This window comes from Uloborus diversus, chromosome 2 (assembly GCF_026930045.1).
Source record: "Uloborus diversus isolate 005 chromosome 2, Udiv.v.3.1, whole genome shotgun sequence".
In the NCBI taxonomy this organism is placed as follows: Eukaryota; Metazoa; Arthropoda; class Arachnida; order Araneae; family Uloboridae; genus Uloborus; species Uloborus diversus.
Genome location: NC_072732.1, coordinates 158,893,913 through 158,966,001, shown reverse-complemented (window position 1 = coordinate 158,966,001; position 72,089 = coordinate 158,893,913). Strand labels below are relative to the sequence as shown.

Here is a 72,089-nt window from a genome sequence, read left to right as displayed (position 1 = left end):
AAAGGATATTAAGTTTTTAATGGGAGATGTATCAGAGTACTTCATGTGAAAACCATTTACTTTCTCAATGGATTAAAAAAAATCTTAAATTTTTATTCACGGTAGAGCTATTATGAGATGTAAACAAACCGCCGTCATGGCGGCCATGTTGAATGAGCGCGCAGGCCTTGTGTTAAGATGGCTGTGGTGATCATTAGATGTCACGTGATCGATTAACCGGTAGCTACCAGTTGAGCTCGGCGAACGCAAGCATTCCTTGCGTTCGACGAACCTCACCGGTCGACCGGTTGCTAACCGCAGCGTTCTATGATCAACCGGTTACCGTTCTAAGCAGTTGATTAGAGCACGTGATCATTAGCTGTCACGTGGTTAACTAACCGGTAGCTACCGTAACGTAAGCATTGAGAGCGTTTCAAAATTCGCCGCCGGGAACATTGGGCGACGAGCATTTTGGACGCCGGAAACATTGGGCGCCGAGCATTTTAGGCCCCTGGAATACTGGGCACAATATGCTCGGCGCCCAATCTTCCCATTTCGTGATGCGGTTGCAATTAATATTATGGTTCTACCAAGAAACTATTATGTGATTTACTTCAGTTTTCATCAAGGGTACCCAAATGCAAAATTTTAAGGGGGGGGGGGCTCAGATATTTTCTCAATAGAAACCGATTTCAGTACAGATTGTAGTTATTAAAATTTGAGTTTTAATAACTTATTCATTGTTTGCAGAAGAAATGTTTTTACATTTTTGCCAAACAAAAAGTACCAAAAGCAAGGAAGTTCTAATTCCAAGGGGGAGGGGGGGGGGGGGGGGGGCATGGGCCCCCTTGGTTTGCGTTTTTTATAAGCTGAAAAAAAATTGTTACTTTGTAAATAGCTTCTTGGATTAGAATGATTTTTCTGGGCACATATTAAGACATTTTTCAAAAAATATCAATTACTGATTCCAACAAAGAATTAATAGACGAATGGCGGCATAAGTTCCTTTGAGTTCGAAACCAGTAGTTAAATTACCGCTCTGTCCTCAGAAATTTAAAAAAGATGTGTCTTTTGTGTTCCTTTTAAATAACTGAAAGATCTCTTCATGTTATGTAGAGAAGTCAATTAACCCGTAACAGGGGAGGTGAAAAAGTTGGACGTAACAGGTTACGTGAGGTCTCAAAGACCGCTATATTTAAAAAATTCTTAAAAATTGTGTAACATTCCTGTAATGTCCCTCAGATGTTCTTTGGACTTTTACTAGTACGGGGAAAAATATTTTTGAACTTTGAATCGAAATATACTGTTTCTAAGGAAATTTTGCTAGAGTCTAAAGATTTTTAGAGAAAATCATATGCTGCAGTCGATAACTAACTACTCGTAATACAAATGAATCTATTATTTATTAATGATTTCAATTTAGTTGCTTAATATATACAGAACATTTTAGTACCAGAAAATTGTTTATATTAAGTCACGGGAAAATTTTGACAGCCATTTAACTATACTATTTCGAGGAATAATTCAGTCATTATTGTCCCTAAAATATCATTGCATAACGTTTGTGAACATTTCAAACAACTCTCAACTTAATCTAGAATATTTTGCATCTCTTCCGCATAACCCGAGTAAGATAATTGTACCTATATCCGCGGCTCTAACGTTAAGATCCTAATGTCTACTACTGCTGAAAATAGTAACACTGAAGGGGAGGAGCGGTTTCACAGACCGCTTCTAAGAATACAATGAAAATTTAAAAAATGCACTCGCCTAAAAATACTGATAAGCAAGGGAGGTGTTCAAAGTCACAAAACAAAAAGCTATTGGAAAAAACAATTCAATCGGACTGAAAACGAAATAGGGCTGATCGGATGAACTTTTGAGCGGTCTGTGGAACGTACCTCCCCTGTTAGGATTTTAAAAAAAATGAAATAGTCAAATTAATTTTTCTTTTGCCCCCCCCCCTTTAAAATCCGCTACTGCATGTCTCATATATTTTGATTGACTTTTCTAATAAAACATTTTTAATTACAAATTCATATAAATGAAATTCCTAGTAATATTCTGATTTGTATCTAGGGGGCAATTCCATGATAAGGTCAACCAGATGATCAAATTTTCAAAATTAAAATTTCTAAATAAATGAGGTGTCATTTTAAAGGTAAAGAATTGTATATTTTGAAATGCCTGTCTAAAATTTGATCACTTCAGTTATAAATAAGTTACAGGAGGTTAAACTAAGGTCAATATCTTGAGTATTTTCAAACCATATTTGGTGACTCTCTAAGAAATTCTGTTTTTTCCAAAAAATACATACTAATATATTATGAATTGAGATGAATAACCAATTAAAGATACAATGTGGTGCTGGTGATGTTGCAAAAATTTGTCAAAATATAATTCATTTTGATTTGTAAAACAATTCCTTTGGGGTACATTAAGTGCTTTACGTCCGACACCAAAATGCGGAGTTAATTATGCAGAGCCAATAATTTTAAAGCTACATATATGTATTTTTGGGTACAAAGTAAGAATTTCAATCTATTTGATGTAAGCTATTTTCATTTTGTAACAAGTGAATATTTTTTACTAAAATCTAGGTGTCGGACGTAAAAATTTTTTTACGTTCGACACTGTTACTTTCCTTTAAACAACCTATGTTTTCAACTGTGGTTCTCCTTATTTCGCCTTTAATTTCAAAGTTAAAGTGAAACATGCATAAAAAAACAACTAAGTGAATTTATTGTATATACATTTAGGGTTGATAGGAGTAAGTAGGACTCCTTTTAAGAAATCGTGTGTTGAACGAACGTAGTCATACAGGGTTCATACCCTTAAGGGAGAAAAAAATTCAAGCACTTTTCAAGTACTTTTCAAGGCAAAAAAAAAATTTTTTCAAGGCAATATCATAAATTTGTACTAAAAATATTGTATGAAGATTTCATTCAATGCAAACATATAAATAATAGGTAATAATATAAAAAAGTAAAGAAAACAAAATTGCCTTTTCTACAACAACAGACTCTGATAAAAAAAGATCCACTGTGTTGAAAGTTTTTCTGCAAATGTCTGAAAAACTTGGTCATAAAGAGGAGCAGGTCCTACGAGGTTTAATTTTGAAATCTTAACATTCAAAGAAGTATATTTTATAGAATATGCAAGTTAATATTTATTTAAAAAAAATAAATTAAAAAAAAGAACCTTTCCTGAGTAATATTAATTTTTATCAGAAGAAACCACAATGCCTAAATTCAATGGAACTGCTAGAGGAGGTTTTGATTGATAGTGGTTCATACACATATAAGGGCGGTTAGGATCAAAAACACAACCCAGAAGGTAATTTCCGGTTGCAAAGTTTAATAGTATTAGACTTTTGATAATTATTTATGGGTATCAAAGTATAAATCAATCAATCGATTTCATACAAAATCACCTGTACGTTCCACCGAGCTAATCGGGGAGGGGGGGAGGATAATTTTTAAAACTAAGACCCCTATTACTTAAATATACATGTGTACAGCAACTGCTTTTGAAACATATAGAATTCATTTCTTATGTTAAAATAATTTATGAAGTTAAAATATTGCACAGATATGCCCTTTGCCTGTTGATAACCAGCAAAGGGCCTAACTAGGTTGGTCCTAGTCAATTTATTTGACCCCAATGAATATCAATGACCTTCCTTAAGCTATCTACCCCTTTGCTAATCACAGCCTCTTCTGGTAAGCTGTTCCAAATGCCCCACAACCCAACAAAAGTAGTAATTTTGAATATTTGAGGTAAAGAAGGAAAATTGGAAGTAGGGAGGTGAAAACATAACAAACTCTACTGGATTTCCAGTGAATAACCAAAACACAATCACCCGTGTTATATACCTTAATTATTTTAGTAGACATAAAAAAAATGATGTACTTATAAATTCAACTTTACAAAATTGTATAACTCAACTTTATCATTAAAATAAAAACTTTTAAGTCAAAATGTTAAGTGCTCAATCGCTTAAATTAAAATTTTTTTCAAAAAATCTGTAATAACCAAGAATTAGCTAATGATAAAATTAAAATCAAAATTGCAAAATTAAGCAAGTATATATGTAATTAAACAAAACAAAAATAATTAACTTTTTAGTTATTAAAAATAATATAAACAAGCTAATCTTATGTAGCATGTGTCAAAATAATTTCTAATTGCCAAAAAATATAAAAATATTTACAAGATGCAAAAGGGTTGAAACCTCAAACAAGAGAAGCAAACTGTCACGAATTAAATTCAATGCTGGCATGTTTTCCATAAAATAAATTCATTAATTTTTTACTAAAATTAAACATAAAATACATCATGAAATTAAACATAATCTAAGGTAGCATGTATGAAAATAACATCTGATTAGCCAAAATATTTAAATATTTGCAAAGATGCAAAAAGATTCAAATTTCAAACACGAGAAGCAATTTTCCGCGAAGTCTAAGTTAGTTCAACGTTGGCATGTTTTCCATAAAATAAATTTGTTAATATTTTACTAAAATTAAACATAAAATATGCTAATCTGAGGTAGTATATGCGAAAATCACAATCGATTAGCCAAAATATTTAAATATTAGCAGGATGTAAAAATATTGAAATTTCAAAAAAACAGAGAAATTTTTCGCGAAATTCGGGAAAATTCAATGTTGTTATGGTTTACAAAATAATTCCTTTTTTAGACATAGAAATTAAACAAAAAATAAACTAATCTGAGGTACTATACGTCAAAATAGCTTCCGATTGTAAAAAACTTCAAAATATTTACAAGATGGAAAAGGATTGAAATCCCAAACAGGGAAGCGATTTTTCGCGATGGTGCAAATCGAACGCATGTTCAAAAAATAGCATTAGTAAAATACTTTATTAAAAGTTTTAAGCGCAATCCGATGATTTTTGAAAGAATTTAAGCACCAAGAAACTTTTTCAAGGTTTACAAACTTTTTCAAAGTTTTCAAGCACTTGAAAATGAACTTTTTTTTTCAAGCACTTTTCAAGGTTTTTCAAGGGCGTACGAACCCTGGTCATAGGCGGATTTATGGGGGGGGGGGGCAATCCCCCCCAGTTTTGGGAGAACTTTATGTAGTAACAACACATCTTCCAAAAATTTGAAAAAAAAAAAAAAAATATTTTTTCTTTTTTCAGTAGTTCAGAAGGGCACTCGTGGATATATAAGGAGGGGGGAGGGCATAGGGGGCAATGCCCCCCAGTTTCGGGAGAACTTTATATAATAACAACACATCTTCCAAAATCTTAAAAGAAAAAAATCATGACTTTTTCTCTTTTGAATAGTTTAATGAAAATTAAGAGAAAAGCGAATGTCCTTTTCTGATGGAAAAAAAGAAAAGGGGGGGGGGGAATGAACATCAAATAAAAATAGTACAGCTGTCACTGGGGTGCTGAAAATGTGTCTAAATTCACTATTTTGGACTGAAAACCTTTTGGGCAAGTATATGAATGAAAATATACGCTAAACGAGCTATACATTAAGCTGCAACACTTAAAAAATTGGCGATAATTTTTAACAAATTAGAACCTAAAGCAAAGGGGAAAAAACTCCCCCCCCCCCCTCATTCACGCTAACAGAACGATCTACTCGTTTTGATTTGTGTCTACATTTCAAGTATATTTGTGCATAATATTTATGTTCTTAGTAGATTAATTGGCCTTTTGAGAAATTCTAAAAAACATAGTTTTTTTCCCTTCTCTCCCCCCCCCTTTTCTAAAGAGAGATATAGAGAGAAAATAAATACTACTGCAAACTGAATAAAATTCAGTTACCTGAGTATTCTGATCAAATGAAGCTTTTTACCTAGAGGGAGAGTACAATTTTACTTACTTTATAAATACTGTTTAAAAAGTAAGGTAAGTCATAATCTAAGTCTAAGCGAGTCAGTCCTTGTCATTATTGAAATCTAAATAATTGAGTCATCAAAAATTTTGGAAAAAATTGCTGAAATTTTATAAAAGTCTATAAAAACCTAACAAAGATTTTTAAAATCGTAAAAATCCTTTAACCGTAAAAACTGTCAAATTTTCGTAAAAATTACAAAAAAATCAAGCAAAAATTTGCAGGTAAGAGTGAATTACAAATAGGGCCGAATTTGCCTATAAGATAAACAAGCTATTGCTTAGGGTCCCTGCTTTGAAGTGGGTCACTAGCTCCCAAAAAAAATTCATGATTCGTTTCTTGAAAAATAAAAATGAAATTAGTTTTTTCAAGCAATTTCTAAGTGCTTGAAAACCTTGAATATTTGGAAACGTGTGGCTACAAACCTTAAATTTTAAAATTTCTAACAAATGGTAGAGGGGGAGGAATGCCAAAATATGACAAATTCAGCTCCTTGCCACATCCTGTATTAAAAATCATGATTCTCACGTTTGTAACATATTATTTGAAATAAATTTTTGTGACTTCCATGTTTCATATCTTGCTATTTTTTCAATCCCAAATGCAGTATTTTGGAAATTCTTTTGTATTGATTGCTTTTATCTTACTTCTTCTGCATATTGTCTATCTGTTTAGCACGGGAAAAAATACACACTACTTCTATTTCTTTTCATTTTTTGCCCCACTTGCAACTGAAGAAAAGTTGTCATGAGAAATCTATGGTTTGGCTTTCTTTTAAATTTAAAATAGCTATTTCTCACAAAGTTAGAACAGGACTGTAAAAATTTACAATCAAGTACTAAAATATCAGAGATGGAAAGTACAAATGAAGTGAGTTAAATAATTTTATTTATTCTCCTTGAAAATAATTAGATAAGTCTTTGAAAATCCGAAGCAAAGTGGGCTCCAATTACATATCCTGCACATTGTTAATCTGTTTAACCAGGAAAAAAAATGATACACTACCTCTATTCCTTTTCGTTTTCTGCACTACTTATAATTAAAAAAGATTGTTGTCATGAGAAACCTATAGTTTATTTTTTCTTTCAAACTTAAAATGGCTGTTTCTTACAAAGCTTGAACAATACTGTACAACTGTATAATCTAGTTGACAATTTCTATGTCTATCCAATTAACCTTTATAAGGCTTCAAAATGCAGAATTTTATATCCATTTTACAAAATTTCCTTCGGGGGAGAAACCCCCCAACTCCCTAAAATTCTATTTCCCACATAAAAGGGAGTCCTGTGCAGGGACGGCATTTCAGCATTTCGTTTGGGGGGTCGAGTTTTTGCATTGAAAAAGAATAGATGGAAAGAGTGCAACCCTACTATCCCGATACAGCAAGCAACAGTACCATGTGACATGGGGAGCAATTTCGAGTTGACCGTAACCGCTAAAGAAGTTTTCTTTAGCTGAAACCATGCATGATAACAACCTTTAACCGTAGAAGGGAAAAATTAGATTTATAGTAATAGTGGAGTATTCTAGCACTGTAAACTGTGAGGAAAAGCCACACCAGGAGGTCCAGTAACTTTCCCCTAGCATGTACGAATGTTTTTTACTTCTAAATAAAGAAAAAATAACATTTATATGCATTTAACGAGTACATATTCCACAGTTGCCTGTAATTTTTAAATTTTTGTACTTATTTTATCTATAAAAGTTATAAAACATTGTATATCTTGAGTGTAAATAACATTTTAGTTCCATAAAAACACTTTTTACTTAACTAGTAATTATTTTAACGGCTCTTAAGCATTTTAGGTACATTTGCTTTGTTGGCGAGTATCTTCTCGCCAAGCTCCTGTGAACAGCAGATGCGCAAGAATAAAGATCTGCTATTTTGATGCTTCAATTTAAATACTAGTATGCCTGCATATGAAATCATTTCAAAACATTTATCACAATACATATGAATCCATAAATTTTCAGTCAATAACAGAACACTTTAAACTATTTGTACATGCCCGTCATTTCAGGGAATAAACATCAAAATACATGAAAAATGCAATTACATTATATTTTAAAATCCGGAAAGAAGTGTGGAGAGGGTGTTTGAATGATAGGCCTGTATTTGTATCAGTTATTTATTTATTATTATGCAGTAAAGGAGTTGGAGCCAGAGTTGCTCTGATTTGTAGCCCCGACTTCATAATAAGCGCCGTTGTGTCGTCTGAAAAATATTTAATGCCAAAAGAGCGATTGTGTTCTAAAACGCGACAACTTCCCAGCCAAACAAGTCACCTGACCTGGGAAACATTGGGTCCCAAGCTTATTTCACTGAGACATTTGCTATGGCTCCCTCCATTAGTATTCCTTCTCAATGGTTTTTTGAGCATGAATTTCCTCAGTACAGTATAAAATACATATTGGTTAACAGGAAGTGATAATAAAATGGTTCTAATGTTAAGAACAATAAAGCAATATTGAAGTTGAGACACAAATGTTATCTACTATAAAATGACTGACCTGATTGAAATAGTCAAAAAAGAATGGAAGCAAGAAAGTTATATTAAAAAACACATTTCCTTCAAATTCCGCTCTTTAAAGTAACAAAGAAAACTTTTTAAATTGGGCTAGTATTTATTTAGCGTCATTAAAAAGTATGGTCGCAATTCACAAAACAATTCCTCTTCTCTCATGCTATAAATTTTACTTATAAGTGTAATATTTTCTTTTTCGCTTTCTATAACAGATCTACATAATATTGAACACACCAATGATAAATATATCTCATCAAATCCTGTCTCAATTTCTTGAGAAACTGAACTGATCATTTTATTCAAAATAGTGATTTAATATTTTGACTAAAACTTCGTGTGGTTTTGTCACTTCTTCATTGGCATAAAGTAAAAACTGTTATGGAAAGTTCTGTCAAAGTTTTACACTTTGTTCAAAGGCTCAAGCATGCATTAGTGCGAAAATTACTAAGAGTTTCAAATGTCAATCCAAGAATTAAGGTTAGCGGATTGAAATTTTTGTGACAGAGTGTAGCATTGTTCAAAAAATGCTCCGCAGTATACATAAAGTAAACAGAAATTCAAACGAAGTCATACATATTAAAATGACATCAGATTTCCTATCACTGAAAAGGTCGCTTTCCAGTCTTTCTTCCAGGGGGCTTTTATAGATTTAATTTTTGTATACCATCGTGTGTCACTCAGAGATTGTCGAGTAAAGAGCCTCAAGATTATTTGTTGATGTATTTTGTGACGTGGGATGTTTTTCGTAAAGAGCATATCTTTGCAAAGAGTTTCTAAGAAAGCATATAATGCATTGAGTTGCTAAAATGTTTCTAGTACAAGGAATCAATGAACACCTATTAGCTAAACATTAAGTTATAATATGAGCATAAAAATTTATGTAAAATGACAGGGAGTTTACTCGTAAAAATTGCGCAGTCTAAACACTGTACAGACATCTCATAGAAGATGCACTATCATAACATAGAGTACACAATTTTGAAATACTTAACCCATATGAAGAGATTATTTCTTTAGTTAAGGCTAGCAATTATTCTCCATATGTTTTTTCTGTTCTTAAAATGCAAGCAAATAATTTTCTAAGTTATCTAAATTGAATTTAGCCATTTTTTTAAAATTATTCTTAGTGAAAATTTGGGGGTGCAACCGCCCCCTCTTTGCCGCCCCTGGTCCTGTGTCACTCTCTTGATACCAGCTCCCTCTCTTAAGGTCAATTCAAAAAGGACAGCGTGAAAACACACATTAATGAAAACGACACACAAAAAAGCAAAGCATGGACTTATGCGTCACAAGAAACAGACAAGAACATGGGAGTGGGGGGCAATAAAAGTTGCTAAAAAAAATAATCTTGCCCCCCCCCCAGGAACTTAGTCCTAAATCCGCCTATGAACGTAGTTGAGTTGATTAAGATCAATTTTGGCAAATTTGCAAAAACTATAAGTGGAAAAAGAAATTGGAAACACTAAATGACTGCGTCTATGTAAAGTTGGCTAAGGAAGAATCATTATCAACACTCAACCCATATAAATCTTGATGGTTTTCCTTCAGTTAAGTTTCACAAATAACTAATCACCAGCTTTTGTAGCTGAACTATCAATTCCTAGTAAGTCCATCATAGTTGTCTTGTACATCAAAGTTGCTTTTGATTTTCAAATCCTCACTGTTAGGGGGAACCACTTACCCCATTGTGTGGGGACGTCTTATAGCGAAATTTTGCAGGGTTAAGTGATGCTCCTCCTCTAAAACGGTTTTTATAATATTATTTTACTCAAAAATTCTGATTACAGTATGCACTTTAAGTTAAACTGTAGATGAATGTTTAATGATCATAAAAAAATAAATGCTAACCGGAAAACACTTCTTTGAAAAATACTGCTTAAACTCGCCAGGGTTGGTAAAAAAACCATTTTTTTTCAAAAAAAAAAAAAAAACCCCATAAAAAAACTTTTTTTTTTTGGTTTAAACCAGGTTTTTTTGGTTTAAGTACTATTTGCGAGAAAAACAATTTTCGGAAGGTAATTAAGGTTCCATGTAATTAACAGTTATTCAATAGTCACATTATACCTAATTTCTTGATTAATTGAAGAGATTAGAACAAAATCTTGTAACTAAATTAAATAATTAAAATAGCTTTCTGCAGGGAAATATTGATTGAAATGTTTGACTTGATTAACATATTAGTATGCATGTATATATAGACCCTTTATGATATGAAATACTGGCTTCAATTTTTGATTTCATCAAATGAAAGCCAGATTAGGTCCTTTCTACCAGAATTAGACATTCTTTTAAAAACAATATGAGTAAGTAACTTTTATAAATTGCATAGGTTAGCTAAGGCAAAGCAAATACCAAAATCCGAATTCCAATGAACAAAAGGGGGGGGGGAGGAAAACTAAGAATTATCTGCACCCAATAGTCATAAAGCAGCATAGGTGTATAGCCAATCAAAATCTTTTGAGCATAGAATCCAAAAAAAAAAACACCAATGGAGAGTAGTTTATATGTGAAGATTTATATATTTCTCAATCAATTTTTACACATACATTTGCATTTTGCTCTGGGAATTTAAAAATTTGTCTTTTAATCTTCCTACATTATAATATAAGGAACAATTATATATCATAATATGAAGTATAAACTTTTTTTAAAAAATTTGATTCAAAAAATATTATTTGTGTTCACCAGCAGAACAAATCTTAAATTTTAGGTGCAAACAATTAAGTTAGACTGTTGATTACCTTACAAGTCAAAGTTAAAATTCCAGGACAGTGCTAATAAATGGGCAAAAATGTCACACCCCTGCAACAGGAGTGAGCAATATAATGAATTGCATCTACAATAAAAGATTCAATCCTTAGTAAATCTTAACTAATCATGCAAATTAAGCATAATGATGGAAGTTGACTGAAATCTGCTTTATGGCACATATATGAAATAAAAAATACATTAATATTTTTTTTCGATTAAAGCTTGTAATACATTTTGAAGAAGCAACTTTGCAATTTTAGTATTTATCTCTGCAGCTTAGCATAAATGGAATTTTACATTTTTCAATGTGTGTGGGGAAATCAATGTGAACCTGTAAAATGGATTTTTTTTTTGGCTTAAAAAAAAAAAACCACATGGTTTAAAAAAAAAAAAAAATTGGTTTAAACCATGGTTAAAACCAACGTGGTTTAAACCAAACAACCCTGAAACTCGCCAAAAAAAATTTTTCAGATTTTTTTTTGACTAAGATCTCTAACCTAGAAAAAAAATTCCACATAACCCAAATATATGCAAAACTAATAACTGATGAACCATGACATGATCAATGTAAAAAAGGGATACCTTTATCGAACTGTATCCTAAAAAAGTATAAAAACCATATGGATATTTCAGTATTTGGAGGGTGACCCACTTCCACCAATCAACCCTACTTTTGAATTTACTTCGTAATTTTTTTCAGTATATGTAGAATTTACATATTTATAACTGTAATCATTGTTATGTATTAACATTTAAGAGCATAAGTTTACGCCCAATATGAACATAAGTCCGACACCAAGCTTAAAAATTTTTAAATAATTTTATTCCTTATAATATCATTTGAAAACTGGGACATATGCTTCAATCACAAGTGTACTTTAGAATTATGCTGTTTTCAAAATTATAATGTAAGCCAATTCACAGACTTTTAATAATTTTTAAGTGAACCATCAATTTTACTCTTTGTGTGTTTACGTCCGACACCAACTCTTTAAATTTATACTTTAGGGATCTATTTTGAAAAACTAACATGATTTTTTATTCAGTGGGATGTAGTAAGTATCTTGTAAATAAATTTGATCATTTTGGAACAGTTTATACTTGGTAAATGGAATTAAAACTGAGAAAATTTTCTTCATTTTTTACGTCCGACACCATGGAATTGCCCTAGGTCTCGAATTTCCATTAGCTACTCACCCGTTATAAGAAAAAGAAATATAAAATTTGTGTTATAATCGGATCAGACTGTATTTTCAACATGGTAGACTCATTTTACGCACAAATACAAAGTATTTGCAGTCAAAGAATCCACTTCAGATATCCGTTCAAAGTCATCATTTCCGATAAGGCCAGGAGATATCACCGCAAAATTTGCTCATAACTCCTCGTTTGTCATCATTTTGGATTGACCGTTAACAAGACGGCTTTCCAATCAAATAAGATCAAGTGTATCGTAAAATAAAAAAAAAAAAAGACATTCTCACATTCACGCATCTCACACACACACCATTTTCTCACTCACTGGTGCTTACTGCATCATCATCATTCATCCAAATTCAAAATTGAAAAAGAAAAAGGAGTAGAGTTGGAGAGTGGAGTTGAGTGACAGAAACCAGCACATTCGCAACTCCAACGAACTATAGGGGGCACTGCAGTCACTGTCTAATGGCGGAATTGAAAACTAAAACAAACGCATGTGGTAACGAAGAAAATGCTAAAAGTGTTTTGATTTTTGTTCGTATGTATGATTTTTTCGCTTTATTCATTTGAAAAGATTTTTCGAAGTCTTTTGGTTATTCTGACCCATATAGAAAGAGATTAGAAACCAAAAAGTATTACGAAAGTAAACAATTAATGCAGAACACACAGTAAGTTATTCTGAAGCAGCCATTTTCACGATGTTGAATTCGGAATTCATAAATTTTTGGTTCGCTTCGAACGGCATTTTCATTTTGTACCGTTTTTTCTATACATTAGTACATATTAAATTCAGTTTCGTGACTATTCCGGCATTTGTTGACATTTTTGTCACATAGTGCACATACGTGGCAGACTGTCAAGATAATTTATTTCTATGACTATATGATTGGATATCCAAAGAAATCATGCATTTAATTCATTCGTCATGGAAATGATTTACCTGATATGCGAAATCTTGTCAAGATACATTATTCTTTCACATAATTTTAAAACCATAAGCCTATAAACAGATTTTTGGCGAACTTTTATTTTTTATTGTTCAAATTCTTAACGTTCTTTCTGGATTTTTCAATCTGTTCTGCGATAAATATTTTCAAGAAAATTTATTTGCATACTGTCTATTTCAGTAGGATACTGTAGTAACAAAGGTTATTTAAATCATTTATGTGGAATTAGGTTAAGGAAAAGTGTCCAGTCAATGTTGTTAAGTTCGTTTTTTTTTCCATCGAATTGAAAAACTGATTCAAATTCACTCAGAACAAAATAAATAAAATGTGTACTCACAGTTTATATATGGTGGTAGTTTTCTTTTCAGTTGATTGACCATTATTTCTTTTTGCTTATCGAATTCTGTAATCTTACTATCATTTTATTCCACTCATGATAAAAATTAAAAATGGTTTAACTAAAAATGCGAAAACTCGCCAAGGCTACTTTGCTTGCACAATACTAAAACTACTATAACCCTAAACAAATTTGGCGAAACCTTTCAGCTGAGAATAAAAGGAATAAAGTAAATTCTTTCTCGGTTAAACATTTTTCATTTTGTTCTACGATAATAAATTCAAGAAAATATTTTGCATACTGTCCATTCCAACTAAATGCTGCTGTAAAATATGATTAGTTAAATTAATTTAAGATTAAAAAAAACTCATATTCTTACAAATTCATACAAAACAATAAAAAATTTTACCTGGTATTACGTTATCCAATTTTGTTAATCCAGACTTTTCTTGTTTACGCTTCCACCATTTAATACTTTTTTGAAAGAAATAAGAAAAACTAACATTATTTTGAGAAGCTCGAGAATACTACTAAGGGACGAATTAATTTCTGTAGCTGAAAGCAAACTAAGACACATCGATTGCGTTAATAAATACTCAGAACAAACTGCCTGTGTTTACGTCAACAGACACACGTGATGCGCAACGTGGCAATGTTTTAGGTGCAGACGCAGTTTTATAAATCACCGCAAGGTAGCGTATTCGAGCGCTGGAGTTCCGAATTAGTGCTTGCCACTGATCTGAAGCTTGCCCGTTGCGCTGTTCGAAAACATTTTCACATGATCTGTAACCATTTATTAAGGATAGCATTAATTAAAATTAGAATTCAAAACATTCTTTTTTTTTAAACTACATAATTATTATTCTTCTCTAATTATACTAATCATGCATAGTGGAGAGTAGAGACTCTGTGTCCACAGCTCAACACATCACCGCGCCTAAGCGCCAGGAGAAGAAGAAGATAGGATTTTTTGTTTCGATTTTGCAGCGATGAGGCATAAACATGTGTACAAACAACCAAATTGAAAAAATGACTTTTTAAGCAAAAATTTCTTAGCACCTAAATTTCTTGCATCATTGTTTCATCCTGCTATGGAGTTAGAAAGTGTATTTCTTTCATATATCCGTCACATATTTAGTAAATGGACTGGATTTCAAGTAAGAGTCATGTTTCTTATTTTTACAAACTGGAACAGCATAAAAATAGTTATATTTTCTTTATTTTTATCAAAAATTTTGTATTAGGCTTTATCCACGTGTTCGTGATGTCTAAAATCTTTCAATTAAGAATTCTTATTTTTAAATGTTTTCTAATTAAATCATAATGAAAGTTTTGAGGATGTTACGATTTCAGATGAGAATAAATGTTTAGAATTCATATTAGCCCTATATTTTATTATTTTTGGTACTTTTCCGTCACTGCGCGGTTTTAGGGGATATTTCGGTAATTGGGAATCTGGGGAGGTCGTCTCATTTTGGTGTAAATAATTTTATTTTGGTAACCCTGCTGACTTGTAGTAACCCTATGTGAATAAATGTATGGGTTCTCTTTGTTTAGATTTACAACGAAAAATACACCTCTGGCGCAGGCACCGGAGCCAAAAATTGACGCCAATGAAGAAAGATCGCCAGATTCCCAATAGGGAAGTTGCAACCTATTAAATGTTCATATTTTGGCTATTGCATATTGTTAATTGACCCTCAAAACTAAAAAATTCACCATCGCCGAATTTTAAAACACCGTGGTTGATTTTTAATGAATTTTTAAAAATCCACGCGCAAAAGTGCGCTCTTCTGAAACGTCGCGAGCCTACGTCACAGGGCGCGAATGGTCAGCCTTCCGCCGATGATCCCTTGTTTTCGCTAGGGACATTTTGAGCGCGCTGATATTTTTATTTTTTAGAAATTCAATAATCCTTTTGAACACACTATGGAGGTCGGATTCGTTAAAGCACAATCTAAATAATCTTCCTCAAATAATATCAATGGTGATATTCGAATATTTCCGAGAGGATGAGAGGTTTAATGTTCCAGAAACGCGAGGAGATAAGCCTTTTACGTTTCATCTTCGAAGTCGAATGCACGTTCTTCGATTTCTCCCATGACATGTGAACCGGTTCGCTAGCGTTTCTCTCCTATCGGACGTCACTTCCTATGCCATCTGACGTCACAGGCGCTTGAACTTTAAAAATTAATTTTAAAAAAAACTACTTATCGTATCGCAAAATTTTTTTCACCTATGATGTTCATACATGTTACTCTATCATATAAAAATAAAATTGAAAAATCGAAAACTTCCCTATTATCGAAATCTTCCTGGCGGATGCGATGCTATGCATTATTTTATCTGTTAAAAACAAATTCCTGAAAAAGGGACATAAAGTCCCATAAAAGTGAAAAAAAAAAAAAAATCCGCTAAAAAATTATTAAGACATCCAAAATAAAATGGTATGCCTAATAAATAACATAAAAAAATAAAAATAAAATAATTCACCAAAGCAACTTTGAATGCTTCATTGGAATGTAAAATAATCAACCGAATAAATGAGTCCTCAACATTAAAGTTACATTAAAATGTAAAATTAGTAACACAACTCTAGGTTAGCAACTTTCAGGTGGAAAGTTATCAAAAGTTAAGTTTTATAAATGATTTTCGAATATCTGTAATTATTGGACGTTCCACGACCCTCTCCTAAATCATTTAAATTGGAATATTTTAAATGCAATTGTAGATAGATCTAGAAAATAAATGATTGAACACCAACATCATTTATGATTAAATGACCTTCTCTGAAACATTCAGGAGACAGCTTCAAAAATCGGAACAAATGGAACAGTAAACTTCCTCCTTTCCAAATCAAAGTTTCAGAAGTGAGTGGGCTGATACTGGGTTGTTTGTTTTAAACAATGTTGGTTTAAACCACAATTTAAATCAAGTTATTTTTTTCAACCATGTGGGTTATTTTTTGAAAAACTAAATCTTTTCACTCAAATGTTGCCATAAATTTTACACATGATTGATAGATATAAAATCAAATTATTGCAAAGTAACTAGCTAAGTGTAAGAGATAAATTAAAGATTAATGAATTTGCAAACTTTTTAAAAAAATGTAATGCAAATTTGCTTAACAGTTTTTCTTATCTTTCTTTTTTTTTTCAAATTAATTCTACTTTTTTTATTAGGTACATAAAAATGGGGTACATCGAACTGACCAAGAAAAAAACTTTTTTTTTTTTCAAAAGAACCAGGTTTTTTTACAAACTCTGCTTAGTTGTACAATCAGCCATCAGGGCCGGATTTAGCTTTTGAACCACTCCGTGCAAAAGGGAAAAATTGCGCCCTTTTTGTACTGCATGTATAAAGAGCCCCTTTTGTACTGCATGTAGAAACAGATTTGCAGGAAATACATAAAGTTACGACAAAAATGAAAATGAACAGCTTACATTTAGGAAAGCAATTATAAGTACAAGTAAGGGTATTTCACAATTAAAAAAAAAAAAAAGAAAAGAAAAACAAACTTTTTTCTTTAAATTTCTGTGTTACGCACTTCTGTGCCGAAAAATTATAGTATCGTGTCTTCAGTCACAGAATAAAATGAATGTTCTAATCAAATGATTATTAGTAATTTTATCATTTGTACTGAACAAAAATCTTTTTTGAGATCCCACATTTTCTATCCTATTGACTCCTAGTAATATGTAAATACAGCGAGAGAAAGGATTTAGCTTTAAGGCTCTTCTATACTGTCCATCTTGGTTTTCGACGCTAATGCTTTCTCTACGGGAAAATCTGCTACCTATTCAAAGCATAACACGAGAAATTACTGAAATATTTTCATGCGGTTTGTTTTAAACAATGGCTATGACTTAGAACTAGAGATGCTCTTTTTTATTTTTTCTGTAGTTATTTTGAAATTTTTTTAATAGCATTTTAAAACTTTAAACGACTATTTTCACACGTTTGAAAAATGATATGGAAAAACGGAAAAAGGAGCGCAAGAGATTGAACATTTCTCTTTAAAAACATGTTTTGAGTTTGTTTCTGAGACAATTTGTTCTATTGATATTCTCCACGGAGTAAAGCCTTATTTTCGAAAAATTGAGAAAAACTGCGAAAAACACGCCTTCTACCAGACCACACCCATTTCCCCCCCACACCCCCACATTGAGGGACTACTTTCTCTTCTCCCCCAGGGTCTTTGGTTGCTTCTCCGCTTTTCCCCTCTGCCTCGGCAGGCAATAAACTGGATCCCTACTAATGACCATTCATTCTTTGTCGTTTTGTGTGTTGGTCTTGTATCTATGTGACTCGACGACATCCGTTCTAAAAAGAAAACACATTTTTTTTTTCTTTATTCAAGTTCCTCAATAAGTTTTTGAAATTATTTAGGTGATATATTTTTCAATGCTGTTTTAATATAAGTACACCGTTTGAGTGTAGAAGTTATTTTGTTTCTGCATCTTATAATGGGAAAAAATGTGAGTCTTCTCGTTTGAAGATTCATTATACATATTTCAAAAATTGTCATTGCTTGAACTTTTGTCTCAATCATTTGCGCATAACCAAGATCAAAGAGCTCTACTCAGGTCCGCGCCAAGCCTGATCAGCGCCGTTGTGCAAATGTCTTTTGAGGGCCTTTATACAGTGGCGTTCGGCGAAAATAGTTAACAGCTAAGTGAGGTTTTGTAGACCAATATGACGTAGAAAAAAATACGTTTGTCATTTAATTTATTTTGAAAAAAAAATGTGTATTTAATTTTGGATTACAGTGCATGTGTGTGATTACAGTTTCACTTCATATCTCGAACTTATTTCGAGTTCAGTAGCTCCTCTGATTTGCTAATGCGTTTAGGAAAAAGAAAATATTTTAAATATTAACAATTCTAAAATACGGAAGGCATTGAATATGATATCTAAAACAAATACATTGTCCAAAGCTCTTTTTCTGACACACAAATAGTTAAAGAAAAAGGAGGGGGAGAGGAATCGAGTAATTATGGTCAAGTCGTTACTTTTTGGAATTAAAAAGTTAGCCAAAATTGTAGTCTACAATATACAAATATTACGCACAAGTAAAATATATGCAAATACACTTACCATAATTTTTATGTATGATAAAATGAAATAGTCGAACTTCCGCGAGCAATAATTAAAAATCACAAAAAGACATATTGCACAAATTATAGTACAACATATTCTCCTCAAGATCCAAAATGAAGAATAGAAAATTTGTCGCGCCTCATATGCTCAGCTTCGTGTACTATTAACCCTAAACAGCATTCACGCCTCCACACGAAGAAGAAAAATGCTAATGTATGCATTAAATAGCATCACGTGATTTCAGTGTAAAAGATTGCTCTCTTGAAAAGCATGTTTAGACACAAGGCAAAAATTTTTCGTTTTAGATAGGCAGTGAGAGGATTGCTTGTATCAGTGATTAGTGTAATTTCACCGCCACCATAAGATATAATCAGGGCCTGATGAACTCACGGTCCGGTAGGTCCATGGTCCTGGGCACCACAATTTTAGGAGTACCGAAATGGGGGTAAATTTCTTTATTTCTTCCCGTTTTTGAAAACTTCCACACAAAAAATTGCAGATATTCCTGTGAGAGGGTGCACCAAATTTTGCCAGGGCCTGGGCTTGGGCATCACTTTGGGCAGAGCGGGCCCTGGATACAATGAAAAGTTCTTTTTTTTCCCTTCTTTGGTTGGAGAGATTCTCCTCATTTGGAACATTTTTGATTGGTAGTGAAATTCGCCTTTTTGACTCTGGCACCGTCGTGCGCCTCACGACCTCGCACATAAGGACGGCGCGGCCATGGATCTACTATCTTAATTCACAATGGTTTTTTCGAACTCTTTTAATGTTTCATTTTAGATAAAGTTTTTTTTTTACAATATCAATTTATTAGTTATTATAACTGTGTGGAAAAAAAGGAAAGAAGGAGACTGCGAACAAGAAAGTTCACTATGGTAATACTGTCATCAGCAAGTATCTATCTTTTTCCCAGATAATTGTTTTTTAAAATTTTCATATTATTTTTTGTTCCTCCTATACTCAAGATGGAAAGGGATCACATTTGATTAATCCAATTATATATATATATATATATATATATATATATATATATATATATATATATATATATTCAATTTTATGAATTTTTTCCTCCCCTGTGACTTTAGAGCCACAGGTGAAAGTATTTTTTCTAAGAATCAACAAAGGTCATGACGAATGCAGCATCTCGTATCAAAATGCTTCTCCTTTGAAGATTGTACATATTTCAAGAATTATCATTACTTTTACTTTCGTCTTGATCATTTGCGCATGCTCACAATTAAAGAACTCTATTCACAATTTACAATGCATTTTCCGAACTCTTTTGATGTTACATAAAGTTGATTTTTGCAAAACGAATTTGTCTATCTTCGCAACTGCGTGAAAAAGAAATGAGACTGCGAACAAGGAAAGTTGAGTGTGGTAATACAGCCATCAGCAAGTAATTTAGTACCTCACAACCTTTTTTCTGCGATCAATGTTTTTGGAATTTTCATATTATTTTGTTTTCCTCCAATACTCAAGGTGGAACAGGATCATATTTGATTCATTCAATTTCATGTATAAAGTGATGCTTTTCTGCCAGATAGCTATTTAAAACCCCAAGTGGAAGTATTTTTTCAAAGAATCAATAAAGCAATGACGCCTGCAGCACTTCATATCAAAATAATTCTCTATAGTTCAAGAAGTATCATTACTTTTACTTTCGTCTTGATCATGTGTGCATGCTCACAATCAAAGAACTCTATTCACTACTTACAATGCATTTTCCGAACTCTTTTCAGGTTACATAAAGTTTATTTTTGCAATGCGAATTTGTCAATCATCGTGACTGCATGAAACAGAAATGACACTGCGAACATGAAAGCTCAGTATGGGGATACTGTCACCAGCAAGTATGATTTAGTACATCACCTGGAGCGGAGGCAGAAATTTTTGTAAGGGGGGGGTCGAATTTCAATGGATATCGTTATTATTCCTACGTAAAAAAGCAGCAGTTAAGCAGGGTTGCCCATCATTCCATGCAGGAGACCGTACTGCCTCATATGCTACGGTGTACTCCCCCCCCCCCCAAAGTCAAAACCCATTCAAATTACCTCCCCTCCCCCTAAATTTTCAATGCCGCAGCCTGAGCTATGGATCATATTCCCTCAAATTTTCATCAAAAGTCACATTTCTTTCGGCAGATATGCTGGTCATGTTACCATAAGCTTTGGTTATATGAGATTACATCTATAAATGGTAGGAAAAAGCACACATGACACGCACAACATGTGGTTTGAGGGGGAGGAGAACTGGGAAAAAAAGTTAAGCTCATTAGAGAAATTTGTGCTTTTGAAAATGAACAAAGAAATAAAAATAGCAATACCTCAGTAAACAAATCCAGTCAATTCCAGGGCCATCGCCAGGTGCATTCGTTTGGGGGGGGGGTGTTGAAACTGATTTTGCCGACTGACAGTCTTCTATAATATAAACGAACGCGCAAACGGCGTTTGCAGAAAATGTTTGGCTCTGTAGAAATTTTTTCCAAACTGCTAATGTTAAAAAAGAAATATTAAGGAAATTTTTTTTAAAAATCCCAGTTTATTTCTGTTGAAGCCTTTCTCCAAAAGCCTTTAAAAACACGTATGTGATAAAAATAATAGTTTTGACAGTTTTCTTGAGTTAGTGAAAAATAAGCACAAACTACATGTTATAGTAAAAAAAATGATTTAAAGCGCTTTTTTTTAACTCTTTCATATTTGAATATAAATTTAATTCTTTATTCAAGGGTGAGTTAGACAAAATAATTAGTTGAATAAAAATTTCCAGTCAGGGTTTGTGCTTGCAGAAAGCTTTTCATTTTATTTAAGTCTGCCGACTGACTTCAAACTTTTTGCCACCGCAGTGGCAGAACTAGAAAAAAGTTTTAGGGGAGGGGGTTGGGGCACATTTGAAAAAAAAAAAAAGAATTGATAAGGAAGAGCGAGGAGGGAGGGGGGGGGGCAGGGGTTCTCCCCGGAAAATTTTTTAAACTTGTAGTTATAAAACGCAATTTTGGACTTTCTTTGATGTTAAGTGGAAAAAAGGTACAGGGGTCTGAGCGGAAAAATCTAGAAATTGAAGTCGAAAAAACACGATTGCAGGCCATTTTAGTGACATTAGGGAGAGGGATGGAGCTCATGGACTGTCCCATATCGATTTTGATTTAAATAGATTTAAATCAACTCTTCCTCCCCCTCCAAATTTTCAAAATGAAGTTTTAAAAACGTAATTGCTGACAAACTTTGAACATTTTACGTGAAAAAAATTATGGAACTCTTCCCTGGAAAATTTTTCAAAATTATGATCCTAAAAACTAAAGCAGTATTTTATATTCAGGGGCTATTCCACTAAAGTTGTTTGGTAAGTGTAGCTTAAGCAATTTTCCATATTGTTTGGCATTTGGGAGCGTTCTCCAAGAATTTTTCTGAAACTGAAGAGCTGGAAACGAAATTTCAGATGTGCCATAAGGCTTTCGGTGTTTGTTTGTGGTGTGGAGGGCTTCGGAGGAGTAGCATTTTGAAGATTTTTGAAGCATATTTTCAGACGAACCAGAAAAAAGATTAAAAAAAAAAGGGAAAGAAGTAGCATGTGGGTGGGGGAGACTTAGCTGAACAATGAGCAGTAACTATTAAACATTTTTAATTCAAAGATTTCTTTGTAAAAGGAATTAAGATTTTCTCCTAACATTTTTTTAATATAAAGATCACCTTGTTTTCACAAGTTGTGGTCTTTTCCTCTCTTCAATAACTAAGAATAGTTTTTAAAAGCATTCAACTTATCATCCCCCTCCCCTTCTGGATGCGCCACTAGCCGACAGGAAAAGAGGAACCATGGAACCCTTTCTCTTTCTTTAACGTCACGAAACATAGCCTAAAAGTGTAAGTCCTTCAATTTCGAAAAAAAATTCCCTCCTCTTAGATCTTTGCACTTTAGCTAAAACTGCGCTTTAGAAATTTCAATACCAAAGGCTCTGTAGAGACATCCCTCAATCAAAAATTAGCCTCAAACGCATTTTTAAGATTTCAATTTAAGAAAATTCCGAAATTCTCGCTTTCCCAAAAGTTACTATCAAAGATAGCTGGACCTGAACATGCGCTTTTAAGATTTCAATTTCAAAATATTTCCGAGATAAATCCCGAAACACCCCTCTTACCTTATGTATCCAAAGGTAATCTAAAACTAAACTTCAATTTCGAAATATTTCCAATAGAAGCTCTCGACACCACTAATATCAGAAAGATAGTCTAAAACTGACTTCAATTTTGAAAAAAAAAAAATCGAGAGGCACCCAAACCCTCATTTGACATTACCAAAAATTGCCTAAAATTGCGATTTTCAATGTGAATTTAAAATATTAGCTTTCTGCTCTTGATAGAAGCCACTCTCCCAGTATGTATGGCAGCAGCTGTAGGGACAACTTCAAACTATTGAAAGGAGTAGTGCAGATAGTCAAGAGCGTCTAAATGGTTAAGTTCTGTCTGATGTCAATACAGAGTGAAATCAAAGTCTTATTTATCTGAGCAATTAAAAAAAAAAACAAATTTCAAGTTTTAATGTTTTTAAACTTTTTTTGTGTAAATTTAAGTGAACTGTTAATCCTATAGCAGGTGAAAACACTTCAGTATTTCTGTCTCTTAATTGAGAAAATATTTTAAGCATATTACTCATGCATAAACTCTTGCATCTTTAAAAAAAAATAACCGGAATCACAGAGTGTATTGGTATTTTAAAATACCCTGCGAATGTGTAACAGGCAGATTTACACCCAGTTTTCCATCTCAGCACCCTACTTACAATATCATTTTTCAGTATTTATTGGAAGGTATACATTAAAAAAAAAAAAAACAGAATCTTATAATTAATGCTTTCAAAATATTACATTAAAATAATCATATCTTTTCTGCTGCATTTCAATGTTTTTTCTTAAGCTCAAAGTAAGATCAAATGCTTTCAGTTTTTCCTTTACTTGCCACAATATTGCTCATTCACATGCGAATGAAGTTCAAAACTTCAACTAGTCTTTTTTGGGGGGCAGTTCAGAGTGCAGAATAAACGAAATAGCTCTTATAGAATAATCACTCAAGTCTTCTACTTTTCTAATGCCCGATGCCCATGATGCAGCCAACAAAAGTACAGGCAAAACATCAAAATCAATACCACTTATCTCATCAGAGCTCCAGCACCAATAACCAATTTCTTTTTCTGGCGGAAAGTTCACATAGCACGACAAAAGGTCCAAAGTCAACAACACACAACAAACTGATCCAAGACTTCCCTAATTTTCCCTCGAGCTCCTAGTTCCAGAGAAAGATTCAAAAAGACCCTGAATGCCCGACGTTTCTAGTGCCACTGCAGTCATCGCCGTCTACTCGGCGGCATTTCCGAATGCTACAATAGACGGACTAATGTCCTGTTCTCCTGTTACTAGTTATCACGACACAATACACTTCTTTGGTCGACAAATAGCATCTGTGCCAGGGTTGGGTTTTGGACTGTCCAAAACTGGTTTAGGACAGGACAGGTGGTTTTTACCGTCCAAAACTGTCTAAAATTGTCCAAAAATGTCTTAAACTGTCCAAAACTATGCTAAAGCTAAAGGGGTGTAATCTAATCAATTAGTTTTAATGCAATATTCGTAATACATAAATATAGATATTAATGAGGTTTAATTAACGTGTATTTGATAATATTTTTCTCCAAATGTTCATTTAAAAAATATTTTACTTAAAAAAATGCCAGTAACTAGTACATAAAAACTTCCTTATGTAACAGTTGGTAGATTTATGAAAAGAAATACACAACACTACCAAGACAACTAATTTCAGTTCCATTTATAACTCAAAGGAATGTTATTAAATGTGCAATAAATATTGAGGCGAAAAAAAAGCTTAATTTTTTTAATGGCTTTTGCAAATAATTTTTACATAATGTTTTAATGAATATTACTTTTGTAATCATAGATTAAAGAACAAAAAATTGATGATTAAACACTTAAATATAAAACTATTGTGCTATTCTTTTTTTAGTTCATATTTTTAATATAATACATTCTGTAACTACAAAAATTTGTAATTTATTGCATTTAAGTCAATTATTGAACTATATTTTGAACACTTTCTTTTGCACACATGCATAAATGTCTAAAAATTTGGTTAATGAAAAAAAAAAAAAACTTCTGCTTACAAAATGAAATTTTTAATGAAGAATTTAATTTCTATGTAACTAGATTAAAATCAGCTGCACAAATAAGTTATATACTATATATATATATATATATATATTTATACTTGAATATCCACATTGAATAAATGTATTAAATAGTCCAAAAAATAGTTCTGACACATTTTGTTCTCTTTTTGATATTTTCTCACAAAATATAGTTTCTCAAAAAATAGTTTTGAATACTTTCGGACACAAGGGTTTTGAACAGGATGGTAAAAAACCTTGCCAATCCTGCTTTCATTTGCACACATGCATAAACATAGGGAAATTTGGTTACTGTTATCAAAAAAATAATAAATAAAAAATAAAATAGACTCATGCATACAAATTGAAATTGTAATCAAGATTTCAACTTCTATGTAACTAGATTAAAATCAGCTGCACAAATAAGTTGAATGTTCTTATTGAATAAATGTTCAATCTAAAGCATTACTTTAATACATTTTATTCTGTTTTTAATGTTTTTTCACAAAATACAATTTTTCTAAAAACATAGTTTTGGACAGTTTTGGACACAAGGGTTTTGGACAGGACGGTAAAAACCAGGGTTTTTACCGTAGTGTCCAAAACCTTGCCAACCCTGATCTGTGCAATTTCGATTTTTACCCGTCAGCCTAGAAAAAGCAGAAAGGGTGCTGAATATGTATTCAGAAGTTTGTTTCAAAATCTAACATTTTATATCTACCAAAATGACTTTGTTTTGTGATATTTTAATTTGTCTTTCATTTCAGAGCCCCGTATATTTTTCCCACTTTGCTGTGGTTTTTATTGACGACACAATTTTATAATGAGTCGACGGCCCAACTGTATGTTTATAAATCTACTTTTATTTTTAAACTGAAGTTTGCCGTTCGTTTCTATATACTGTACTGAATAATTATTTTGAAAAAAAAAAATAAATAAAAATGTTTGAAACGTACATCTTGGTTACTCATAGTTAGGTTATCTTAACGTGTAATACAGATTCCCAAATATTTCTAAATAATATTTTAAGTATATATTTTCTTTCTAACCTTAACAAAATACACTAAAATGAAATTCAGCCTTGTTTTAGCGAAAAATTCGTGCTTTGCATTTTAAAGCTGTTAAAATGGAAAAATTATGACCAAAGACATGGGAATTCAGAATTAGCGCTAAAAGTAAAAAGTTGATTATAACTGAAATTGTCCACTGAGATAGTTATAAGGGCAATTATATATTGCCCAACGGGAGGTCCCTGTGATCTCTCGAAATGTCCTCATTTGAAACATTTCGTCTGACAATTCGGCAAATTTGGAGACATAATTGCAATTTTTAAATTCCCGAGTGTCCCTTCTCATGGGTGCATATTGCATACCCTTATTTTATCATTCGGAAAATTAAGATTTCCCCCCAAAGTGAGAATTTCCCAAAAATTTCAGTTCGGGGCGTCCCTGGATACAGTGTCGGCAAAATCAAATTTTGTTGAAGTAACTGCTGGAAAATCGAAAATGCAGTGCAATTAGCTGTCGGCTAATTGATTATATCTTTCATGTGATACACAAAAACATGCCTATGCAAACTATTTATGTTTTTGATTTTTTCTTATAAAGGCGAAAAAGTGCACATGTCAAGCTGCATATTACTTTACTCAAAGATTTTAAATCCAGAATCAATTGAAAAAGATTAAAAAATGCCGACTCTAAATGAAATTTCTCAGTGAGCACTTATTGTGTTGGGAAAATAAGCAGTCCTAAATTAAGCAATCGGCATATAGTGAGCAGTTGAAAAAAAATGATCCTACACTGTAAATACGATTCAGTAACGTTCCTGAAAAATAATACGCAGCTGATGTGCCCAATTTCTGCCAGTAACATATCTTGCAAAAACTAGGAACGTTTTCCGCTAATTTTCAGTAATCTTACTGAAATTATCCCGGAAGGTTCTGAAAATTCAGAAATCTTCCCGTTTATAGCCAGGCGTGTTTCTGCAATTGTAGAGTAAACATAGATAGATGTAATATAATAGTTTGGCACTCTCCTGGTTTACTAAGAAAGTTCCATAGGCAGTATTGCAACCATGGCCATAGCTAAGCCAGAATTGCAAGTAAGTAACGAAAATTTTACTTGCCCGCAATTCTTGCAAAGCAACAGTCGCGCCGACTCCATGGGACTTGAGGGGGCCCGAGCCCCCTCAAAAATACTTTTGAGGGGGCAGAGCCCCCCCCCCCAATAAATCAAGAAAATTATAAGTTACATTATGCTTTCTAAACTCATAAATTTATCTTTTATTTTCCTTGTTTGAAGATAGTTTACCTGGTAAAATATATTCAGTAATGAGTTAAAACAAATAATTATTACGGTTGTGTTAGCAGGTTAACTGAAAACGAGTGGTGCGAATGATAATAGTGTTACAGTGCTGCGAGTACTGTAAAAATTTGTCCCAGTGCGCGAACTTACGGGTCAAGTCTGTTGCCGGTGGGCAGCGCTGCGGCGCGCTCACCTAAGTGTTGCTGATCTGGAAAAATATATATGAGAGTTTGATTTGTATATAAAATGGGAGGCGTGATAGTTTTGAGTACTTTTGGGGATCGTGTTTAAAAGAAATCCTTCACAAAATGATGATCCTTCCCTTCCTCGGAATCGACGTGTACCAAAGAAGTATGAAAACAATGAACGCAGCTCACCGCACACTTTCAAAATCCCAAAGGAAAACATTTGACTCGCGCTACTTATGCGAAATAGCTATAACACGATTTTTTTTCCAGTATTCAGACCTAACGCGAATTCCTCACCGCAACACGAAAATTCTCGGAAGGGAATCAGGGTGTGTTCGTATCAGCTTTGTTATTGGCTACTAAAAAATTTTTTTTCATGAATGTATCTTTATCCTTTTACCATCGCTGAGAGTAGAAGTTCCCTTTTCATTTTAAATGCGAAAGTTAATGAAATATAATGACACCTAAGAGCGCTGTTTCATCTAAAGTTTGTGAAGATAAAAAGAGAAAGTTTCATGACAATTAAAGAAAAGCTAGAGCTTCTTGAAAAGCTGATGGTCAACTAAAAAATGCGTTGAAGGTAGCACGAGAATTAGGTATGAGTGATTCTTCCGTACATACAATTACAAGTCAAGAAAAGGAAATCCGTAAAAATTCCCCGAGTAGTGTCTTGCAAAAATTTATGAAAATGGAAACTGCTCATGTATTGTGTTCGAATGTCATTAATTGATCGACTGTACAGTACAACTAAAGATGCATTTGCTTTTCTTACTATATACTGTGTCTACCGTATACCGGTTTATTTTTTCTTTCTTTTCCATTAATCATTGATTTTGTACATCGTAGCAGTATTTTATGTTGAATAAAACGTTTTTTTTAAATACAAGTAAACATTCAGTTCTTTATATAAGAGATAGTAATGTACAGTTAGTTAAGAGATGGTTTTTAACAGTTTGAGGGGGTGTTTACTAGTGTCTAAGATAATTGGGTACGTTTATAAAAAATTTTACACATACCGTTTTCCACAACGCGAAAATTCGACCTACGCGAGAGGTCTTGGAATGCATCCCTCGCGTAAGACGGGAGTTGACTGTACTACAAGGCAATATACATTGAGGTTTGTAAAATGGTGCAATTTTGCATTATTGGGCGATTTACATCAACTGGACGCACACAGGTCATTGCAGTTGAACAAGAGTGCTTGCTTTTACTAAACAGAGGTGAAAGAGGAGAACATTTTGAAAAATCAACTGAGTTTTTAAAAATGACCTAGACATTGAGAGACTGCGTTTACACTTGAATATGTTAGCCGATGTCACTAATGTAAAAACAACTGGTCTTAAAAAGCATGCGTAAATTAAATTTCCTTTTTACAAAAATACTGTGTGTGTTTGTATTTATTTCTTCCGTTTTTCGAAGCCAAAAAATATGTGTCAGGCTTGTCGAGTTTTCGAAGTTCTAATGTTGATTATATAATTTTAAAAAAACTTTAAAACTCACTATTTTTCATCTCAAATTTAGAAAATTTCCTGCGGCATGCCCCCTTTCCCCGGATATTTTTTAAGTCGGTGTTTCTGGCAGTGCCCTTCAATGCAAGTCAAGCGCCCTACCTTTTCCATGCCTAGCTACGGCACTGCATGACTCCCCATAAAATAGAACAAAAAAATGTCTCTTACTAAGACAAGTGACATGATCTAGTTGAACCAGAAAAATTTGTATACCAATTTTTGGATTGTTTTACTTTGAAAACGCCATGCCACATACTGTTTGTTTTTTAAATTATACACACCAGAAAATATGTAAATTGGCATTTTCAAGGCACAACAATCAACCTTTATTTGGGGGGGATACCTCCATGGGATTACATAACCCCCTAAACCCCCGGTGATGACTGGGCCAGCCCCCCCCAATGATTTTTGCAAGTCGGCGCCCCTGCAAAGCAATGTAGTCCATACTTATTCGCTCCCTTTGGGAGCTTAATCAGTACAGACAGACCGTACTTGAATTGATGCCGATACGCTTTATGAATCCACTCAGTTAATTTTTAAACTGGGAGCTAAAAATATTTTTCACACCAGTGAGAAGTCGGTATTCGTGCAACTTGTAGCAATTCAGAAAACTTTTTGACAGTGATACTTGATTTTTCCAGGAAGTATATAAAAACCATTGAAATCCCGAAACGTTGCACGGAAATACTCAGTAACGTTTCGGATTTTTTTTACAGTGTATCTGAAAAAAGAATTTATCAGAATGAACATGAAGCACTGTCAAACATGGTATGCCCGTACAAACTGTTCAGATTTTCTTTTCTCCTGTCAATGCTTATTATTCATTATAAATCTGTACCATGTGTACTACATTTTTAAAAAGATCAAACGTTTCCTGAATGCTGAAACTAAAAAGTCAAAAATACCGATTCTGGTTAATTTGACGATCGGGCCATACTATATTTCTCACGGACCAGTCAAAGCACCCATAAAATGACGCGCTAAAGAAAACTGTCGGCGAAAGAATGTGGAAGTAACTTTGTTGACTTTTCTTTTTTAATTTTTTATTTAATGAATGCTTTGAAATTCCGAAATATTGAAAATGCCGACTCAAACTCATTTTGCCGACTGGATGAAATCATTGGGAGGGTGAGACACCCCCCTCACCCCCCTATAGCGACGGTCCTGGTCAATTCTTTGAATTATGACGCTCTAAAAAGAACTACCTTACAGAACCGAGCAAAAAAAAAAAATGTTGGCTTTGATTCCATGTACTATTTTTTCGGATGTAAAGAATTAAAGTTTAATAATAATCATAATGACATTTTTCTCCCAGGGGGTCAGCTGACCCTTTGACCCTCCCCTGAATCCGCCCTTGTACCTCACAACCTTTTTTCTCCGATCATTTTTTTGTTTTTTAATTTTCATATTATTTTGTTTGTTTCCAACACTCAACATGGAACAGGATCATATTCGATTCCTTCAATTTTATGAATAAATTGGTGCTTTTTTTCCTGCCCAAATGGCTCTTTAAAACCCCAATTGAAAGTATATTTTTTCAAAGAATCAAGAAAGCAATGCGAATTTTTCAGGGCGAATTTGTCAATCATCGTGACTGCATGAAAAATAAATGAGACTACGAACAAGAAAGTTCAGTGTGGTGATACTGTCACAGTAATTTAGGGCCACATACTCTTTCCTCACTCTTTTTTTTTTTTTGAATTTTCATATTATTTTGTTTGCCTTCAATACTCAAGACGGAACAAGATCATATTTGCTTCATTCAATTTCATGTATAAAGTGATGCTTTTTTTCTGCCCAAATGGCTCTTTAAAACACCAATTGAAAGTATTTTTTTAATGAATCCAGAAAGCAATGACGCCAGCAGCACTTCATAACAAAAACATTCTCGATATTGCAAGAAGTATCATTAGTTGAACTTTCGTCTTGATCATTTGCGTATGCTCACAATCAAAGAACTCTACTTTCGCAATTTACAGTGCATTTTTCGAACTCTTTTCATGTTACATAAAGTTTATTTTTGCAGTGACAATTCATCAATTGTCACAACTGCATGAAAAAGAAATTAGACTGCGAACAAGGAAGTTCAGTATGGTGATATTCTCATTAGCAAGTAATTTAGTACCTCACTACCTTTTTTCCCCGATCAATGCATTTTGACTTTTCATATTATTTTGTTTTCCTCCAATACTCAAAATAGAACGATATCAATTCATTTGCTTTCATGTATAATTTTTTCTCACCTTTTGCACTTGGTTTCCCCACTTTGGATAAACAAGTCTTCTCGTTTGCGTACAGCGAATGAGACTGGGAACAAGAAACGTTCCTCATAGTGATAATTACTTTGGCACATAATTGAGTGCCTCACTGTCTCCCCTTTCGAATAATGCTTATTTAATTTTGTGTCTTTTGCAAGCTATTTTTTCCTATAATTCTCGAGATTGAACATGATCATACATTTAATTCATTGAATCGATGCATTTTTTTTTTTTTTTGTCATATGACAGTTTTGAACTCTAAACGAAAATCTTTTTCGAAAATATTAACAAAACCATGTTCCTTCCTTTTTCTTAGGAAGAATTTTTTTTCTTGTTTCATGATTGATGGCAATCTTTTTACAATAGCGTAGTTGTTGGTACACGTAAATATTTTTCGAGACGCTTTCATGATCGATAACGTTTTTCATTAGTATACTGTGCTACTCATATTGTTTAATGCCACTCTATTTTCATAAGGAGTTTTATTTGTTTCTTACTATGTGAACAAAATGTTTAAATAACAGAGAGTGTCAAACTGAAAGAAAAAAACATTCTTTGCCTCAAGAAATCAAATTTTTATGATACGGAAATTCCTAAATACCATGTGCTGACTATTTTAAACCACTGTATGCTTTCTTACACTTTATTCATTCTTTCGAAGTATATTTAAACCATTAGAGTTCAATTATTTACGTTTTATTTTATGCATTGGTAAAATTTGTGAACATATAATTTTTATTTTTTTAACAATACGCTCAATGAATTGAAATTATCTTAAAATGTTGATGAATAGGCACATCGACGAAAGTTTGAATTGAAGTAGGCTTTTATCCAAGAAAAACAACAGTAAAATTCCCAATTTGCATTCAGAGCGTGATAAAGGGCTTTTGTACGCAGTAACATGGCTTTTCTCAGATTTAAATCAAGTGTTGATTCTGCATGCAACTGTCAAAAACACTAAGCTCTGCAATAATTTGCTTTTAGCATTACTGAGAGGTGTCATTTCATTCTAATCATTTAGTACACGTGTATAAATAATGAAAACCTTAGTGGTATTTATCAGTGGCGCACACAAGGGTCCAGGGGGTCAGGACCCCTCCCATAGGTCTTGCTTTTTCCCCCGATTGATTACGATTCTATGTATTTTGTGCGTGAAATAATTTCAAACAAAGGTAACAATAACTTCTGTTTTAATAAGTGAAAAAAAAAAAAAAAACATGTTAAGAGATTTTTTAAAATATTGTGCACTTAGCCTATGAGAAGAAGAATGGAGATTATAAATGAATAGACTGTAATTACTATGTTTTTAGTTTTGTGATTACAGATTAAAATGAGATCCTTTGAACTTGAATTCATTTTTTAATTAAAAGAAAAATAAAAGCATAAATTATTTAATTTCTGGTTATTTATTTACTTAATGCTAATTATTTATTCATTAGCTTATTTTTTACTGAAGAATATTAGAATTCGATTCGAAGAGAAAATGGAGAATTGTCCCGTGGTTCCAAAGTTTTCAAGTAAAAGTGAGAAGGGAGGTAGAATAGAATAGGAGAATTGGATTCTTTTTTCTTCATCCTTATACTCGTGAGTTTTTTCCGCTACGCCGATCTGTTGTCGTGGTGGGAAACAGGCCGGAGGGGAGGGGGGACATGTTTTGGAACAGAATCCTTCTTAGCTCTCTGCTCTCGTCCGACCGCAAAGGAGTACCGATGGGGACAGCTTAGATTTACGACTGTCCTTTCAACAACTCAATGATTGACATTGTCCATCATGAAATCTGTCCAATTAGCAGTGCAAAAAAAATCGAGTTAGACCCTCCCAGATACACCCCCTGTGTTGCCACAGATTCTGTCATTTCGTCAAATCTGATTTTACGGAGAGGTTTAGAAAAGCCTGAATAAGTCAGGATTTAAAGTTTAGCCAACAGAGTGCAGCATTGCTAGTAACAAAGCCAATAAGATGCTTGGTTTTATCAACAGATCTATTACAAACAAATCTAAAGAAGTTCTTCTGCCCTTATATAGAAGTTTGGTAAGACCTCATTTGGAGTATGCTGTTCAGTTTTGGTCTCCTTATCTTAAGAAAGATATTAATGTATTTGGAAAAGGTTCAAAGGCAGGCTACAAGGCTAATAAATGGACGTTCTCACTTAGACTATGATTCCAGGCTTAGAAGGCTAAAAATGTATAGTCTTGAGCAAAGAAGAGACCGAGGGAAAATGATTCAGTTGTTTAAATTTATTAAAATGAAAGATGTTACGGGGCTGAAGTTTAGCACTGAAAACAGAACAAGGGGTCATTGTTTTAAGCTATTTAAATCTCAGGCTAACATGGATATTAGAAAAAATTATTATTTTAGCAGGGTAGTGGAACCTTGGAACAGCTTACCAGACGAGGTGGTAATGAGCAAGGGAGTAGATAGTTTTAAGAGGGCCATCGATCTTCACTGGGGATTGTAAATTGACTAGGAACCAGTCTAGCTGAGCCCAGAGCCTGTTGCTGGTCGTCACTTTTGTATTTGTATTTTACATCACTACTTAAGAGTTCATCAAAATATTAAAATTTATTTTTTAAAAAACTGCATTTAGGCAGTATAATCTCTATCATTTATCCAATCACCCACTTCTTTTAAAATATTTTTGAAAAAGTAGTTTCTTTAGCACATTATGGATTGGCTACCATTCGTACCTGCATCTATTAGGTTTAAATTATAAAACAAAATATAGTTCAGGGACCACGTTAAGCATTCGCCAATGCGATAAAATCGTAAAATCGGCGAACAAAATTCGAATTTGGCGAATTTATTGGCGAACAGAAAATTCTCTAAAATATACACAGAGGGGAAAAAAAATCTCCCTTCAGATCTCAATCTAGATAAAAATTAGGTCCGTTCACAAAATTTGGACCCCTAAAAACAGACCCTTCACAAAATTCCAACCCCTAAAAATGAATTTCACAAAATTCCCAGACTAGAAATCACTGGAAGTTGTTTTATCCTCGGACCACTCATAGCAGATTGAGATGCACGAACGCGCGTCAGCATTGGATCGGAGCGTTACCATCCATCGGATCGGATGAAGGATGACGTTTGCCTCTCTCCTCTTTGTGCCACTGTACTTGCGCCTCTCGCTGATTGGATATCGAGTGCGCAGTGTGGCTACCGAGTAGAAAGTGTTGGCGGATGCCTTGTTGAATGGCGCGTTTGCTTCATTGTGTTCGATGTCTGAAACATCGGAGTAAGATAGGAATGCAGTCTTTTCTTCGTTGAAAGCTTTTACTTCTACCCTCAAATTTATTAAAAAATGATAAATATCACTTAAAGTTGTTTTTAGCCATTTTTTCCTTTGAAAAATTTGGCTAATTTACTGGCGAACAATTCGAAATCCTTAGCGCGATCTCTGTTATTAATTACATCGTTTTCTGTAGACTACCAGTGTTAGGTAAGAAAATTTTCTCTGGTACCTGGTGATATTTGAACTTATCAAAAGTGACACAACAACATTGAGTGAAGTTAAATATAATTCAAAATATCATTTTTAAACAAGTGAGCTTGTTTTTTCATCATCGGGGCTGTCCGCAAATTATGTCATACTTCAGGGCCCAATACAGGCTGATTTTGCTACCGTTTTTCGGTACCTTCACAAAAATATTGTTTTGAAATCGGTACTTTCACAAAAATCAAGTAATAAAAACAGTGGCTTCACAAAAACATCAAAAATTTCACAAAATTAGCATTTTAAAATATAAAATTTATTTCTCTGTTTAAAACAAAATTTACTCATAAAATAAAATTCTAAGCAGGTTTATATGAATAGTCGCTTAAATAGAAACCTTTTTGTAGTATTTTAACTAATTTTTAGCTGTTTCTCGCCTAAGGGTATTGATGCAATATTATCACAATCTTTTAACATTTGTTTTGGGAAACCGGTTTTTTCATAACTTCCCATATTGTACACAGTACATACACAGCCTATTAAGCTGAAATTACGATGGTATTTTTCGTACTTAGGTTTTTAACTCCCCCCCCCCCTCCCCAAAAAACGAAATCTGTTAAAAATAATACTAGATGACATTTACACTTTTCAAACTAAAACTTCACTTGTTCTACTTCTCTTTTACAAAAATTAGGATGCCTCTAAAATTTCACAAAAACAATGCTGATAAAAAAAAAACTTTCACAAAAATGGAATGATGCAATACTTTCACAAAAATAGGTAGTGAGAAAAAAATACTGGATTGGCCCCTGTGCTTTGAAGGGGACCCTGAAGACAGCTCTAATTTTTTGATCCACACCAGAAGCTGAGCAATCTCTGGTCCAGCACCCCCAGAGTTATCATTTCACTTAGAGGATTTTGTGACCACAAGCATACATTTAACGTCCCCCAGTCACCATTAACGAAGACTGTGGCTGTTAAAACCTACTGCTATTATTTGTATTTTTTTAGGGGGGTTTTTTCCAAAAGAAAAATTACGATTGAAGAAAACATGACTTTAAAATTTATCTCATAACTACATTTTTTTGTCTCTGCCTATGTACTCTCAAATATGGCCAAAATCTGATATAAAGATGTTTTAATCTCAAAATAGATGCTGAAATTGAAAACGAGACATTTTTCATTTTAATAAAATTCATGGATGCCTACCTGGGGAGTGGGGGAGGGGCAGACTGCGCCACTAAAATTTTTAGGGGGGGGGGTGTTTTGAGGGGTATTTTTCTAATTTAAGGGGTCTCTTGCTTTTGGTAGTGTCTCCATGTGTGATATTGAGGGGGATGCACCTCTATAAAATTGTTTCCAATTTATGTGGAAAAAAAATTTCAGAGTGCAAAGACCACTTTGGTGGAATCCTCCATTGCATGTTCATTTCTTCAAATGATATATTTATTGATTTCAAGACTTTTCTTATGATTAATTTTTAGGCTGCTATTGATGAAGGGATGGGTGGTCCCTATGCTCGAGAAAAAGAAATATGGATTGCTGAAGAAGTGGAAAACTACTTTAAACGTTATGGTATGTGTCAAATAAAATATTGCACCTAATCTTTTAAAAGTGTTGTATCAAATCTGATTTTTTTTTAATTTTATTTCTTTATGCAAAGTACATTACATAGTTTTTTTAAAGAAAGTAATGTATTGCAAAGTAAGGAACCAGATACTTTTTTAGGGTATAAACGCTGTCACCTCCACTTGGAGTAGTGTCAAATTCGACAGGCTTGGACCCATGCCGAATGAATCCAGATCGAGTTCGAGCAATGATGACATTGTGAACTACCAAATAGTGCTTTTTGTTTTTAGCGGCACATGCATTTTTAATGAAATCAAAAGTTCTAAAGCTCAGGTTCATGTGTTAACATAATTTTGTTGCCAATATTTATAGTTTTAGACACGTTTTACAGAAATTTAGGTTTTTGACAATTATGTCAGAAGGGACATGACGGTAGAAAACATCGTCATCAAATTGGATAAAACTATCAAATGTTAAACTCTTGCCAACCCTGAACCTGACTGTGAAAAATACTGAGCATTTAAAGTTATCTACAATAGTAACTCTTTTTTCTCACCGTAATGCAGATACAATTTTTTTACTTTTTAAACACAGCATTTAATAACTTGCCGGTAGTTGCCAGTGCTTTCAGTAGTGGCCACTTCCAAGGTTTATATTTAAAAAAATGGGATTCCAAAACTCCCAATGGATTCAAAAGTGCATCAATCCATTGGGAAACCTGGAATCCTATTTTTTTCAAATATAAACCTTGAAGTGGCCACTACTGGTGCGTTTACCAAACTTCCTAATATATGAAAAAATTCAATATCAGGGTGGTGACAGATCAGGGAAATCAGGGAAAAGTCAGGGAACTTTATTAATCAGGGAAAAGTCGGGGAAATATCAGGGAATTTTGAAAAACTAACAAAAAAATCAGGAAAAATTGCTTTTATGAAGAAATTTTTTTTTTTGCTTTGCAAAATTAAGTACCTTAATTCTCTACGCATTTTCCGCCAATTATCTGTTCAAAAAAAAAAAGTTAAAATTAATTAGGTGCGATTATACACTGCTGCATATTTGTGCATCTTTTTTCCTCAACGTCAAAGTATTGCATCTTACTTATTAACCACAGGATGAACTTCCTAAAATTGCTTCTGTGTCTGTAAAGTTGTTTATTTTACCTAGCTTGAAGTTTGCTTTCACGCCTTTCAATACTGCTTAAAATAAACAACTCTACAGGCAAAGAGGAAACCGTCATTAATGCCTTAGCTCCTTTGCCTTTATTCCATTGTCTCGAAGTAATAAGCGAATTGTAATTAAGATTTCAAGAAGAAATCTTTGTTTTTTGAATTAATACTGATAAAAGCTTAAAAGTTATTACTTCTTCTCATTTTTTATGTAATTGCTGAAATTGAACTCTGAATTAAAAAAACTTTGTTTTTTGCCGTTATACTATTTGCTGTCTCCGCAGCTTAGAAAGGTTTTCTTTTTTCAGGCTTAAATGATTCTTTTATTTTAAAACCAAGTTATATTCTTCGATATATTTTGAAATTAACCAATTGCTTTTTTTCCCCTTGCATTTTAAAGCTGTTTGTTACAAAAGCAACCTAAGATTTTTTTCAATATACACTGAAATCATTTGAAATAGAGTTAACTTGTGCACTTAAGTAAATATTTTTTTTTTTTTTTATTGTTAAAATGCTGTAATCATTCATTAAAACCTATGTTCTTGATTAGAGAAAAGCTCCCTATGAATGGATGTCAAAAGATTTCATCTGTTTTGCATAATTATGTCAATTAGTTATATAAGAATAACTACATTATTTCTATTATTTCTCTATTACTTGTTTTTCTTGCAACAATTATTATACTGTTTGAAAATTTAGTTCAAAATAATTTCAATTACTTTTTAGTTCTATCATAAATACACAGTGTTTTTAAGAGTGATTTTAATAGTTTCTTAAAATTCTTATGCTAAGTGGTTACTGGAAGTAAAGTATTTTTTAAAAATTTTGTATAACTTTCCAAATAGAAAAATTTAATATACTGTTTTGTAGGATTTTTTTTTTTTTTTTTCAAAAAAATCGACTTGATATGTTTTTTTTTTAACATTTTATTAAAAAAACAGCATCTTTTATAAAATTATATATCTTTAGTTCAACAACTTTACATAACCTAAAACGTTTAAAATACTGTATTTTATACAAACATACAATGGATTTCAAGCAGAGCAAAGAAAGGAAACCGTTATCATTGGTAACGTAAATCAGGGAAATTTGATGAACCTAATCAGGGAAATCAGGGAACTTTTTTTCAGTTTCTGTCGCCACCCTGAATATTTATATTTACGTGTGTGTTTGAAATTTGACATTTTTAATAACTTATTCATTAATGGCTCGAGAATAAATGTTTTTTACAGTTTTGCAAGTAAAAAAGTACTAAAAGCAAGGAAGTTCTAATTTCTATCGGAAAGGGGGGGGGGGTTTGAGCCGCCACTTGCCTCCCATATGAGCACCCATATCATCATTGCTAAATGAATTTTAAAACCAAGATATTATTCTCTTTCCAATTCTTCTTTCTGGTTTTCTTATGTTTTCTCCATATTAATGACTGTACATTAATTCATACACAAATGCATTTAGCTTCTATATGAACAAGTAACTAAAATTAAAAATTTTAAAAAACCCCGACTGAGTCGCAACTGTAGAATCAAGAGGAAAAATTGAAAATCCTTTTAAAAGCCTTATACTATTAAAAATCAATTTCAAGTATTTTATTTGCTAACAAGTAGAAACTGGCAACAGATAAAAATTTTAAATCATTGCGTTTAATTTTCTTGTTGGCCAACAATGAATTTGGTTATCAATGGCGTGAATAAGGGATTAGCCATTATTAAAATTTGCTTTAAAAAACATAATTCAAATTCTATGTAACATGGAAGTTCCAAACACATTCTATCAGACACGGGAAAAAATTCTCTTGACAGGGTTTGTACTCAATTTCAGAAATAAAATGAAGGAGTTTTGAACGAGTAAAATGAGATTTTGAGGGAATACTTTTGGGCTATCCTTGAATGTTCTCACACTTCGGTTTCGACACATTTGACCCTCTTCCCCCTTTTTCACACTTCTCCTTGCTCCTTCCCTTGTCACAGCTCATATTTTTCATAAACATTGTTATAATAACTGTGTGATGTCACTTTTTGCCATCCTCTCTCTTCCCCTTGTCACAATTTCATGAGCCCATCTCCTCTTTAAGGCATGACATCACTTGTGGATGAATCTTTTTACAATGTTAAAATTGCAATTTACTAAACAATTGCTTTTTTAATACGATCACTTAATATAGCACATCTACTTAGGTATTTTTAAATATTTAAATATTAATCAGACAAAACTTTTGCTGCTAGAGTGTGGTTGAGGAAAAAGCAATAAACATAAAACTTGAAAAAATAGCCAAGCACCATTTAAGCATTATTTACTACACTTATGAAATGTCTTTGTCATCCAATAATGTTTTCACGTTCAACTTTTATGACTTCTATAACCAATTTGTAAATCATATCTTTATGGGGAATATATCAAATTAGTAGAGACGTACCGAGTAGCACTTTGGCCGAGTAGCCGAGTACCGAGTACTCGGCCTTTTACTACTCAGCCGAGTACCGAGTTACCGAGTAACTCGGCCTTTCACTACTCGGCCGAGTTTCCCAGTACCAATTATGCTGAAAGAAGGACCACCGACACACACCGATGAATTTTGAACTTATTGAAATAGTAGTATAGACCTCCTTGTCCATATAATAGTTTTTAAACTAAATTCCTGCTGAAATTTAACTACAAAATTTTGCAAAAATAATGTTTTTTAAATTAAAAATGAATAAATAAAAGGTATGACTTATCAAGTTGGAATTTAAACAAATTATACAAATTTATTCATTATAGGTCTAGTTCGCTAAACATAAATAATTTTTAAAGGCAAAAAAAACCAATGCGCAGGAACATTGCAGACACGTTTTTCTGTGTTACAAGGATCGTCTTTTCAGTGCATAACATGTGAACTAAAGACTAAAGGCATACGACAAAAAATTGGACTTTTGCTGGATGCCTTTAAATCAACGAGCTCACATTTTGTGCATTGAAAAAGAAATTCCTCGTAACGCCAAAACACGTGTCTGCAGTGATCCTGCACTGTGCTTCTAACGTTGTTTTATTTCCTTTTATTTTTAAAGCTAAGGTATTTTTATATATCTTATAACTAATTTTAGTTTGTAGCAAAAATTCCATATTTGCACAATTTTCAACAAAAAAGTTTTATTAACTTTCGAGACATTCGAACCAAGATTTATTTCATTGAAGTATTTCAAACTTCATTATTCTCAAAATTTAAATTTGAATTGTAAATGGTTACAGAAAATTATATATGCTTGAGCTTTTTTGTAAATTGTAATGTATTCAATTTTTTGCAACTACTCGGTATTGGCCGAGTATCTGATGAAAATTTGGCCGAGTACCGAGTACTCGGCATATTGGCCGAATAGGCAGAGTACCGAGTAGTTACCGAGTACTTGGTACGTCTCTACAAATTAGTACATCAAAATCACTCTTATACCTTCGCCCTTGTGACGAAGTCAAGTTGTTGATTGAAGTATTTTGAATTACTGTTATAGAAAACGATTATGGAGTCTAGATCTAAAAAAGGAGTTTTGAAGGAGTTAAAACCAAAATGAAAGAGTTTGAAGGGCCCTTCGAAAAAATTTCCGAAATGAAGGAATGGGAGGAGTTTTGAAGGAGTGTACAAATCCTGCTTCATTTTGGTATTAAATTTAAAAAAAAAGTAAATACGTTTTCACTGCAAAAATCGCGAAAAACCTTTTAGTGGTTTTTAATAAATATCTTCCTTAATTAATGTCACATCCAAAGACACAACCTAGCTAAGACCACTCTCAATCAACCCTCCTTTCGAGCAAAATTAAAAAAAGAAAGACATACAGATACATAGATACACAGACACATCAAACTTATAACCCCCTTTCTTCGTGTGTCCGGGTTTAATAAATAAATGAATGAATTGTAGATTGAAATTGAATGTGTGTTAGAGAAAAAGGAATCTTCTCTAGACATTGTTTAACTAAACTTTCTTATTATAGTTGAATCTATTGGTTAATACTAGCACAGAAGTTATGTTTCATTTTGAATTTATGGCATAATTTATTTGTATGTTCTAGATGATATAAAACCGGAAGACATTGTAGAATACCTTGGTACAATGATTGAAAATGAGTTTGAAACATATTTTGAAGATGGCAGCTTAGATCAGGTTTTCACATTAATTATGCATTTTGATAATAATATGTATTGCATGTGCATGACCAGGGTTCGCCAATATATATCGGTCAATATATATATCATGATATATATATATATATATATACAGTAAAACCTGTAAAGTTGACCACCCTTGTTAGTTGACCACCTGTCTATGTTGACCGCTGTTGTCAGGAATGTAATTAGTCCTATCTCATATAATGAAGGAAAACCTCTGTAACTTCACCACCTCTCTATCTTGACCACCTGTCTATCTTGACCGCTAATGTACTCCAAATTTGGTTTGGAGTATTGTAAAAAACCCTTTATAAGTTGACCACTTGGTTTATTTTTTAAACTTTCTTCAGCAAATTATTTTATTTTATTATTTACTTATTTTTTATTATTATTTCTTTTTCTTTTTTTTTTTTTTAAAAGCTTTCCAAAAATGTTTTTAATGCTTTGATGACAGAATAGCATTTTACTAACTAAACAGCAGCATAAAGCTTATGCTGCTCTTTATTCTCCACACTTGTTTTTCATTTGTTGTTCTATTTGAGATACCTTTTTGTACTCTATTCAGTGAAAACAGGTGTCAGTAGAAAAGTTCAGTCTTTTCTTTCAGTTGCAATATGTTGTGGCAACACAGGAATCGTGCTAAAAAGAGCAGACCCGGATCTATACATTTTGGGTCACCCCTGCAGCAAAATATCTAGGGCCCCTCCCTAGTGGCCAGCAGTGTCTATTTGTAAAGTGAATAAGTCTTAGTCTAGTTTTTTTTTTCTGTTTTTTCTTCAATTTCTAGGGTCGTTAGCCCCTTTAAGTACGTGGGCCCCTCGCACTGCGGGTACGCAGATCTGGGCCTGCTAATGAATAAAGTTATATGTTTCTGGTGCAAAGGATTAAGATATAGGACATTTTAATTTTGCCTTTATGAACTGTGAGAGCCGCGCTTATTGCTCTTTGTGCTATAAGTTGTACAAAAAAGGCTTGAAAAAGAAAGTTAGCTGAACTTGAGATTAATAAAAAGTATGAAATATTATATTAAAATTAATTGAAAATAGAGAAAGCCAGAGAAAATCAGCCGGCACATATGGAATTTCTAAAACTACAGTGTCTAATGCAGTTAAAAACAAGGAAAAAATAACAAAATTATTTGAATAGTATTTTTAACTGTTGTTTCACTTTCAATAATGTTAAACAATGAAAGTGAGTTGAACAGAAAGATTAATGGTGAATTACTCAAAAAATGAGTACATGGTGCAAGAAATGACAAAAAATTAAAAAAAAAAATCATTACCACCCTTTATAAGTTGACCACCAAAGTACTGCACCGCGAGTGGTCAACTTACACAGGTTTCACTGTATCTGATATTTATTTTGAAAATATGATATTTTGATATTTTCGATATTTATTATTTCAACTATGGTATTTTCAATATAAAAAGCATATTAATCATAATTATATTGTTTATTTATTATAAAAAATAACCAAAAGGTTATGAAGTAGATTTTTATGATGTATAATACATCAGAAATATAATGAAGTAATATAATATTCTTTTTTTACTTGTAATATACCTAAAATTATTAGTAATGTAACAATTTTAATTCATATTAAAATTGCCTAGTTATAAATTTTAAACATATCTCAGAAAAAAAGAAAATGTCTTATGACTGTTCTGAATAATGCACATTATTTATTTCTGAATCATATTACTGTAAAAGTAGCTAGCAGAAGAAAAATGAGTAAAACAGTTAATGCTAAATTAACTCCATTAAAATTGATATTAATGTAAAATGAAATATTAAATGTAAATCATGAAAGAAGCATTAATTTTGCCTACATATACAATTATACTACAAGAAAATAAAGAGTGATTAAAGGATGCATGTACTATTTTGAAGACTTTAGTTTGTGTTGAATGAAAATATCAGATATATATCAAAATATCAAATATTTTTGATATTTTCGAAAATATCATGATATTTTCGAACCTGTGCATGACAAAAAATTACTTTCATAATGAACTGTAAGTGATCTTTTCATTTTTAAGGCTGTTTTTAAAATTTTATTAATGTTTTTCTCCTCTATTTTTATCATAGATTTCAGAAAATTTCTGTCGAGCCTATCAACTGTCTACAACAAATCCAAATGCCGAGATGTTTCAAGAAAGTAATAAAGCTGCGAGAACAAGAAATTCTCAAGAACGACATGAAACACGCAAGACTGTTGAGGTATGACACTAAACAGTTTCTTAAATGGTTATGTGGTTACTATATACAGTAATCTCCCGATTTTCCGCGGTCGGATTATCTGCGGGTCCTTTCACATTTTTTTTTTAAACTTATGATTCTGTTGTTTGCTTTTAGAATTTACACATATTTTTTACATTCAATGTTAGTAGATGCAATGTAGCAAGGTTTTTAGTTATAATTTAAATGAATGTGTGAGTGTCATCAATATTTTTACTTCCTTTTACAAAAAAGGAAGTATTGTATTCGCGAAAAAAAATTTCACTCAAAAATCGACCTTAATTTCCATTTTACTCGACCCCAATTGAATATTGAGTTTTTTTTTCGACTCCACCACACGTGGATAAGTGCCTAAGAATGTATAGACACGGGAAATATCCATAATGACAATTCCGGAGTTAATTACAACGAGTTTTCTCATGACATCTGTAAGTGCGTATGTATGTATGTGCGTATGTATGTCGCATAACTCAACAACGGTAAGTCCTAGAAAGTTGAAATTTGGTACGTAGACTCCTAGTGGAATCTAGTTGTGCACCTCCCCTTTTGGTTGCATTCGTGTGTTTCTAAAGGGATCTTTTGCCCCTTTTTTGGGGGGGAAATCATTGTTATTTTGTTATAAACTCAAGTGGTGTTATAATTTGGCGATATATGGCCAGTCTTTTGGTCGCCAACTTGGTGACAAATTTGGCAATTTTTTTTAAAAAATCTGTTTTAATTTGGCCACTGTTGGTGATATTTAGAGAGTAAACTATTGAATCACATTAAAATTGCCAGTATTGGGGGAAATGACATTAAATTGGAGTAAAAGGAAGTCATGTGATGCACACATCAGCTCGTTTATCTATTGCATAACCTATTATTTGGATTATCCGCTGTTTTCGCTTATCCGCAGTTACTGTGCCTCCCTATTCCACGGATAATCTGGAGTTTACTGTTATTTTTAAAAGGAACTTACCCTGAAATATGGCCCAGAATTTATCATTAAGGTGCAAATTTGAACGGGAAAAAAACGAAAACGAAACAAAACTCTTTGGCGAGAATTTTACTCATTACTTTCTTCTATATCTAATATATAGAAGAAAGTATTGGATTCGTGCAAATTTTCGAATTTCGAATTTTGATGGATTCGAACGTTTTGAGGTGTGCTGAGTCCATTTCGACCATTTTTGGAAAATGTCTGTCTGTCTGTGTGTGTGTGTGTATGTGTGTGTGTATGTATGTATGTGTGTGTGTATGTATGTGTGTCACGTCTGTGTGTGACCAGTTTTTTGTGGCCGCTCTACAACAAAAACTACCGCATGAAATCGAACGAAATTTAGTACACATTTGTGCCCCTATGTGAACTTGTGCCCATTAGTTTTTGGCGCGAATTCCTCCAAGGGGGGTGGAGCAATGGGACGTTTTTCGAGTTACGCGTGCTTGCTATTCTTCAGGAAGTAACTGGCGGAATCAAACAAAATTTGGTCCATATGTTGGTATTAACAGGAACAGGTGCTGATTCAATTTTGGTGTCAATAACTCAAACGGGGGTTGAGCTATAGAACGTTTTTTGTCGTCAATTGTGACTTCTGTATCTCAAGAAATAATGAACGGAATGAAAGAAAAATTTATCGGCAAGTAACCCTTAGTGGGTATAAGAACTGATTTTATTTTTGTGTCAACAGCTAAAAAGGGGGTAGCGCAATCACCCGTTCTTTTTTTCCATTTTGAGTACCCTATCTCAAAAGGTAATGCTACGTTCTGGTTGAAATTTGGAATATATGTGAATCCATATGTAAACAGGCTTTGGTTCGATTTTGACGCCGATCGCTCCAAGAGGTGTTGATTTTTTTTTTTTTTTTTTTTTTTGCGAATCAAAATATTTTTATTAATGCAACAATAAGAAAGATAAATCGTAATAGATTGTCGTCTGCGTATTTCTCGTGATTTTAATTGTATGGAAATGATAGGAAATATTATCTCAATGATTTAAAATTTTTAACTGTTGCCATCTTATGTTTGTTAATAAATAAAATATTTGTAATTAATTCAAGTTAAGCTTTTAAAGTAACTTTCAATTTTCGCTCTTTGTTTTGTTTTTACAATAATTCAGACATTGGGATGGTCGTCAAGTTTTTGCATGTGTAATTTTGTTTTTGTTAGGAATATTGCTTCCTCGTCAAGCATGGGGAGGGATCAGAAAAAGGAAAAATATAGAAGAAAGTTTCGTGATGGCCACAACATACTAGTTTTTTTTTGTTATAACAATAATAAAACCATTTTCAATAAAAACCTGAGAAAAGCTATATTTTAATTCCACACCCAGTTGCAAAATTTCTTCCAGCAGTCTGAAGCGCAAATTGAAAATCCCAAAAAATAGTCTCTCAGATTAAGAACATTAGATTAATCGTAAAATCTAAATGAGCACCCAGAAATGCTTAAAAATGAGCTAAAAACTAGAAGTACAGTAGGACCTCTAATTAAGGGACACTAAGGGGACCAGACAACCTGTCCCTAAAATAGAGGTGTCCCTTCTTTGGAGGTAGGTGAATTTCTGCATACTATGTAGTTTAACTCAGTATAATTTTATAAGAAATGTAAACTAATAGGATTTAAGATTAAGTATTGAAAATGCTTGATATGTACTGAATAAAATTCAGAATTATTCAAACTGTCAAAAAAATAAATAAATAAATAAATAAATAAAATAAAATTTTATCAAAAATTTTGTAGTAACCTAGTAACCAAATTTTGTTTCTGATTTTCATTGATTAGAGTTTTGAATTTATGTTTTACATGGATTAGTTTGATGTTATGTAATTTACAATACAAAAAAAAAAGTGTGATTACATTTCAAGTTTTCTATACAAAGCATATCATGGGCGGCACATTATCTGTCTAGGCTGAGCATTAAGAAATTGATGATAGAGAAAAGTGTGAATGTAGGCCCCAGCAAGAATTTTAGAATACATCTTTGTTTACTTGCATGTTAATGTCAAGAAAAACTTTATTACTTAATGTTTTGACAAAAAGGGAACCTCGAGTTCCACAAAACTTTGATAATTCTAAAGCCATTTATGCATTTTTTTTTTTGTTATTTTGCTCCGCCACTGTCCCTTAATTAGAGGTAAATACAGTGAAGCACCGTTTATACGTTTCTGTTTTATACGTTTTTATCAATCATACGTTTTAAAAATTGGTTCCTGCAAAGTCTAATACACATTGACCTATACCTTTTGTATGTTTTTTCGCTGGTACACTTTTTTCATGCAGTCCTTTTTAAAACCTATAACTGGTGCTTCACTGTACATGGTTGTCCCTATTCAAAGGGACAGGGACCAGAAAAAGTGTACCTTAAATAGAGGTGCTCTTTATTCAGAGGTGTCCTTTAAAGGAGGTACTACTGCATATATTATCTCTGGATTATATCCCAGAAAATATGGTACAAATCTTTGCTTGCGAAAATTTAAGATTTTTTTTTTTTTAAGTTTGAGGTGCCCTTCTCAATTAATAATATTCCCAAGTTGTAATAATCTTTAACACCTCATCCATATTTGTAATGCATTTCAGTTGTTAAATTTATTCATTTATTATATTTAAACACAAACTGCCAAATGGCAACACCTCATTGTTAGAAAGTTAATGACGCACGAGATTGTGTTCAATAGATTTTTAATTTAGTTGAGCAACGACTTCTTGAGGTGTAACAACATTATGTGTGATAACAAATAAATACCTTTGTGCTGAAACTTCAAATAATCAGTAATCCAATGTTAAGTAGCTCCTTAAGTAGTAGTAGTAGTAACAACATTTTGCAATAATTTGCAATTTTTTGTGCTACTTAACTTTGGATTACTGATTATTATGTGTGATGTTTAATATATTGTGATTAATTTTGATTATATATTAGAGGATCTGACAGACATTGTTCTGTTCAAACTTTGCAAATAAAAAAGTTCAAATTCTTGATATTTTATTGAAATATTTTAACTAGTCCAGTCAATAGGTAGAAAAAAACAGGCTTGCCTTACAAAAAATGGGGTCAAAGATTTTATTTTTTAAATTTGTGTATACTAGTGCCAATATGAAAAAACCAAGTTATCCAACACGAAAGACCTCGGGAGAAGTTTTGGGGACCGAAACCCCCCAAAAATTTGTGACTTTTTGTAGTATTTTCAAAATATCTCAAAAATGGTTAAAATTACAAAAAAAACTTCCAATGCAAATGTTAAAGGGGATTAAATTTCCTTTAACTTTTGTCATTACAACATTTTTATAGCATGAAAAGCGAGCGAGTTACAGCTTCTTGAAAGTCACACTTTTTCTGAACCCCCAGCGAAGTGCGTGAAAGCGCATCGGATAACGAGGAAAAAGGGAGAAACGCTGGCAGTCTGACCTTGGAAATCATTTGTCTTTCACAGTTGAGGGTAAATGCCCCTGTTCCCTTTAACTTAAACAAAACACCCCCATTCCATCCCCCCTTTTTTTTTCTCCAAATGAGATGAATCGACTCAATAGCTACTCATGTTGGTCACTTCAGGGTTTGAGCGAGAGTATGTTTTATCAATTTGTGTGTTCTGTATTATAATTTTTTTCCCTAGAAATAATTACGCCTGACCAAGGTGTTTTTTTTAAAAATTATTATTATTATTATTTGCGAAATCAGTTTGCATGAATGCGAAATAAAGATTGTGAAGGAGAAGGGAATAGAAAATCTTCAAAGATGCAGCGCAAAACGGCAAAATGAAGAACATCAGCGTTTTTTGAAGTTCTTAAAAGAAGTGACACTGCCTGTCACAAATGCTATATCAATGAGCAATTAATCTCTTCCCTTGAAGTAATGGTTGAACCTAACATGCTAACTAAATTCCTCAAGAAGGATTACTGGCAAATTATAACAACAAGAATTGTCTTATTCAACTTCTTGAGACATATTTCGAAAAGTGACATTGAATTCATACAGACTCAAGATGATGCCGACTTACTTACTGCTCTTTCAAAGGCAAAAGAAATTGAAAAGGTTGTTATAGTGGGTGAGAGGATATAGATCTGTTGGTGCTGATGTCAGCTTTAGGACAGCCTTTCAGCAACTTGTTCTTTTTAAAACCTGGAAGAGGGAATGCTTGTGATTTGTTTTTTTCCCCACACTCCCCACTGGGGTTTCACCCCAGCAATGTTCTTTTCATCCATGCGTTTAGTGGGTGTGATACGATTTCGGCAATCTTTGGCCAAGGCAAAATTAAGTTGTACAAAATAGTCAAAAAAACTCCTGAAATTAAGGAAGCTATTGAAGTATTTATGGACCCCATCATGATGCTTTAGCTGCAGCTGGAGAAAACATTTTGCAAATATTATGCACAGGTGACGTAAAGTATTTGAACCTATCTTTGAATACTTTGCAATTTAATCTTTTTATGAAACTAGTATACAGGGCTAAGATAAATCTTGCAGGGCTACCTCCAATGTGCGGGGAGGGGGGGGGGGAGGATGCTGGACGTTATCACTCATATCGGTTCTACCACCAAATTCAAAGTTGGTTGGGCAACATAATTAAACCAGAGAAATGGGGTTGGGGACGCAGAAAGCAAGGTCTAATGCATGTTGACACGAAAAGAGATTCAGTTACTCAGAATCTTTTGAAGATTGTGCCTTGTACCTGCAAGAAAAATTGTACTGGAGCCTGTTCTTGTCACAAGGCAGGTTTAAAATGCTCCAGCATGTGCAAACACTGCAGTGGCCCAAATTGTGAAAATGTTGCAGAAATTTCATCTTTGGATGAGACTGCTGAAGAAGATTTGTTCCAGGAGCTTTTGGAATTACCGCAACAATGAGATGAACAATTAAAGGACCACAGCTTCTTTCTACCCCCTACAGATTCTGAACCGGGAGAACCTGGACCTTCAAAACGGCTTCGAAGAAGATAAACAGCGTATTCTGTTGTCCTTTCTCTATTTGCTTTAAGGTCGAATGAATCTCTCTGTAATTCAGATCTGTATTATTCTGTCTGTAATTAATCTGTATTAAGCTTCTACAGTTTGATTTTCATTTTGAAAGGTAATTCTTTTGGGTTTTTCATGCCTCAAAAAGTCAGTTTCTGCAGAATTTTTTCAAAGTGTTCATTACGTATTACTATTGTACCTTTATTTACGCATTATTATGTCTATTGTTTGCTTATTATCACCCTAATATTTATTCATTCACATTTATATTCGAATATTGCATTTTCGCTTGTAATAGATGGTACGAATTATGTGCTTTAAATGAATGAGAAGATTATGTAATTCAATTACAAACTGCAATATAAATTATATGTTATTGGAGTCTGCCTGAAGACTACCTCTGTCAGACTAGAAATATTAGTTCGTGAGCGGTGCGGGAGGGTTTATTATTATTATTGTATCTGAGCATAGGATTCATGACTGTGCTGATTGTTTGCTTATTAGCTGCCTAATATTCATTCCTTCACATTAATATTTAAAAATTGCATCTCTGTTTGCAATAATTAGACTAGAATGTACGAATTATATCGCTCAAATGAATGTATATATTGTGTAATCCAGTTACAAATAGCAATATATCATCTATTATTGGAGTCTGATGAAGACTACCTCTGTCAGATCAGAAAAGTTAGTTCATGAGCAGTGGGGAAGGGTTTTTTTTTATTATTATTGCATCGTCGTATGTGCTTTAAATGAATGTGTATATATGTATTTCAGTTTCATAATACATCGTTTGTTTTTGGAGTCTAGTGGGAACTAATCTGTCAGCCAGAATTGCTACTCTGTGTCCAACGGAGGGGGGAGCAAAAAACTCAAACTACTCTAACTGTCAATAAACTCTCTGAAACTAAATTTTCTATTCAAGTTCTAATAGTTATGACGCCTTGCTTTCGGTGTGAAAGCTTTTTTTTTTTCGGAGTGGAGGAAAACTGCCTATTTTCAAAGAGTTATAGCAAGCTTGTTATTTGTGCTACAAAAAAGTTGTAAATGCAAAAGTTGTAGGAAATTTTATGTTCTTTAAACTTTACATTTAAAACTTTTTTCTAAGTTGAACCATTTCGGAGATATTTTGGAAGAAACAAAAAAAGTCATAAATTTTTGTGGTTATTCGGCCCCCAAAAGTTCTCCCGGGGTCTTTCGTGTTGGATAACTTGGTTTTTTCATGTCGGCACCAATATGTACAAATTAAAAAAATAAAATCTTTGACCCCATTTTTTGCAAGGTAAAATGTATCTATTGACTGGACTAAACCTTTTTGTTGCAAAAATATGTAAAAAGAAAATGTTTTTAAGTTGCTTGGTGTCAGAATGTGTGTATTTATTACAACTTGATTTATCGAATGCCCACTGAGCAGCTGTTTTATTAACTATTTTTTCTTACGTACTTGAAAGATCTTCATAGATTGTATGGTTTGTTCCTTCAGACGTACTCAAAGGATAAAAGTCGTCCTCAGATATTAAGTGTAAAAAACTAACTACCCATCTAGAACAAACTGAAAATCCCACTGCAGCGTCCCCCATATGAAAAAGAATAAAACAATCAAAAAGATGTTGTTTAAAAAAATGATAAAAGTAAAAAATTATTAAATAAAAACAAAAAACCCAACTGCGTAAAAACCAAAAAAAAAAAAAACCTAAAAAGAATAATGTACAAGACCAGTAGTTAATTATGTTATTAAGTGCTACTGAATAATTACACTGTTGAAATAGTTATATAAAATTTAAAAGCAGAATAGAAGGATCAACAGTCGGAGCCCATTCCTTTCTAAATCAAGGAACCCCGTAAAATTATTCTTTTTTAGTTTTTTTGGTTTTTACGCAGTCGGGATTTTTGTTTTTATTTAATAACTTTTTATTTTACACTTTTTAGTTAATTTTCATTGACTTAGTTATTATGATTATAAGACGGTACATTTCATAATCTTGTCATTTCATTGAAAGAGTTTGTGAGATTTATTAAGTAACTTGCAGTGGTCTAAACTACTGATAATTAGTCCGTCTAGGGACCTAACTTGGCTTAAAGCTACATGTGCTTGACCTTCAGCAAAAATGTGCAAACTTAAGTCAACTACAGCAAAGCTATATAAACAGTCTGTATAACTCATGATGACACAAAATCGGAAACGTCGTCCGTCAAATCTTTCTCGCAAAACTAAAAAAGCCTGTGAAGGAAGTACACATCACAAAACTCACTCGATTGAATCAAGGCAAAGACAAATGCAACATGTTAGAGATGAAAATCGAATTAGTAGACTTTTTTTCTTTTGGTGCTTATTGCACGGGTTTATTTTAATTAGGACTACAATCTGAGTGTCTTGCCTTCGTTACGCATAATATATTTTTTATTACAGTACAGAATACATATAAAGAACACAAAAGAATTTACATCAGAAAGAGGGGAAAGTACATCCAGAGCGAGGGTGTCTTGACTCACCACCTCAAGTGGGAGAAGCAATCGCTTAGACCACTCGGCCACTGAGACTCCAATTAGTAGACTTAGTAAACAAAAAATTCAGGCAGGGAAAACTACCTGCATTTGTTGCACGCAGGTAGCGTGTGACACAGTGTGCGACACCCAGCGTGCGCCGATCCCAAACTGACAAAATGGCAACTGGTTTTTGAAATGGTACTTTTGATTACTGTCATGTGTTTAGTGAAATCCAAGGTTAAGACAAATTGATTGACATAAGAATTACCAAAATTACCAACGCCATATAGAAACAGACATATATACATAGACTGATAAACACATTACCCTTCTTTGCGTCGCGCATGCACAGTCGGGTAAAAACAGTTCCCTGAATTAGCGAAAATCCCTCCCCTCCTAATGAAAAATAAACACATTCTTCCACTAAGACTAAGCACTCTATAAAAACAAAAAACAATTCTTTGCAATTTAAAATTTTTCGACAAATAAACAAAAAAATACTATAAATTACATTAACAGTAGCTTTAAAATGTAAAAAAATAATCATGTAACTCTATTGTTTATGGCTAAAGTCGCCAAGCCACCACGTTACTGTAATCCAGCCGATCATAAAGCGAAGCGAACTCCGACAGATTAGTGATCTGATCTTTTGAACGAAAACTTTTAAATCCGCTCTCTCGCTGAGCATTTGTCTTACTTGCTATCTTTCCTTGCGTACTGGGATGATGTTCACAGATTGTTTGATTTGTTCTTTCCACTAAAGATAAAAATCTTCTGCACTGATCTTTTGTGTACAGAGCTACCCTGACGGACTAAAATAAAATTTGTTTCATCTTTAAATTCCACTCTCTTTCCGTTAATTATTATTAACGTTTTTGAAACTTTCATGAACCACAGTTGCACGATATACTCAGAAACGTTTCCGGATTTTTTTTACAGTGTGATGAACAATAACAATCTGTGTTACGTTGCGTTCAAGAGCAGCGGAAGCTCTATCCTGACTGCAAAAAGCAAACATTGAATTACAAATATGTGCAGTAATGTTTCTTGTAGTCTAATATTGTTGTAAATATATGCTTTAAATAAATTTATGTCGCGTGTAGTAAGAAATTATGCAGTTAGCAATCTTTCCACTGTAGTCGCCGTACAGGATTTCAGGTCCAACTTTGACCTCAAGTCGGCACGGGTTCCCGTTATTTTATTGCAATGAAACTTTTTTCTCATGTTTCTGAAGTGAAATGGAAAAACTTTGGAGGGTATGCGTATTCGATTTCACAAATTTTTTTTTTCGCCATTATATCTTGGGACACCCTAATATATATATATCAACGCACAGCCGAAACCGCTGAAGCTTCAGACTTGGAATTTGGCAGGCATGTCCGCATGGTTACGAAAGTAACCACTAAGAAAGGATTTTTTGAAATCTCAATTAGTTCAGGAGAAATTAATTAAAACCTCTTAATTTCTGAGAAATTAAAACCTGTCATTGAAATTCAAATCCCTTATTTTCGAAGGCTTTCCTCCATTCAAATCATTATTCAGTACTTCATCTCAACTTTTGGTCGATAGCGAACTATAAATTTGATAATGTTTTTGTTTCTCACGTGATTCTTCGAGGCTTTTCTCAAGTCAATCAAGTTTCTGTCTTTTGCTTTCATTTTTTCAAAACTAGAAACGAAGTTTTTAAGAACATCATCACAGGCGGACTATCCTTTTGAAGTTAGGAGAGTGCAGTTTCCTGTTAAAGTTTGCTTTGAATAACCATTAATAAGTCACAAGGTCAGACATTAAAAGTAGCAGGGATCGATTTAAGAAAAGACTTTTTTTCACACGGCCAATGTTATGTAGCTTCTCCAAAGTCAGTTCATCAAGCAGCTTAATAATTTTAGCACCAAGAAAAAAAAACTAAAAATGTTGTATACAAAGAAGTTCTTGCTTAAACATAGGTATAACAATAAAATGTGAATGGTCTGTGTTTGCAAAGATAATCAATACTTTAAAAGGATCGTTAATAAGATTGGTTAGGGACAAGGGCATATATACAAGGAGTCCAGGGACCCCGGAATCCTCCCAAAATTAGGAAAAATTATAGGTAACTAGAGGACCTGACAGACGTTGTTCTGTTCAAACTTTGTAAATTGAAAAGTAAAAAAATTTCAATAAACTATCAAGTGTTTGAACCGTTTTGTTGAAAAAAATAAGTAAAAAGAAAAGGTTTTAAGCTGCTTGGTGTCAGAATGCGTATATTTATTACAACTTGATTTATCTAATGCCAACTGAGCAGTTGTTTTATTAACTATTTTTTCTCCCGTACTTGATGGTTTGTTCTTTCAGCCATACTCAAAGGATAAAAAGCGTCCTCAGATATTAAGTTTAAAAAACTAACTACCCATCTAGAACAAACGGGAAATCCCACTGCAGCATCCCCCATATGAAAAAGAATAAAACAATGAAAAAGATATCGTTTAAAAAAAATAATAAAGGTAAAACCAGTTCTCTGAATAAGCGAAAATCACTCATCCCTCCCCCCCCCCATAACGATGTAAAATAAACTCTTTCTTCAACTAAAATGACTAAAAACTCTTTAAAAACGAAAAGCAACTCTTTGCAGTTGGAAATCATTCGCCAAATAAACAAAATATACAATAAATTGCATTAACAGTAGCTTTAAAATGTAAACAAATGATCACACAACTCTATTGTTTACAGCCAAAGTCGCCAAGCCACCACGATACTGTAATCCAGCCGATTAGTGAGCGAAGCCAACTCCGACCGATTAGCGCTCCGATCTTTTGAACGAAAACTTTTTAAACTTCATATATTGCCTAATTTGTTCTTTCCACCAAAGATAAAAATCTCCCACTGCACTGATCATTCGTGTACAGAACTACCCTGTTGTAATTTATCTGGACGAAAATAAAATTTGTTTCGTCTTTAAATTCCATCATCATTTCCTTTAATAATGTACTGATTAGTTTGATAATCCTTAAAGTGTTCTTACCACTGGCGCGGAAACTCGGATGGATTTGAGCTGACAAACAAATGTACAGTACTTTCTGATCATTTGGTTAGGAAAACCTAAAGCACCGATCCGGCCACATGATTCAACTACAACGAAAGAAGACACGTTTAGCCAATTTCTTCCAGTACTTTAGTTTAAAATATATCACGGGACCTAAAATCGTTGTTTTCTAGAAATGAAGGCTTCACTCTCTCTCTCTACGTTTTATCTATTCTCAATTGACATATCACAGTAGGAAATTTCATTACAAAAAGCAGAGCTGGCTTTCTAATTCTCCTTTGGCAAAAGGTTAAATATTAATTTCAGTTCTCGATCAACAATAGGTTAAAATAAATGTTAATCATTTGGGAGGTAAAATCATCCAATGTTTAAATTAAATAATTAACTAACAAAAACGTTTCTGATTCGATCCATCACGCTTCAAAACCATGCTTGCTGCAACTTTATTACACACAAAAAATTTGATCAAAATTGGTCCAGCCGTTTAAAAGCCTTATGGCGACACACGTCCACACAGAAGATTTTTATATACATTAAGATTGGAGTCAACTTTATATGCAAAATGAGGAAGTTGTTTTATACCTTCCCGCAGTGTTGGGCATTAATCAACTAAATCCTCAATCGACTAAAGTAATCTGACTCTCATTTAGTTCCGACTAATATTTTAAAAATTTAATTCAATTGCAGACGAAGATTAACGTTAGTTTAAACTAACGCGTTAGTTGATTAAAAAAACTAATTTAGTTCAGATTGATTTAGTTCAGATTAAATTAATCAAATTGAATTTAGTCAGATTAAAAGTAATCAGATTAAAAGTAATCAAATTAATTTGATTAAATTTTTAATTCAGATTAAATTTGTAAAATATAAATGTCACATGAACAGAGACACATTTGTATTTCTACGTGTATGTACATATTTACGCAAGCATACACGAGTTAATACGTGTATATACGACTATGTGCGTAAATATATGTTTATAAACGTGTTATCCCGCGTATGTTCGTGTACGGAGGTATATTTGAATTTTTAAGTGAATATACATATTTATGTGTGCATAAACGAGTAAATATGTGTATATACGAGTATGTACGTGTACACAAGAGAATATGCATATGGATATGTGTTACCCCGAGTATACTCGTGTACAGAGGTAAATTTGCTTTTAATTGTGAAAACACATACTTATGCGTACACACAAGCGAAAATACGTGCATATACGTGTACACATGAGAATATGCGTATAGATACGTTTTATCCCGAGTCTAATCGTGTAAAGAGGAACATTTGTATTTCGACATGCATATTCATATTAAAGCGTGCATATTCGAGAAAGTACGTGTATATACAAGTATGTTCGTGTACACACGAGAATATGCGTATAGATATTTGTTACCCCGAGTATACTCGTGTAAAGAGGTACATTTGTATTTGTATTTGTATATACATATTTCTGCGTGCATAAAGGAGAAGGAATGTGTATATACAAGTATGTTCATGTACACACGAGAATATATGTAAACATACGTGTTACCTCGAGTATACTCGTGTACAGAGGTAAATTTCTATTTAAACGTGTATAAATATATAGATGCATGCATATAAGAGAAAATACGTGTATATACGAGTAAGTACATGTAAACAAGACAAATAAGTGTTTAACCCGAGTATACTCGTGTACGAAGGCACATTTGTATTTCTATGTGTGTATGCATATTTATGGGTTTATAAACGAGTAAATACATATATACGATTATGTACGAGTACACACGATAGTATGCGTATAGATAAGTAGTACCCCGAGTATACTCGTGTACAGAGGTAAATTTGCTTTTAATTGTGAAAACACATACTTATGCGTGCACGCAAGAGAAAATACGTGTATGTACGTGTACACATGAGAATATGCGTATAGATATTTGTTACCCCGAGTATACTCGTGTAAAGAGGTACATTTGTATTTGTACGTGTATATACATATTTGTGCGTGCATATAGGAGAAGGTACGTGTATATACAAGTACGTTCATGTACACACGAGAATATATGTAAACATACGTGTTACCCCGAGTATACTCGTGTACAGAAGTAAATTTCTATTTAAACGTGTATATACATGTAGATGCATGAAGATACGAGAAAATACGTGTATATACGAGTATGTACGTGTACACATGAAAATATGCGTATAGATACGTGTTACCCCGAGTATACTCGTGTAAAGAGGTACATTTGTATTTCTACGTGTTCATGCATATTTAAGCTTGCATATACGAGAAAGTATTTGTATATACAAGTATGTTCGTGTACACACGAGAATATGCATATAGATGCGTGTTAACCCGAGTATACTCGTGCAGAGAGGAGAATTTGTATTTAAGATTGTACATACAATTTTATGCGAGCATATTCGAGAAAAGACAAGTATGTACGAGTATGTTCGTGTACACAAGAGAATATGCGAACAGATACGTGTAACCCGAGTATACTCGTGTACAGAGGTACATTTGTATTTGTACGTTAAAAAACATATTTATGCTCGCATACACTTGTATATACGAGTAAAAACATGTATTAACGAGTAGTTTTGTGCATATCCGTATATATATACGCGTTATCCCGAATATCGTGTACACTGGAAATTTTGTATTTCTACGTGTATATACCTATAAGTACGTGTAAACACAAGTAAATACGTGTATATACGAGTAGATAAGTGTAAACCCAATTTTTTTTTTTTGCACTTCTACCTGTTATCCCGAGTATATTCGTGGACGGAGGTACGTGTAATTTCTAAGTGTATGTACAAATTTATTTGTGCATACACGAGTAAATACGTGATTACACGGGTATGTACGTGTACACAAAAAATATGCGTATGGATACGTGTTAATCAGAGTATACTCGTGCACAGAGGTATATATATATATATATATATATATATATATATATATATATATATATTTATGCATGCATATACGAGAAAATACGTGTATATTCGAGTAAGTTCGCGTACACACGAGAATAGACGTATATATATCGTATTTAAATATGTATATATATATATATATATATATATATATATATATATATATATATATATATATATATATATATATATATATATATATATATATGTGGGAGCCGAGCTACTGGTAATAACTATGAAAATGCTTGTATTCACTTATAGAAGCACTCATTGATAAATACGTGTATATTCGAGTAAGTTCGCGTACACACGAGAATAGACGTATATATATCGTATTTAAATATGTATATATATATATATATATATATATATATATATATATATATATATATATATATATATATATATATATATATATATATATATATGTGGGAGCCGAGCTACTGGTAATAACTATGAAAATGCTTGTATTCACTTATAGAAGCACTCATTGATAACATAATTTTAGCTACTAAACATTTAATGATAACTAAACTACACATAACTAATATTTACAAAAATGATTACAATGCAGAAGTGCAGCCGTCTTGCTGCTCGTCTTTATACCACGTCTTACGTCTTTCATCTCATCAAAAGTGATTCACTCATCAAAAAGTTTTACCGCCCTTGGCGCTGTTCGTTCTGTCGCCGGACTCTACGTCGTCATCTCTTGGCGAGTTTTCCATATAGGAAGGCTAAAATGTAAGAATGGCTATGCAAGTATACCAGGGTGTACCAGAGTCGGCACCACATGTATATATATATATATATATATATATATATATATATATATATATATATATATATATGCATGCATATACGAGAAAATACGTGTATATTCGAGTAAGTTCATGTACAAACGAGAATAGACGTATATATTCCTTTTTAGCTCGAGTATACTAGTGTACAATGGTACATTTGAATTTCTATGTGTATATGCATATTTATGCGCTTATACATAGGTAAATGCATGTATATACGATTATGTATGTGTACACACGAGAGAATATGCGTAAAGATACTTGTTACGCCGAGTATACTTGTGCACAGAGAAATTTGCTTTTAAACGTGTATATACATATTTATGTGTGCATATAAGAGAATACGAGTATACGTGTTCACACGAGAATATGCGTGTGGATAAATGTTACACCGAGTATACTCGTGTGTAGAGGTACATTTGTATTTAAGATTTTACATACATTTTTATGCGTGCATACATGAGAAAATACAAGTACATACGGTGTAGATTATTTTCAATCTCTCTAGATTTAGTATAAAGTTTAATCTGCTTACTTTAGTTGACTAAATCAATCTGATTAAATTAGTTTGACTAAATCAATCTGATTAAATTAGTTTGACTAAATCAATCTGATTAAATTAGTCTGAACTAAATCAATCTGAACTAAATTAGTTTTTTTCCCTACAACTAACCAAGTTAGTTTAAACTAACGTTAATCGTCGTCTGCAATTGAAAAAATCAGATTAAATATAATCTGAACTAAATGTGAGTCAGATTACTTTAGTCGATTGAGGATTTAGTTGATTAATGCACAACAATAGTTTAAACGCATATTCTCGTGCGTACACGTACATACTCGTATATACTTGTCTTTTCTCTTACATGCACGCATAAAAGTGTATGTACAATCATAAATACAAATTTTCCCTCTGTGCACGAGTATACTCGGGTTAACATGCATCTATACGCATATTCTCATGTGTACACGAACATACTTGTATATACACGTACTTTCTCGTATATGCACGCTTAAATACGTATATACACGTAGAAATACAAATGTAGCTCTTTACACGAGTATACTCGGGGTAACACATATCTATACGCATATTCTAGTGTGTACAAGAACATTCTTGCATGTACACGTACTTTCTCGTATATGCATGCTTGAATATGTTATGTACATACACGTCGAAATACAAATGTACCTCTTTACATGAGTATACTCGGGGTAACACGTATCTATACGCATATTCTCATGTGTACACGTACATACACGTATTTTCGCTTGTGTGCACGCATAAGTATGTATATACACAATTAAAAGCAAATTTACCTCTGTACACGAGTATACTCGGGGTAACACGTATCTTTACGCATACTATCGTGTGTACTCGTACATATCGTATATATATGTATTTACTCGTTTATAAACGCATAGATATGCATACACACGTAGAAATACAAATGTGCCTTCGTACACGAGTATACTTTGGTTAAACACTTATATATATATATATATATATATATATATATATATATATATATATATATATATATATATATATATATATATATACCTCTGTGCACGAGTATACTCTGATTAACACGTATCCATACGCATATTTTTTGTGTACACGTACATACCCGTGTAATCACGTATTTACTCGTGTATGCACAAATAAATTTGTACATACACTTAGAAATTACACATACCTCCGTCCACGAATATACTCGGAATAACAGGTAGAAGTGCAAAAAAAAAAAAAAAAAAAAATGGGTTTACACTTATCTACTCGTATATACACGTATTTACTTGTGTTTACACGTACTTATAGGTATATACACGTAGAAATACAAAATTTCCAGTATACACGAATATTCGGGATAACGCGTATATATACGGATATGCACAAAACTACTCGTTAATACATGTTTTTACTCGTATATACAAGTGTATGCGAGCATAAATATGTTTTTTAACGTACAAATACAAATGTACCTCTGTACACGAGTATTCTCGGGTTACACGTATCTGTTCGCATATTCTCTTGTGTACACGAACATACTCGTAAATACTTGTCTTTTCTCGAATATGCTCACATAAAATTGTATGTACAATCTTAAATACAAATTCTCCTCTCTGCACGAGTATACTCGGGTTAACACGCATCTATATGCATATTCTCGTGTGTACACGAACATACTTGTATGTACACGTGCTTTCTCGTATATGCAAGCTTAAATATGCATGAACACGTAGAAATACAAATGTACCTCTTTACACGAGAATACTCGGGGTAACACGTATCTATACGCATATTTTCATGTGTACACATACATACTCGTATATACACGTATTTAGTCGTTTATAAACGCATATATATGCATATACACATAGAAATACAAATGTGCCATCGTACACGAGTATACTCGGGTTAAACAAGTATCTATATACCTATTGTCGTGTGTACACGTACTTACTCGTACATACACGTATTTTCTCGTATATGCATGCATCAATGTGTGTATACACGTTTAAATAGAAATTTACTTCTGTGCACGAGTATACTCGGGGTAACACGTATGTTTACATATATTCTCGTGTGTATATGAACATACTTGTATATACACGTACCTTCTCGTTTATGCACGCATAAATATCTATATACACGTACAAATACAAATGTAGCTATTTACACGAGTATACTCGGGGTAACACATATCTATACGCATATTCTCGTGTGTACACGAACATACTTGTATGTACACGTGCTTTCTCGTATATGCATGCTTGAATATGTATATACACGTCGAAATAGAAATGTACCTCTTTACACGAGTATACTCGGGGTAACACGTATCTATACGCATATTCTCATGTGTACACGTACATACTCGTATATACACATATTTACTCGTTTATAAACGCATAAATATGCATATAAACGTAGAAATACAAATTTTCCTTCGTACACGAGTATACTCGGGTTAAACAAGTATCTATACACCTATTGTCATGTGTACACGTACTTACTCGTATATACACGTATTTTCTCGTATATGCATGCATCAATGTGTGCATACACGTTTAAATAGAAATTTACCTCTGTGCACGAATATACTCGGGGTAACACGTATGTTTACATATATTCTCGTGTGTACATGAACATACTTGTATATACCACGTACCTTCTCGTTTATGCACGCATAAATATCTATATACACGTACAAATACAAATGTAGCTTTTCACACGAGTATACTCGGGGTAACACATATCTATACGCATATTCTCGTGTGTACACGAACATACTTGTATGTACACGTGCTTTCTCGTATATGCATGCTTGAATATGTATATACACGTCGAAATAGAAATTTACCTCTTTACACGAGTATACTCGGGGTAACACGTATCTATACGCCATATTCTCATGTGTACACGTACATACTCGTATATACACGTATTTACTCGTTTATAAACGCGTAAATATGCATATAAACGTAGAAATACAAATGTTCCATCGCACACGAGTATACTCGGGTTAAACAAGTATCTATATACCTATTGTCATGTGTACACGTACTTACTCGTATATACACGTATTTTCTCGTATATGCATGCATCAATGTGTATATACACGTTTAAATAGAAATTTACCTCTGTGCACGAGTATACTCGGGGTAACACGTATGTTTACATATATTCTCGTGTGTACATGAACATACTTTTATATACACGTACCTTCTTGTTTGTGCACGCATACATATCTATATACACGTACAAATACAAATGTAGCTTTTTACACGAGTATACTCGGGGTAACACATATCTATACGCATATTCTCATGTGTACACGAACATACTTGTATGTACACGTACTTTCTCGTATATGCATGTTTGAATATGTATATAAACGTCGAAATACAAATGTACCTCTTTACACGAGTATACTCGGGGGTAACACGTATCTATGAGCATATTCTCATGTATACACGTATATAAACGTATTTTCGCTTGTGTGCACGCATAAGTATGTGTATACACAATTAAAAGCAAATTTGCCTCTGTACACGAGTATACTCGGGGTTCCACGTATCCATATGCATGTTCTCTTGTATACACGTACATACTCGTATATACACGTATTTACTCGTGTATGCACACATAAATATGTATATTTACTTAAAATTTCAAATATACCTCCGTACACGAACATACGCGGGATAACACGTTTATATACGTATATACCCGCACGTAGTCTTATGTACACGCATTAACTCGTGTATGCTTGCATAAATATATATATATACACGTAGAAATACAAATGTGCCTCTGTTCATGTGATATTTATATTTTACGAATTTAATCTGAATTAAAAAAAGTAATCAAATCAATTTGATTACTTTTAATCTGATTACTTTTAGTTTGATTAAATTCAATCTGATTAATTTAATCTGAACTAAATCAATCAGAACTAAATTAGTTTTTTTAGTCAACTAACGAGTTAGTTTAAACTAACGTTAATCTTCGTCTGCAATTGAATTAAATTTTTAAAATATTAGTCTGAACTAAATGGGAGTCAGATTACTTTAGTCAACTAATCAATCAATTACAAATTTAGTTGATTTTTTTAGTTGATGCCCAACACTGGTAGAAATGAACAGTAGTTTGGCTTTAAAAGGAATGGTGTACAAGTTTTAGAAAATAGGTAACAAGAAAATAACATACTGCCCATTTGAACAATTCAAAATTTATGAACTTGATAAGAAATAAAAATTGGAGCCCACTTCCCTTAAGATTAAATTATCTAATGCACTTCATTTGTACTTTCCAGTCTCTGATATTTTAATACTTGATTCAGGGTTCGTGTTTATGCGCTATAGCGGGTTTTTATGTGAATTCACTGGAAGGGGAGGCAACTTCCAGCAAAAATCAGGTCCCAGGGACCCAGAAAACCCAAAAGATAAGAACCAGAAAAAAATTGGAGAAAATGCTAAAAAGATGTATTTAGTAAATGCTTTTTTTAAGCTTCAATGACCAGGAGAATCAGCAAAAGGGATTAAAATGACCCTATCTCTTAATCAGCTATTCAAACACCCCCCTATTGTTGACCAGTCAATGGAAATTTAGTGATAAGACTGCAGCTTACAATGACCTCCTGGGCAGAGCTCAGGGAGCAAAATATTGCAAGTTCATAAATAGCCCATTGTACTGCATTCTAAGAATAAGCTCTCCCTAAACTTTTATCTTGAGGAAATTTATAAAAACAGCAATAAAGACTAAAAGTAAGAGAGGTTTCAATGCAATCTTTAGGATTAATACAAGACAACTGTACAGTAAAAATATAGCTATTTCTCATTCATGTAACCAGAATTACTTTTTAAAATGATTATTTTGCATCCCCAATAAAAGGAGGGGAGAGAAAAAAATGGGGAACATTTTCCTGATTGTGCTAAACACAAAGTTCTGAACTTCACATTTTTCTTGCTAAATTGCTTATGAATACTTGAATTTTATACAAAAGCACTTCAACCTTGTTCTTTTTCTAGTATTTCATCTCTTTCTGATGAGCTACTTTTAAATGGGCTTGCAAAAGTCGGGTATTAATCGATCGCGCCATTTTGAAAATAGCACAATTTTAAAAGTAGCACAAGAGCCAAAACAGATATTTTGAACGAGTCAAAATAAAGTCAAGTACTCTTGATTCAAGATTGCAAATGAGCAATTTTCACACTCATTGATAAAATGTTTCGTTTTTGCGATCGTGATTTTTGCGTTGGGTTCATTCGCTTGTGATTTTTTTTTATTATTATGTAATTGCCAATGACAATTCGGGGGGGGGGGGGATGTTCACTTTTTTTCACTAAGAAAAATTTCCAGGAAAACGAAGGTTAAGGGAGTGCTTTTTGCTTGATCAATCAGAGGCACTTGTTTTTTATTTTATCAATCCATTTTTAAAGTAAATTTTGAGTTAATCTCATTGTAACTAGTGATGTAAAATACCCAGGTATTTATTTTAAGGGTAAATACTCAGGATATATACCCGGGTAAATACCCAAAATGGGTATTTACCAGGGTATTTGTTTCAGAAATTTATATTCAACTAAAATACTTTTCTGTATGTATTCCACTATGCATTTTTTTTACCAACCATATACAAAACAATAAATTTTTGCAAAAAAATGTATTTTGATCACATATTTAAAGAATTATTGTGTGAAACAACTTAGCATTCTAATATGATATGCACATTAAATGTGTTGGATATATGTCTAATCAATGTTGATAGCCAAATTTCAGATATAAAAACCCATTCTGTCAAAAGTAAAAAGCTCAACTAGCTACAAAAAAAAAAAGCAATCATCAATTTTTTAAGGTCCTAGTCTTTTATAACCCAGTAATATATCCCTGCGTGACATAAAAATGTAACGAAATGTCGTTCAATTTATCATTACTATTTATTCACCTATATCTTTTGCAGAAATTTTCTCCACTTCAAGTGTTTAGGCGTATTCTGCATCCTTTTTCAGTAAAATGTGTTTGAAGATGTTTAAAATTCTTTTTTATTAATTCTAAAGGAAAGAAACGGCTGAGGTTTGTTTCAAAATGATAAAGAACTGGTAATGGGAAAGAAAAATTCAAGATAGCTGCACTTGCAGCAGGAAGGAATTTTGATATTGTCTCAAAAATCCTGAGTTACTGATGGAATGACTCTTAAAATAAAATCCCAAAATAGTATTTTAAAAAGAAGAAAATTTGAGCCTAAGATAATTCATTTTAAATTCTGAGTTTTTTTTTTTTTTTTTTTTTTTTGATAAGATTTCACTAAGCCTTTAATTTAAAAAAATATAATATATAAATTTTTATATTTTTAATCTTGCGTTTTACGGTTTATGTTTTAAAAAGAAAATCATTACCTTTTGATACCACCTAAAATTTTTTTGAAAAATGCGCAATTACTATGGGATTTACCCTGCCTTCAAATAAATATCCAAAAAAATATTTACCTTCCCACCCTATATCAATAATAGGGAAGTTTTCGATTTTTCAATTTTATTTTTATATGATAGAATAACATGTATGAACATCATCGGTGAAAAAACTTTTGCGATACGATAAGTATTTTTTTTAAATAATTTTTAAAGTTCAAACGCATGTGACGTCAAATGACATAGGAAGTGACGTCATCCGAACTTCCGCGCGGAGGGCTCGGCTTTAGCTGACAAGGAGAAACCGACTGAAGTGCAGTTGACTTTCTTTAATAAGACGCACTTGGCAGTTTGGCGATAATCTACAGAAAGCGTGGCAAGAGTTTTAACAATAGCACGCCTAGGAGGAGCAACTTTCTTTGTCTGCGATTTTTAACTTCAAGTTGTCTTTCTTTATTCTTTCTATGATTAAAAATGGCAAGCACTGGTATTTACAAGTATTGTTTTGTACCCCAATGCACTTCAAGTTCGAGGAGAAGTGCCGGAAAACGTTTTGTTAGCGTTCCACGAAATAATCTTAGGAAAAAAAGTGATATACTATTGCAGAGCTGCCAACCTTTATCTTAGCATAGTTTTGCACACCCACGAGTCCCCACGGGGCAGGGAGGCGAAATATTTAATAAGAAATGTAGCAGACGCAATGAATAATTTAAGATTCAATTTACAATACTGGTCTGCCAATGGCGACTAAAGCTACTATTTTGAAGCAAAGATGACTATGGCGACTATTTCACCAAAATATTGCCAAAAACCACTATTTTGCCCTCAGTTGTAAAACACGGCGATTTCTTTAGTGAAAAAGCGATTAAAATACATAAAAACTCTTCTCTTTTTCCTTTACAGCAAAAGAGTTGAAAATTGCTTACAAATTCACCTCCCAGTTTCCGGGGAGGGGGGGGGGGAATAAAAACAGGAACATTTTACGGCTTTCTTTCTTTCTTTTCTTTTTTTTTTTAAAAAAAATAAGCTCTTTAAAAACTAGAAAAATTCAATGTAATAAACATATTCACGATTAAAAATTTGTGATTTTCATATTTTTAAACGAAAAGGTTTGGTTTTTTTTTATTCTGGTTTCTTTATAAAAGTTTGTTTCTGCTGCTAATATTTTTACTAACTATTATTTGCATTCTGAATGAATGTCGGTAAAATTTTGCCTTTTAATTTTTTTTTCGCTTTTTAAGAGAATTTTTTTATAAACGAGAGTTAATTTTCAGGCGATTGGAAATATCGTGAATGCTGCATTTCTATTTCTTTTTATGCTGTTAGTCTTATGTTTTTAATTAACAGTAAGACTCAAGAAATCATACTAGAAAGCTTCTTCAAAAAGGATGTGACTCAAGTCAGGAAACTCTTTTTCTGCTTCTGGCGACTATTTAGAGACTTTTTCATAGCGTCCTTAATTGGTGCATACAAACTTTACGCCCGAAAAAAAATCACCCCCCCCCCCTTCAAAAAATTAATACATGTCAAAAATAAATAGTAACTGCTAATTTAACATCTGCGAATTTATTTGAAAAAAAGAGAAAATGAGCGGGGCTAGTGTTTTTTCCCCCCGGCTTGCTCATTATTTCGTATAATGGCACAAAAGATTAAAAAAAATCATAATACATTCAAAAATACATATTGAATAAGAATATAAGACATTTAAAAATATTGCAAAGGAACTGAAATCCCACGCATTAAATTTAAATAGAAAGGGGTAAAAACATCACTATTTGCATTTTAATCATAATGAAAACATTATTGATACTTTCTTTATAAATATGAAAAAAATACCTTGAAATTTTAATTAATACTAAGTGATACTTTAAAAACACATTTTCAGTTTAACTGCAAAATACATTTCTATAAACCTTTCTTCCGTTCAAAAATAAATTAAAGCACTTTTGGTACAGATGTGATATACCCCCCCCCCCCCCCCCCCCCCCCATTTGGCGACATCCGATTTTTTGCACAAAATTGAAATATTTTTCTCGCCAATGAGGCGATAAATTTTTAAGCATGGCATCCCTGGTGAAACTAACCTGTGGTTGGCAACGCGAAGGCAAACTTGTCCGAACTTGTTTACTTGGGTTCTTGGTTTTACGCAGGAGAGATACGTGTTGTTTTGTGCAATATACCTTATAGGAATGCTTATTTTGTGTTAGTTTAGATTCAGTAGTTGTGTTTTGAAGTAAAAACATTAGAAAATGCCAGTTTCTTCAAACTTGAAGGTTAATTAAAAGTTAACTCCAACGTGGTGTGTATCTATAACGCGCCATTGTCAGATGATGTTTTGTTTTGGACTGAATGTGAGGATTTATACCATAAAAAGGTAAGTTCTTTATTTTAGAATTCACATAAAAATTCTCACTTCGAAAATTCTTTGTTTTTATCAAATCCTTGAGGGGTTCTTGTAGCTTTTAACTTTATTTTTACTGTATGTTAATTAATTTTACAAAAATAGTTTGGTTATTTTGTTCTAAAAGTTAATCCTTATCGATGCCACGAATTATTTAGACATTAACGTGCCTCCTTTAGGTACTGAATTTTAAGTTAACAATTGAAAGTTCTTTCGGTTGTACTCTTAAAAATGCTGAATTTTATTAATAAATCTGCACAATAATGGTGCATATTTCACACTTAAAACTGTCATTATTGTACACTGAACGGAAGGAGCCACCCTTGGGTGTACATACACATGAATATGCATAATATACATAAATATACATAATTGTGACCATACTCCGACTGTAATGTATATTAACAGTCGGAGGGATAACGGACCGAGCGAAGCGAGGTCCTGGCGAGCCCGAGGTCTCATAGTACTTTCGTAATGAGATCGAGGCAGGGCCGGCGAGCCGAGGTCTCATTACGAAAGTACTATGAGACCGAGGGCTCGTATCCCGGAGAAATGATGAAAAAAAATTAATGCATTAATTTCGACTTGTAATTAATACAATAATTTATTTCATTGTATTTTAATATGTTTACAAAAAAACCCGGCCCTGTACATTTTTGAAGCATATATTCGTGATATTTTTTGTTGTGCTTTTATGTTGTTTTTATATATATTGTGTTCTGAAGTGCTTTGATCGTGTTTTTTTATCTGATTTTTTCCTGTTGGCGCTAAAAAAGCATCGCTAAGAACGATGTATGACGTATGTCGTCATACATCGTTTTCTTGGCGACGCTTTCTTGGCGCCAACAGGAAAAAGTCGCCAAGGGTGGGGTATATCACATCAGTTCCGCACTTTTTATGTTGAAACTATAAAATATATTTTCCTTTTTTTTTTGCAAAGTTAAAACACAAAATTTTAAAAAGGAATAAAATTAAATGAAATTTAAACAATAGAAAATAATAAAAGAGAAAATTAACGGAAAAGAACGAAAGAAAGAGAGAGTTATCGAAATTTATCGCCAATAAAGTGAAAAACTTTCAAGCGAAAACCGAGGGTTACAACACACCCCCTGCTTGCAAGTAAACCCCACCGCCGCGCGTTTAACTCCTCGCGTTTCTTAAACTTTGAATCTCTCGTTCTCCCGGAAAAAGTCAAATATAATCATCAAAGCCGCTTCAAGAAGGTTATTGGACTGTCCTCTCACGAATCCAGCCACCATTGTGTATTTAACGGATTAATTAATAGATTTCAAGGCTTTAAATGCGGAGCGTACTCTGTGCTCGTAGTCTTAACACGGAACCTCCCTCGGAGTGAGTTTCCCTACTGCCATATGACGTCACCTCAAGGCGCGCTTTTTTGCGCGTAGGATTTTTAAAAATTCATTAAAAATCAGTCGTTGTGTTTTAAAATATGGCGTCGGGGAATTTTGGGGTTTTGAGGGACTGTTAACAATATGTAATAGTCAAAATAGAAATATTTAATAGGTTGCGACTTCCCTATTGCGTGTATTAAAATTGGTTTGAATAAATTTTCATCATGAAGTACCGGGGAGCAAAAGCAAATGAGGAAGGCAACAGAAAACAATATTTTGATTTTTTTTTTTTTTTACTTACTAATGTGAAAACTGTTTCTATATTTGCCAGGTTATCACTTAAACAACAATAAAATAAATAACATCATAGTCTTAATAACTTCTCAGTTTATTCTTCCAAATATCCCTCATGCTTGCTATTTTTTTTTTTCATTTTGGATATGACTAACCTAGATTGTGATTTTGAAATCCTGAAGTTCATTGTTGAATTGCTTATACTTCTCCAATTATGACATTGAAAAGAAAGATTCTTTGGTTCACACGATATGTTTCTTTCATAATTTCATCAAGTCTTTCAATAAAAAATATTATAAACGGTGTAATGCATATGTATGTATCAGTTTTATCAACCATTTCATATTTAGATTTAAAAAAAAAATCCCATTCACTTTTTGCATTTTTTGTAAAATACCCAGTTTCTGGGTATTTACCCAGGCCTTGGGTAAATATCCGAAAAATATTTACCTACCCGCTGGGTTTTACCCTATCCACATCACTAATTGTAACTGACCATATAGTTTCTCACATAACTAAATCTTGCAAGCGTATTATTTGAAAATAATATTACAATGATAATCACAAAAAATTAGGGCAAAATTAACCAATTTATTTTATTTCATGCCTTTTTTGACAAGTATAAATATTTTTATATTATTCATTTATACACTTTGATTTTCTGTTTAAAATTTAAGAGACTCATTTTTTCACCAAAGGACCCAAATCTATTTCATTAATGGGTCCCTAGGACCCAGGTTACAAATAGTTGAGCATGAACACTGTTGATTGTTCTTCCTGTTCTAACTTTGTAAGAAACAGCTGTTTGAAATTTAAAGAAAAAATAAACTATAGATGTCTTATGACAACTTTGCTTCAGTTGCAATGAAGTCGTTTCTAAAATTTTAAAAGTACTATTTTTTCTGAAAGAACATGCTTAAAAATATAGGATCTGACTATTTTAAAAATAATTTGACTAAGTTTAATATTTTTAAAAAACTAACTTTAATCGGTGCACTTTCATTGTTTACACTTTTGCCGATGACATCACAAGTAATGAATTGCCATTCACTGTTTTTGTTCATAGAACACAATATTTAATTTGATTCTTTATTCACATGTGTTGGCAACGATATGGTTGATAGCAAGCGTAGAGCACAATTTATGTTATTCGCTTCTTGATTATCATAACATGGAAACACGGTTTTGAGATGCGCCAAAGTACATCATTTGTGAGGTCATAAAGTCCACGCCTTGTTTTCAAAATCGAACATTTAATAAAAATAATTAAAAATTAGGCGTTGGGGGAAAATGAAAGTTTTTTCTCTCTCCATGTTATTTTGCTTTTTCTTCTTTTTTTTTTTTTTTTTTTTTTTTGCTTATTCTATCAATTTCAGTGACTAAAAGTAGTACGTTTGACTAAAGGAAACAACTCCATTGGGGCAGGAAACGAAAAAGAATAGAAGTAGTGTATTTTTTTCCATGATAAACAGATTGACAATATGCAGAAGAAGTAAGAAAAAGCAAGCAATAACAAAATAATTTAAAAAATACTGCATTTGGAGTTATATAAATAGCAAGATATGAAACATTTGTGTCACAAAAATTTGTAATATGTTTCAGAAAAGGGAGAACCATGGTTTTTACGTTTTTGGTGCAGGATGTAGCAAGGGACTGAATTTGACATGTATTGACATTCCTTCTCCCTACCCCCTCCCATTTGTGGTTTGTAGTCACACTTTTCTAAATTTTCAAGGTTTCCAAGCACTAAAAAATAAAATTTATTTTTTCAAGTATTTTTCTTTTTTTTCTTCGAACGAATCATGTTAATTTTCGAGAGTTGGGGGCCCCTGACAAAGCGGGAGCCCTAAGCTATGCCTTGCTTAACTTGTACGGAAATCCAGGCCTGATCATGTTGGACTAGTGATGAAAAACTCACCAAGCGGGAAAATTTAAAATCTAGGACGAGTATAAAAATCTAAACATATTGTGTAGATTGACATTTTTTCAATATGCTTGTGGAAAAATCTTGTTTGCTATTTTTATAATTTTATTCATAGTACGCTTTATACTAGCAATATTTATACATTTGCTTCTTGGTTTGCAATTTGCAAATAAAATTTACTTTGCAGTTTTTATACTTTGACAACAAAAACAAGACGAAAAAATACCCAGAAAAAAGTTTATCTGAGTCTTGTAGAGAGGAAACATGACTTAGACAGAGTGATGTTCCATCTGTTTTTCTGAGGTTATACTCCCAGTAATCCATCAGGCACAATATGTGTATGCGATCATATATGTAATATGT

The 72,089-nt window shown here is 32.8% G+C and overlaps 1 protein-coding gene across 1 annotated transcript; it reads left to right on the top strand.

Annotated features, from left to right (window-relative positions):
• Window positions 1-14,567: 14,567 nt before the first annotated feature.
• On the top strand, window positions 14,568-43,670 carry LOC129216624 (pre-rRNA-processing protein TSR2 homolog). The gene is made up of 4 exons (XM_054850841.1): window positions 14,568-14,768; window positions 36,057-36,147; window positions 41,348-41,439; window positions 43,533-43,670. Exons 1-4 carry the CDS (start codon window positions 14,703-14,705, stop codon window positions 43,668-43,670), a joined length of 387 nt encoding a protein of 128 aa, XP_054706816.1. The 5' UTR covers window positions 14,568-14,702.
• The last annotated feature ends 28,419 nt before the right edge of the window (window positions 43,671-72,089 follow it).

What these genes read in the sequence shown, in the direction of transcription:
- LOC129216624 (XM_054850841.1), top strand. Translation starts at nt 14,703, where the DNA reads ATGGAGTTAGAAAGTGTATTTCTTTCATATATCCGTCACATATTTAGT. An exon ending in AAACTACTTTAAACGTTATG is followed by an intron (nt 36,148 to 41,347) that starts GTATGTGTCAAA and finishes TGTATGTTCTAG; the next exon opens with ATGATATAAAACCGGAAGAC. An exon ending in AAGATGGCAGCTTAGATCAG is followed by an intron (nt 41,440 to 43,532) that starts GTTTTCACATTA and finishes TTTTTATCATAG; the next exon opens with ATTTCAGAAAATTTCTGTCG.